This window comes from Pituophis catenifer, unplaced genomic scaffold, assembly GCF_029215685.1.
Source record: "Pituophis catenifer annectens isolate HBS135680 unplaced genomic scaffold, rPitCat1.0.hap2 SCAF_6, whole genome shotgun sequence".
Taxonomy (NCBI): Eukaryota; Metazoa; Chordata; class Lepidosauria; order Squamata; family Colubridae; genus Pituophis; species Pituophis catenifer.
Window position 1 is genome coordinate 91,733,915 of NW_027256886.1, and position 69,442 is coordinate 91,803,356.

Sequence of the window (69,442 nt, forward strand, 5' to 3'; positions counted from 1 at the left end):
AAAAGTTCAGTGAGAAAAAAAACATGCTATCGCATCAGGATGGGCTCTTTTTCCTAAGCATGCTATGGTCAACTCCTCTGAATTTCCTGACCCCTCTGGAGCTGCTTGAAGGTCTGCCACCGGGAAGAGGGCCTCGATTTACCCTTCAAAGCACCTGAAGGCAGGACGAGAAGCAATGGGTGGAAACTAGTCAAAGGGAGATCCAATCTAGAATTAAGGAGGAATTTCCTGATGGCGAGAACAATGAATCAACCCCAGAAGTTGTGGGTTCTCCATCGCTGGAGGTTTTCAAGAAAAGATTATCTGAGATATACTATGTTTCCCCAAAAATAAGACCCTGTCTTATATTTTTTTTGAACCCTGAAATAAACACTTGGCCTTATTGCCATGCTCTCAAAAGCCCAATTGGGCTTATTATCAGGGGATGTCTTATTTTGGGGAAAACAGGGTAGTAAGGACTCCTGCGCTGGGCAAATGATTGGACTAGATGACCTCCAAAGTCCCTTCCAGCTCTCATACAAAGATTCTATTATTCTATAACCGTGATGGCGAACCTATTGCACACATGCCACAGGTGGCATGCAGAGCCCTCTCTGCGGGCACGTGAGCCATCAGCTCAGCTCTACCGCGCATGCGTGTGCACCTCCCACTGGCCAGCTGATTTTCGGGTCTCTACCACACATGCGCGGGGCGCATATAGGGGGGCACGTGCGCATGCAGGGGTTGCGCACGCATGCACGGGGCACATGTGGGAGGGGGTCACGCACACATGCACAGGTCCGGGGAGTCATGCATGCGTGGGGGGCGGGGGGAGCGCAGGGGGGCCCCGCGTGCATGTGGGGGTGGGGTGCAAGGGAGGGTTATGGGTGCGTGCACACGCGCTTTCGGCACACAATGACAAAAAGGTTAGCCATTTTGTCGTTGTTCTATAATGTCTTTCACAGCTCAAAACCGAGATTGCTGAAATGACAGCTCGGCGTGAAAAATCAGATACGAAGGGCAATATTTCTTTCTCACTCTCACCTTTGTGCACCTTTAATGAAGAATTTCCCTTTCATTCTCTTCGTTCTTCCAGCAGTCTGTAAAAAAAAAAAAAAAAAGTTTTCCAGATATGATGGAAGATAAGATACCTGTGTGGGCCAAAGCACTGCGCACTGCTACCCAAATTTCTCCAAAATAAATACTGTGTTTCCCCAAAAAGAAGACCCTGTCTTATTTTCTTTTAGGCCCCAAAATAAGCACCAGGTCTTATTTTCAGGGGATATCTTACCTGCTTACCTTAGGACCACCACAGCCCGGCTTCCCACGCCCCAACACCTGTCACACCGGTGCCTGACTTCTTCTGCAGCTGCTCACAGCCACTCACGGCACCGGCGCAATGTGCCACACGGCATCCTGCCACAAGTGACGAGCCATGCAGCGTCCTGCCACTCACGGCAGCACTGGCATGACATAGTACACATCCTGCTGCAAGCGGTGACACCAGCATGCCACACTGTGCGGGGTCCTGATGTGAGCAGCGGCACTGGCTCAACACACTACACAGCCTCCTGCCCCAAACAGTAGCATCAGCGTAACGCGCCACTGGGTGTCTGGCTGCGAGTGGCCGCAAGCGGCCGGAGAAGAAGTCACACAGCAGCACAACAGGTGTTGGGGTGTGGGAGGTCTGGCTGCAGTGGTCCTAAGGTAAGCAGTTGTGGAACGCGTGGGACAGCTCCAGCCCCGCCTTAGCTTGATTTTTACGCATGCGCCTAGCCCCACCGTGTATAACCAGATGGTGGGCGGGGCTTAACTAGAGCTTAATTTTGGGGTAATTAGGTGCAGGCATTAAAATCAGGCTAGGGCTTGTTTTTGGGGTAGGTCATATTTTTGGGGAAACACAGTAGAAGCAGTAGATATAAACCCCTCCGCCTTGTGAGCCTTTATGAATCGTAATTCACATTTCTGGGTCCAATTTTCTCCTAATGATTTTGATTAAAAGTGCTAGCAGTTGGAGTCCCTTTCCAACGTGTCATGCTAATTTGCGGAAGATTATATGAGGCCAGCAGAACACAAGCCCCCCCCCCCCCAATTGTGCGCTGTTGAACAAATGATTGGGGGGGATATAAGCAACTTGTCTTGCTGGCTTATTCTTAATTGCCGATAATGGTTCTGCCATATTTCTGCTCTGAAGAGTTATTGCAAAGTTTTGAGAGTGTTATAGCGCAGGATACAAAGGCCGGCACAAGAGACAAAAGGTCTCTTTGTAACCATCTAGGATTCAGGCCATAAACTTCGCCTCTTCTGCCTGTGAACAGCAGCGCAAAGGTTCTGGAGTTTAGCTATTTACAAGACAAAAAAAGTGCCCAATTAAGTCCCCCCCCCCCACCAATTGCCTTTTCTGGAAACCCTGAGGTCAGCCAGATTTCTGCTCATAAACGTTTAACTGTCATTTGCATTTCGCTGCAGTGCTGAAGGTTGCCTGGCATTTCCTCTGTTGGCTTTCACTGAGCAGTGGCGGCCAGATTTTTTGCAAGGTGTGTCCATGTGGGGGTGGCGTTTAACGTTTTGGGGATCTGCGTGGTTTTGTCTTTTATTCCTCTATCTGTGTTAAGGTTATTTATTTGGTTTTTATTTTGCAAACCACTAGGACCTGAGCTGAGCAGCACACCAATACTGCCAAACAAATATATATGACCTTGTTAGTTTCTGGCTTCAAAGATAATAAATTGGTAAAAATCTAGTCGTTCTTTGACTGTGGACCAGATACGTACGTGGCAAATGAACAGAAATGCTGATTCAATATATCAGCAGTGAAATACAGGTAATCCTCGAGTTCCGACAGTTCACCTAGTGACCGAAGTTACGCGATAAGCCCCCCCCAAGTGTTTACGACAAAGCCCCAAAATTACGAATGTTGCATTACCACGACAGTTGTTCGCCCTTATGAATGACCGCAGAGGCACTGCAACATTCACCTTCTCACATGACTTCAGGCACCCATTCTCTGCAAAAGCGCAGATCATGGCCATCAGAACCTTTCACTCTCAGCACGAAAAGCATTTACAAGCTGACCGGACGTTAGAAGTGAAATTGTCCTGTTCTCCTCTCCCTCAAAGGCAAAGAAACCGCAGCAAAGAGAAGACAGATCCTTGCAAGATGAGTCCGGCGGTGGCAGGAAGGAAGGTGGGAATCATGTGGTATCTCAGTGGATCAGGGAGACCTTGGGTAGCCTATTCCATCACTAGCCCCCCCACCCGGCCCTCCCTACCCTGAGATATCTCGTGCTCTTAATGATTAGCGAACGCGTGGGCGAAAGCAGGGAGTGATCACATTCAAGTGACGTGATTCACTCCTATGAATCCTCTGAGTTACGAATGTAATTGGCAGGCTCTATTACATTCGTAACTCGAGGATTACCTGTACAGTTTTATATAAAAGTGTAAAGACAAATGAAAGATCTCTCCATGTTCCTATTATCTTTACAGGAAGCCACCAAATTCTCAGTGTACCTATTAATGCAAGCAGGGATGTCACTGGGACTTACAGACAAGATTCAGAAATTGGGGGGATTTTTCTCTTTTAAATACCTACCCACCCCAGCAGGAAAATGAGTAAGAAAAATCAAACATGTTTCCACTGTAGCAGTTTCCACTTTACCAGACCAGCTCTTATAGGGATGCAAAGCTCCATATCCACCCATGGCAGTACAGATAATCCTTGACCTATGACCATAATTGAGTCCAAAATTTTGGTTGCTACGTGAGACATTAGTTACATGAGTTTTGCTCCATTTTACGACCTTTCTTTGCAACAGTTAAATGAATCACTGCAATTGTTAAGTTAGCAAAACAGTTGTTAAGTGAATCTGGCTTCCCCCTTGTCAGAAGGCCGTAGAAGGGGTTAATGTGTCCTTAGGACACTGCAACTGTCATAAATGTGAGTCAGTTGCCAAGCGTCTGAATTTTGATCACATGACCTTGGGATGCTGCAATGGTCGTAAGTGTGAAAAACGGTCATTTCACTTTTTTCCATGCCGTTGTAACTTTGAATGGTCACTAAATGAACTGTGGTAAGTCAAGGACTACCTATAACTCTCTGGATGTAGTTCTTGAACTGGGAATTCCTTATTGTTCCTTGTCACCCCGCACAAGGACAACACGCCAGCCTCAACATGGCTATCCAGAGAAGAAATGGGAACTCCAAAGTAGGCAAAAAAAAAATGTATTTGCAGACAGGAAAATCCTTGACTGATTTTGCAATGGTGTAGAGAGCTGAGAGTTCAGCTGCACAGGGGTGGAATGGTCTTCCTATCTTTGATCTCTGCTCTATGTCGCTAGCTCACTTCTTTCATTCTGGAATCGTACCAGCCCTGTTCACGAGACCAAATGTGAAATACTAAACGGATACTAAAAAATACTAAATGGAAGGTGCAAAGGGCAACAGGTACATGCCCTTAGCTTGTGCCCCAGCCCCTACGTGATCACAAGCTGAGGAGTACAGAGTACCATGCCATGACACTGTTGCAGCTGATCTCTTTCAGGACACCATGGAAAGAAAGAAAGAAAGAAAGAAAGAAAGAAAGAAAGAAAGAAAGAAAGAAAGAAAGAAGGAAAGAAGGAAGGAAGGAAGGAAGGAAGGAAGGAAGGAAGGAAGGAAGGAAGGAAGGAAGGAAGGAAGTTCGTTGTAAGCCATGACAATTTTAACTTTTGTACATTATTCTTGCCTTGGATAGAAAAACATATGTGGAATCTAATGACGCTCTGAGATTTGCAATAAAGATAAGTACAGGTAATCTTCAGGTTACGAGCGTTCCTTAGCGAACCTTCCAAGTTACGCGATAAGTGACCCGTAGCATTTGCGAACAAGTCCCGTAACTATGAATCTTGCAGCACCACGGCAGTTATTTGCCCTTATGAACAACCGCAGTCTCTGCAACATTTGTCCTGAATGTTGCTGGCCGAAATGGAGCTTCGGAGAGGCAGATCCCCACCTCAGAAGCTCCCTTTGCGTCTCATGCTCCCCACAATTACTCCCCCCCACAACCTGCCGCACCAGGTCACTTACCTTGTGAAGATAGTCTCCTCTCCAGCCTCTCAACTGCATGCACCCCTCTACAGTTCCATTCGGGATTCCGTAAGCCTCGCCTAGCAGGTTGACGGCCGAAATGGAGCTTCTGAGGGGCAGATCCGCCCCCCCGACACTCCATTTCGGCCTGTAATGTGTTGGGGGAGCCCTGCGGAGGCCAGAACGGCGCATCGGAGGGCCGGATCTGCCCCTTGGAAGCTCCATTTTGGCCTGCAACAGGCTGGGGGAGGCCTGCAGAGGCCCGAAGGGAGCATCAGGGGGTGGATTCGCTGGGAGAGGCCTGAATGGAATTGCAAAGGGATGCACATGGCTGAGAGGTGACTGCTTGTTAGATTTTCACAAGGTAAGTGATCCAGCACAGCAGGTTGGGGGGATGAAGCAATTGTGGGGAGCATGAGGTGTTTCATTGGGGTTGGGGAGGCCTTGGGTGGTCTTATGCAGGTGGCCTGTTCCATCATTAAGCCCCCCATGGGCTTCCCCACCCTGAAATACCTCATGCGCACTTAATGAGCCTCACATTCGATTAGTGAATCAGGGTGGATTTGATTTAAATCATGATTTAAATCACTAGTAAAAAGGCTTGATTTAAATCAACTCAATTTAAATCATAATTTTTAAACAGCAACTGTCATCTCTGCTACTCCTTTGACCCACTGTTGACTCACCGATAGTCCCAGTGTTGCAGAATATACAGCCTCATGCAACATAACTAAGCTCCATTTCATGCTGAATAAACTAAATTATTTATGTATCTTAAATAGAAAACTATCTTACGATAGATTTTTAACCCCAAAAGTTTTTTATTAAAATAAATTCAATAAAAATCCGATTTAAATCAAAAAAATCCCATTTTTTTGATTTTTTAAAAAAAACCATTGATTTTTATCCACCCTGTAGTGAACGCATGGGCGAAAGGAGGGAGTGATCCCTTTCCATCTACAAGATTCACTCCCACAAATCTTCGGGTTACGAATGGAATGGGCAGGCTCCATTTCATTCCTAACTCGAGGACTACCTGCATATGTGATTGTGCTAATGCCTTATGTCTCTATATGCAGCCTTATGTGATTAATGACACATGTCAAGTACAATGATAGCCTAAGTGGATTAGGCCCTCTCTGCCATTTCTTTCTTCCCTCTAACAGGAACTGAATGTAGGCTGACCTACACATTCTCCAGTAACCTAGGCCACACTTCCTTTATTTCTACTGTTATTTGATTTTTATTGGTCTCTTGTTATATGCAATGTTTCATTGAGAGCCCAAAGATTTGGATAAAGAGTTTCCTCAACGAATTCTCCTACTTGTGTGACTTCCATTACAGCTCATGGAAGCTCACTAGTTCATCAGGGACTGGGGGGGGGGGAGGGGGGACACGATTCCTCTTTCTTTTGAAAAAAAATCCCCTCTAAACAGAAGGAAGTGCACCACGGGTGAAATCCAGCAGGTTCTGACAGGTTCTGGAGAACCGGTAGCAGAAATTTTGAGCAGTTCGGAGAACCGGCAAATACCACCTCTGGCTGGCCCCAGAGTGGGGTGGGAATGGAGATTTTGCAATATTCTTCCCCCAGGAGGGGAAGGAATGGAGATTTTGCAGTATCCTCCCCTGCCACGCCCACCAAGCCACGCCCACAGAACCGGTAGGGAAAAAAAATTTGGATTTCACCCCTCAAGTACACATGTTCCAGACTGAGACAAAGACAGTATGCAGTACAGTAGGTTGTCAGCAAATATCCTTAAAGATCTCAGAACAGCTGCTAAATCACCTTCAAAGTGATTTGGAAGCCCACTTTTGAAGTATTTGCATCAACTTGAGAAAACAGCACGGTTCATTTTGGGGGTGGGTGGGGGAGAAACAGTTCCTGCCCATTTAAGAGGCTGGGGATGCAGACTGTCCACAGGCACAGACAGCTAGACTCTTCTTATCGCTTGGGATATCTGATGCAAGCCGTTCCTGCCTTGGCCACTGCTGCCAGCAAACTTAATGCAAACAGATGGAAAGAGGAGAATTTTCAAAATTGCCCAGCTGTAGAAATGCCACTTCACATGACAGTTACGTTATTTATTTTTTGCAAGCTATGCCCTTTTTCTTATGCTGGGAAATGGAGGGGGGAAAAAACCTGCATCAGTACAGCTGTTACTTCACTATGTGGCAGCTTTCTAGCATTCTGAAGGTCACAATTACAGAGGGCTGAGAAAATATCTACAGACCCCTCACAACCTGGACATCAACTGTTTCAACTACTCCCCTCAGGATCCCGCTATAGGGCACTGCATGGCAAAACAACTAGACACAAAGACAGTTTTCCTCCCCATGCCATCATTTTGCTAAACACTTAATTCCCACAACACAGTCTTATGCCTAAGGATATCTAACCACGTAGCAGGACTGTGTTACTATTATCCTTCTCACTTTTCCTATTACCTACTCCTATTGGTTTCTTATAAGGGATGGGGTGGCTCAGTGGCTAAGACGTTTATTTATTTATTTATCAAATTTATTTATTTATCAAATTTCTATACCGCCCTACTCCCGGAGGACTCAGGGCGGTGAACAGCTAAGATAAAATACAAATAATACAAACATTAAAAGTCCATTAAACGTTGAGCTTGTCAATCGAAAGGTCGGCAGTTCAGCGGTTCGAATCCCTAGTGCCGCGTAACGGGGTGAGCTGCCGTTCCTTGTCTCAGCTTCTGCCAACCTAGCAGTTCGAAAGCACGCAAAAAATGCAAGTAGAAAAATAGGGACCACTTTTGGTGGGAAGGTAACAGAAATCCGTGCACCTTTGGAGTTTAGTCATGCCGGCCACATGACCACGGAGACGTCTTTGGACAGCACTGACTCTTCAGCTTTGAAACGGAGATGAGCACCGCCCCCTAGAGTTGGGAACGTCTAGCACATATGTGCGAGGGGAACATTTACCTTTATTGGTCTCTTATATGACTATTCCTTGTTGGTTGTATCTTATGATTCATGACTTTGTTGCTTCTATGTATAGTGAGCGCTTCTGCACCAGAGACAAATTCCTTGTGCGTCCAATCACACTTGGCCAATAAATAATATTCTATTCTATTAACGTATGTTCCCATACAACATATAATAAACACTGCTTTCATGAAATGTAAACAATTTAAGTGTATTTATGTCAGGGTTATATATATCCTGCCCCTATGCCCAATGAAACCGGAAGCAAACAGTATCAAGGTATATATCTAATAGGCTTTATTATATTATTGTGCAATAATTCAGCTTTGGCTTAATCAGAACCAACTCTCCTTTAAGTTTCCACAGCCTTATCTTTCTAACAATACACAGCACAGAAAACACGTGATCTCCTGCGAGTTTCTGGACTCCCTTTTTTTCTAGTACCGGTAGTTCCTGAAAAATATTCACTTCAGTTTTTCTTTCTAAAAGGCTGACTATGAAATTCTAAAAGATAGCTCTACAAATCTCCATTTTTATGTTTAAAAACTCTGAGGACTGGTAATGAAGCTGATATGTGAAACAAGCCAATATCCAGCTCAGAATCTAATTTAAAAGTTGAAGCAGCCAATCTGTAGTTCCCATTAAGAGTTGGTTTCAACCCTTTTAATACTTAGAAATGTCAAATTTGGTAAAGGAGGGGGGGGTGAGCCATCCCTCCTTCCTTGCTAGGTGTGCCCTCCCTGCAATATTCATTCTGCATATTTTATTTTTTACTTTATCAGCCAATATAGCAGCTGCAAGCATATAAACTCTGCTTTCGCTCAGGTGCTCTGAAGACACTGCAGCACAAGTGAGAAAAAGATAGCAGCATCCATTATGTTGTGGTCAGAGGTGGCATTCAGCCGGTTCGGGCGAACCGGTAGCGGAAATTTTGAGTAGTCCGGAGAATCAGCAAATACCATCTCTGGCTGGCCCTGCCCCCACCCGCTTGCCCTGCCCCACCCCATTCAGTCACTCATCTTGCCACCCTGGCATATCACTGTGTGGCTCTTTGCTAGCGTTGACCACAGTCTGTGCAGCTTGCCTGCCTTCCCACGCGGTGCCTGCGGCCCAAATGAGTGGCCCTGATCTGCCTGACTGGATAAGTAAGCCTGTTAGTCGCAGTTTAGCTAGCTCCCCCCCCGCCCCGTCCCCCAGCTTGCCTGGCCACCTCGGCTGCATCCCACACAGCACTATGGCCTAGCTAGCTGCCCCCCCCCCGCGTCCCCATCCCCCAGTTTGCCTGGCTTGCTTCGCCACCATGGATCCATTCCACGCAGCATTGCGGTCTAGCAAGCTGCCCCACCACCATCCCCAGTTCCAGCTTGCCTGGCTTGCTTCGCCACCGTGGCTCCATCCCATGCAGGCCATGGCACTTGCGGCCAACAAGGTGCCCCCCCCACCGTTCCCGACCTCCAGCTTGCCTGGCTTGCTTCGCTACCACAGCTCCATCCCACGTGGCACTGTGGCCTAGCTAGCTGTCCCCACCCCCCCTTGCACAGCTTGCCTGGCTTGCTTCACCGTTCACCTTGGCTGGTCAGGGAACATGCCATTCCCCCGCTCCAAGCTTCCTCTGGCCTCAAACTACGGCCCTCTGGGCTGAAGCAATTTATTTGGCCTGCTGCACTAAGCCAAAGGGCCGCGGGGGGGGGGGGGGGGGGGGGGGGCGCAGGAGGGCCAAAGCAGTTTGGGAATGGACCGGATGGTTCTTCTTACCTGCAAGAAGTCCTATCCAGAAGGCGCTCCAGTGGAGACCTTGCAGCCGTTTCTTCCATCCCTTGCCCAGACTCGGTTGCTTGCGGAGACGCTCCATGTGCTCTCTAGGTCGGTAGCTGCTTCTCTCCGCTGCTGCTCTTGCTGGGAGAGCGTCTTGTGCAATTTAGCAGCTGTGAGCCGCCGCTTTCCTCTAAGTTCCATCCGGAAAGCGCTGTGGCTGAGAGAAACAGCATTCAAGATGGTTGCTGCTTCTCTGTCCCGCAGTGCTGTCCGGATGGGATTTAGAGGAAAGCAGCGGCTCACAGCTGCTAAATTGCACAAGACGCTGTCCCAGCAGTGCAGAGAGAAGCAGCAGCTGCCCCATAGAGCAGAGATGGAGGGGAGCAGGTTCCGAAAGGCTGCTCAGTCAAACCTCACCATGTGGTGGAAGCGCTCACATTTTCGGCATACCAGTGGTGAAATTATTTGAAACCCATCACTGGTTGTGGTTGTGTTCAGATGAGCCTCTTTATCAGGACAGTTCATCTAGCAGTTGCATTGGCATTACATGGGGTGCTATTGATCGAATCCAGTATTTATTTATATGATCAAAGAACAGGAAATCCTCCAAGACAACCTAACCCAAAACAAGGGAACGGGGTCACAGGAAAATGCACACTAACACTACATAAAGTAAAAACAATCCAACAAATTCAGCAGTTACCATCCTGGGGTAAAATGCTCATCTGTTGCTATTCATTTAGTCATTCATACATGGCTGTGTTCATTTGAGACACTGAACTGGGGGGCGGGGATCTCTAAGAATAAGCAGTTGCACTGGCATAATGGATAATAGTGGGCCCTATTTATTCTCTTCATTCATTAGGCCAACACAATGCAGTTAATTAGGGCACGGTTCCTTCTATTGCACAATCCCCAAAAGATGAGTTAATTGGATAACCGAGATTAAACGGGTTGCCTGAACTCCAGGTACTTCAACCATCTCCTCCTTTAATGTGGTTAGCTTGCCAGGCCCTAGGGCAGTGTTTCTCAACCTGGGCCATTTGAAGATGTGTGGACTTCAACTGAATTTTAGGAGGTTGAGCAACACGGAGCTGCAGGATGCTTTGTATGGAGTCCTTGTGCTTGGAAAAGGCATAGCTTGCACCAAGAAACCCTTTCATTTCACAATGGGACAGGAATGACAACATTATGGCAGGTCATCCAGTCAGCCAGATGTTCAGACTGGATCTGGCATTTTTATCCACCTGTTGAGTCCTTCCCAAGGACCTGGAATAGGCAAATGTTGATGATTAATAATATTAAAGGTATTGTTACAGGAGCTAAGCTGTTCCAAGTTTTGCAATTCACGTCTGTGATTGACTTTTTTACAGTTTTTTTTTTTTAATTTGATTTATATGCCGCCCTTCTCCGAAGACTCAGGGCGGCTTACAATGTGCTCAGCAATAGCCTTCATCCTTTTGTATATTTATACAAAGTCAGCTTATTGCCCCCACAAACTGGGTCCTCATTTCACCTACCTTAGAAAGGATGGAAGACTGAGTCAACCTTGAGCCTTGGTGAGATTCGAACCCTGCAGTAATTGCAGGCAGCTGGGCTTAATAAGCTTAATAACAGGGTGCCTTAAACCCCTGTACCACCAAGGTTAATATCATTATGGTTCATTGACAGTCAGCCAGATGTTTAGACTGGATTTGGCATTTTTATCCACCTAGTAAGTCCTTCCTAAGGATAGGCAGAAGTTATTAAAGGTGTTGTCGCAGAATGTAAGCTGTTCCAGTAAAGCTGCCTTTTGCAATTGATTGATGGTAAATTTCAGTGACAATATTATTATAGTTAGTTAGTCAGATGTTTAAGATGGATTTGGCCTTTTTGTCCACCTAGCAAATATTTTCCAAGGCAGGTGATGGGCAGGTACTGTTATTTGATAGTGTTAAAGGTATCATCACAGGTTGTAAGCAGTTCCAAGTAAAGCTGCCTTTTGCAATTGGCTAATGATGAATTTGCCAATGACAATATTATCATTATGGTTCATCACAGTCAGCCAGATGTTTAGACTGGATTCAGCAATTCTGTCCACTTATCCAGTCCTTCCTTCCCAAGGATCTGGGATAGGCAGATGTGAAAGTTTGATGGTGTTAAAGGATGCAAACTGTTCCAAGTAAAGCTGCCTTTTACAATTGACTGATAGGGATTCTGTCAATGCCTATTGTTGTTGTTGTTGTTATTATTATTCTGTCAATGCCTACTTTTATTATTGTTATTTTCATTAAACATGAAACTCAGTCAACTGAACATTTAAAAATGTATCACAAATATGATCGACTGGCACTGATGGTTGATACGGGTTGCTGCCAGCTCCTAGGTAGTAACCAAGTATCTTCTTAAAATGTACGATGTTCCGAGTAGTGCAGTTTTTTGCAGTTCCACTGGTGTTATTGCAGGAAGCTGCAATTTCTTGATTTATTTTGTAAACTTCTTGGACATGGTACCAAGTGCCCCAATGACAATGGGTATCACTTCTTCTTCCTCTTCCTCTTCTTCTTCCTCCTCTTCTTCTTCTTCTTCTACTACTTCTACTTCTACTTCTCTTTATTCATTAAACATGAAACGCAGTCAACTGAACATTCAAAAATATCATTGACTGGCGGTAATGGTTGATACAGGTTGCTTCCAGCATCCTAGGTATCAACCAAGTATCTTCTTAAGATGTACGATGTTCCAAGTAGCTGTTTTTTGCAGTTCCGCTGGTGTTATTGCAGAAAAGTGCAATTTGTTATTATTATTATATACTTTATTCATTAAACATGAAACTCAGTCAACTGAACATTCAAAAATGCATCACAAATACCATTGACTGGTGCTGATGGTTGATATGGGTTGCTGCCAGCATCGTAGGTATCAACCAAGTACCTTCTTAAAATATATGATGTTCCAAGTAGCGCAGTTTTTTCCAGTTCCGCTGGTGTTATTGCAGGAAGCTGCAATTTGTTATTGTTGTTGTTATTATTATTATTATTATATACTTTATTCATTAAACATGAAACTCAAGTCAACTGAACATTCAAAAATGCATCACAAATATCATTGATCGGTGCTGATGGTTGACACAGGTTGCTTCCAGCGTCCTAGGTATCAACCAAGTACCTTCTTAAAATATATGTTCCAAGTAGCGCAGTTTTTTGCAGTTCCGCTGGTGTTATTGCAGGAAGCTGCAACTTCTTGATGTATTTTATAAAATTATTATTATTGTTATTATTTTATTATTGACAGCCAGATGTTCAGACCATGATTTTATCCCCTGCTGAGCCCTTCCCAAGGATCTGGGATAGGCAGATGTTGTTCTCTGGTGGGAACCATTGCAGAATGGTAAACTATTCCCAGTAAACTTGCCCCTTTGCAACGGACTGACAGTGATTTAATCCACACTGAATATAATACTTAATTTTAATTTAATTTTTAAATTAATGAATTTAAAATTTATATATATATATTAAAATGGTGTGTTTACACACACACACAACTCAAGCGAATGAATAAGACTCACGTTCTACACACCCACCGCCGGCGCCGCCATCTTACTAGGTCGTGTTTAGCCCCCGCCCCACCCCCCGCCACCAACTGCCTCGGAAACGGTGGGCGGGGCGAGCGCGGGCCAACGGCGAGCCGCGCCGCGCCGCGGGGGCGGTCCTTCCGGCGCGTTGCCGTGGCGCCGGCGCGTCCCGCGCGTGCGCAGAGGCCGTCGGGGCGGGGGCGCGCTCCCGCCCGCCCCTGCGGGTCCCCCTTTAAAGGCAGCGGCGGCGGCCCGGCCGGGCGTCCCCGTCGCCGCCTCAGGAGCGCCGCCATCATGTATCGCCGCTTGGGAGAGTTGCTGGCGCCCGCCCGCGCCGCCGCCGCCGCCGCCTCGGCCTCCCCGTGCGCGGAGCCCTGCGCGGCCTCGGCTTTGCAGCTGGTGGTGCCCGGGGAGTCCCGCCGTGGCTACAGCCAGGCGGTGAGCCGCGACGAGGCCTCCGAGGACGACCCGAACTTCTTCCGCATGGTGGAAGGCTTCTTCGACCGAGGCGCCGGCATCGTGGAGGACCAGCTGGTATCGGGGCTTCGCACCCGGGAGAGCGCCGAGGAGAAGCGGCACCGCGTGCGCGGCATCCTCCGCATCATCAAGCCCTGCAACCACGTGCTCAGCGTCTCCTTCCCCATCAAGCGCGACAACGGCGAGTGGGAGGTGGTGGAGGGCTACCGCGCCCAGCACAGCCAGCACCGCACGCCCTGCAAGGGAGGTGAGAGGACGCCCTTCACACGTGCACTCGCCGACACGCGTCTGGGACAGAAGGAGGCAGGCAGGCAGCAGCCCCGCCTCCCTGCCAAGGATCCCGTGGCCCTTTCTTGGCCAGGCTTTTCCCAGACGCGGGTCTGTCTTTTTTGGGGCGTCGCCGCTTCTCTGAAATATATATATATAAACACGGGTGTTTTGTTTTTCCATACGTGGCCGAGGAGATTTCCTTTCCCCGTCTCTGGGTCTTCTTCCGGCCGTCTTGTGTGGCATACGAGAAAGGGAATGGGCGCTTCTCCACCCCCTAAATCTACTTTAGGGTCCAAGCATGACACAAATGCACAAGCTGTTTGTGTGTGGTGCTTTTTTTTTTTTTTTTTTTTTTTGCTCGGGAGTTAAAATTGATCTTATGGATCCTGTCTCTTGGAGAGCGATTGGTTTGGTAAATGTGCAAATAGCCCCACAAACATTTTTTTTTTTAAAAAAAAAAAAGCCTTATAGGGATATGATAATAAACGGTTCTCCATTGTCAGTTTGCTGCAGCATGATTGAGGTGTTTGTGTATATATATATATGTATAGATAGATAGATGGATAGATAGAGAGATGGATAGATAGAGAGATAGAGAGATAGAGATAGATAGATAGATAGATAGATAGATAGATAGATAGATAGATAAATAGATAGATCTTAGCCAGGATTTTAAACATTTTAACTAACAAACTTATAATGACGTGGGAAAACACCCCAGATTTTAACTTTTCACATAGATAGATAGATAGATAGATAGATAGATAGATAGATAGATAGATAGATAGAATTCTTCATTGGCTAGGTGTGATTGGGCACACAAGGAATTTGTCTTTGGTGCATATGCTCTCAATGTACATAAACAAAAAATAAAATACATTCATCAAGAATAAAAAGTTGCATCACTTAGTGATAGTCAAGGTTACTAATAAGCTATCAAATCATACTAGGAAACAAATAAAAACAATATAAATTGAGAGATACAAGAAACATGGTTATAAGTGGGAAAAGATAGATACTAAGAAGAAAGAGAAGAATAATAGTAATGATTATATTTGTCAAGAATCATAAGATAACAACACTTAGTGATAGTCATAGGATACGAATAAGCAATTAAATCATACTAGGAAATGATAGAATAGAATTTTTATTGGCCAAGTGTGATTGGACACACAAAGAATTTGTCTTTGGTGCATATGCTCTCAGTGTACATAAAGAAAAATAAAATACATTCATCAAGAATAAAAAGATGCAACACTTAGTGATAGTTAAGGTTACTAATAAGCTATCAAATCTTCCCAGGGAACAAATAAAAACAATATAAATGGAGAGATACAAGAAACATGGTTATAGTCATAAGTGGGAAGAGATAGATACTAGTAAGGAAGAGAAGAATAATAGTAATACAGTCTTAGTAAATTATTTGCGTGTTGTGGGAATTAGTTGTTAAGCAGTGATGGCATTGGGGGGGGGGGGAAAGCTGTCCTTGTGTTTAGTTGTTTTGGTGTGCAGTGCCCTATAGTCTTTTTGTCGTTTTTTTTTTATATATAGTCATTTATTTATATATATAAATATATTCTATTCTCATATGGACAAGGACAATAGCATTTGATTGTAATTGTGGAATATAGAGTATTGTCCTGCTTCATTGTCGGAAGTGATTTTCCTTCTTAAAACTGGCTAGTGAAACTGGCTATTCTGTTTTTTTTTTTAAAAAAATGTTGAGTGCAGCTTGCAGAGACTGATTCTCTTTTTTATTTACCTTCCCACTCTGACCGCATGTCCCATTTTTGAATATGAATGGTTAACTGCGGATTACAAATGGAAAAAATCTCTTCCAAAAGTTGGTCCTGCCGAAATAATTAACAGCCCGCATCAATGGCAAACTCCTTCCAATCTTTGCTTGGCAAGGCCTCCTAGTAAATTCTTCTATTTTTTTCCTCTTGCGGAATAGTTACAGGGGTTCTGTTACTGACATGAAATTTTCAGTTATGAGAAGATATGTACGAGTGCGGTAGACAGTTGGGAGTGGTCGGCATTTGTGACTTTTCTGGTTTGCTTACAGTAAAAAGAAAAACTTTCAAATTTGTTTTTGTGATTTTTTCAAGAGGGAAGTAACAGCAGATCCAATTTGTTTCATAGCTCTTTCCTGCTTCTTACATAGATACATTTCCTAGGATCACTGTTTACATTATCCTGGTTAACCTTTTTAAACACTTGTGTACTCCTTTCAGCAGAGGAACAGGAGATATAATTGGCCTTGAGTATGGAAGTCACTTTAAGACTGAATCGGCTATTAAAGAACCTTATAGCATTTTCCCTTAGTTGCTTCATACTGGGATATACCCTGGGATAAGAGGGGGAATTAAAGCCTTAATACTTGAATCAGAATGGCTTCTTTGGTAGTTCAGCTGTTTATTGTATGATTAAACAGTAAACAAGGTTGACTCAGCCTTCCATCCTTTCTAAGGTAGGTTAAATGAGGACCCAGTTTGTGGGGGCAATAAGCTGACTTTGTATAAATATACAAAAGTATGAAGGCTATTGCTTAGCGCATTGTAAGCCGCCCTGAGTCTCTGGAGAAGGGCGGCATATAAATCAAATTAAAAAAAAAAAAAGACCGGTGTGCTACACAGTGGCAAGAAGATTGCCTTTGATGCTGTGTGGATCCCACGGGCATTCTTGCAACGGAAAGGGGTGTAGCACTGCTCTTCATTTGAACCACCCCACCCTTAAAGGAGGCAAAAATAAGGTGAGAGTTGGCAGCATTTACCCCTGCAGGCTACAGAGAACATCTTCGGATATTGTGTGATTCATCACACCCATGTTAGTCCTGCATCCCAGGTTTTCTGTAAGAATTCAAAGGTATCTTCCTCCAATTCTCCCCAAAGCAGTTCTGTAAGTTTGCACTGGGAAAGAGTTAAGGGGCTCAGCCATGCACTGGGTTTGTGTGGCTGAGAGTTTGTCCCAATCCTAATTCAGTGTCAGAAGCACTAGAGTACGTACTGTACGTACTGCAGTTAAAATGAATTTGAAAATCAGACATATATTTGTTTATCTTTTTTGTGCAGTCATTGATTTGTTCATATGTAGTGTATCCGGCAGTTGTTGATTGGTTAAGCGCAAAACTGGCCAGAACGGTAAGAATTGCAAAACATCCTTTCCCCAGAGTGTAACCTGATTCTTTAGATAAGAAAACCTGCACCAAAGGTTAGAAAGGTGCATTTTTATATGATGGAGACATACCTATCCTCTGGAGGAGAGAAGTTCCCCTCTTTTCTTCCCTGCTTTAGTCCCCCGGTGTGATAAGCTTTTTGCAAGTTCTGACAATTTCCTGCAGTCCATAGTTCATTCTTATTTGAGTTTAACGAGAAAAATAAAGTTTTCTGTGGAGTTTGCAGGAGCCTGCCATTCCATAGGTTTGAAAGAGACTTAGTTGCCCAAAGGCCAATTAATTGCTGGAAATTTGTATTTTGGATGCTATGTTTTTGTTCAGTTGCTTGATCTTCAGAGAGTGACTCAGTAGGTAGAACACTCAGGGTTTATATCAGCATATCAAAATATAAATTTTATTTGAGGTTTACAAAAGAAATGCTGAAGAACCTCTATGTAACATTTCAGATGTGAAGTTTATGTGGCTGGGAAATAAGGTCTCTTTGGAATTCTTCAAATATGGGTGGTCCCAGTCAGCCTGCCCAGATTAGTTTGGATACAAGGTTTAAAAATTCCTTTTGTGGCCACTGAAGGACACTGAATAAAATAATTGCTTTGATGCAGATATTTTGTTCTTTAATGTCTACATAGAGTGAAGATAATTTCAGAATCACCCAAGACAAATGCAATATTTTCTTGCAGTTTCTGCCATCCAGATTGGTTTCTTGGTGTGCTCTGTTGTAGCAATAATCTTGAAATAGTTGAAATAGTTATCGCCACATAATACAATCTTTTCAAAGTTGCTGACAAAGTTCTACCTCCCACTGTTATTCTCCTAAGAACCATATTATTTTTTCCCAACCTATGTAGGCAACCAAAATCCATTTAATATCGATCTCCAAATCCTTGTAACAAAAAAGAAAAGTCTTGCGTGAGGAACTCCAGTAAATCCGAGTGGCTTCTATGAGTTCCCCAGTGCTGGTAAATAACAGCAGCTTCCAAGAACCCTGCAGATATTCTGCATTTTAGTGTGGTGAACTTCATTACTCTCCTGTACCGCTCTCAGGGCTGCCAAAGCAGCTTTAGAGTGTTCAAATTATTTGCTTATGAATGTTTTCTATGAAGAGGGGAACGTTGGGAAAGAGAGTAGATTCATAACATGGATATGACATGCCTGTGGACATTGCTGCTTTTGGGCTAGGTGGCGATGTTTAGAAGACACAAGTAATCCAAGAGCAAGAATAGACCCATTGTCAAGTGACAGGGAAATCAAAAGATCCAGGCAGTTCAAATGGGTATACAGATTAATTGCAAGCTTAAGCTCTCTACAAGTATCTGAACTACTAATGGTCAAAGCAAATATGCAGTAGGTAACAGTCCGAGGAATTCAAGGTGGACTGGACTCTTGTGGGCGTGAAGGAACTTGAGACTAATGACCTGTTTGACTCCCCCCTCCCTCGGGTTCAGCCTGGTCATCTCCTACATCCACTTGCTTTTCGTGGATTTGCTCCAATTTTTTTTTTCTCTTAACAGTCTCCATATGGAGATTCTCAGTCATCCAGGTCATGGTTGTCCCGAAGGTGCTTTTTCAAGAGGCAGCTGGACTTTTTGTCTGTTTCTTTGAAGACATTTTGCTTCTCGTCCAAGAAGTTTCAAGTCCAGTTGCCTCTTGAAAACGCACATTTGGGACTTCATACCGTCCCTTTTTCTGTATTTAATTTGTTAATTGCTTTATGTTACTGTCTTTTTAATAAGGCTTGTTGATAATTGCAAATTGGGATAAGGTAGTCTTCCTTCTCTGTAACATTAAAACTTCACACCAACTTATATATTACCCCTTTTTTACATAATGTGTAAGTAACAGAAGCAGTTTCTGGTATAGTCCATGGGTTTGACAATAGTGAGACCCCTCTAATATAACAATCTCTCATGCTTTGGATTTTGGTATATTTGGGGTATTGCTGAATTATTCCTTGACAGATAAAATTATTTAAACAATTACTATGTTTTAAAGCTTGATCATCTGTAATAAAGTTTAAAGCTTGAATCTTTGGAGGTCCTTTAAATAATTCCATTGGGGTATTGAACTACCGGTAATTTGAATTGCTGGTCCATGCATCATCCCTGTCTTCAGAAGCGGTACATGTTGTGGTGTTGAAAAACCTTGAACAAAGTTGAGATTTATAGTCAGGAATTCTTGACTATCGTACTTTCTGACTTTTGGAAGGATGTCTTGTAAATTACTTCAAGAAGCAGGAATCTATTTCCAAACTTTATTGAGTATTCATTGATAATAAATTATGGCTTAATTTTTTGAAAATTCAGATACTTGTTCTTTAAACCATAGTAAACTTTACATTTAGCAAGAAGGAAGAACAAGTATTAAAAATGAAAATGTAGGATAAAAAGTAAACTGCTCTTTGCCTTTTGTGAAATCTGTGCATTCTCATATTTATCAATGATTTTATTTGGCGTATTTATAGTTGGTGGTTTTAATGTTTTTATGATGTAAGCATGGCTGTTTCGGAGCAGATATATTTGCCCAAAATCCCAAGATTGTTTTTTTTTTTGCAGTGCTTTTAGAAACTGCTCAGGGCTGTTTCATCACCTGAAAAATATTTTCAGTCTGTCTTCCAAGTCAACTGGACTAGTTAGGAACCTTATATATCTTACTATGCTTCTCTGAATTTTTGGATTTCATTTTTAAACGGCTGTGGTTATCCAAACCCTGCACATTGTCACTTCTAAGAGCATCTTTAAATATGCCATTAAATTAACTAATAGAAACAGTTTTACTTCCTAAATATTTCTTAAAAACTAAAAAAAAAACCCACATATTTTTAGTAACGGAAAGAAACAGTAGCAGCATCATGCATAGATTAAAAATACTCAACCCTAATTTTGTAAGGTCTATGGGTCTTGGACTTCTTTGCTGGGATTTAGATTTTTTAAAGACTGTTTTTCTCTCCCTCCTCCTCTCCCCCCCCCCCCCAGCTGTAAAGAAAACCATGCAAACAATTCACAATCATAATACAGTAAAGAGTACACTGGTGTTAGTTTGCCTGTATGATCATGTGCTTGGAGGTTGTGCTTCAGAAGAAACTACAGCTGCTCCTATTCATCATATGGACAGCTGTCCAGAGAACTAAAAGTATCCTAACAAGGTACAGGAAACAGGAATGACCTTCTAGTAATGGAGCAACATATGTTAATCTCTGTGCTTTATCCAGACTCTTAACAGAGATACCTAATCTTAAAGGAGACCATTGTTCCTGTAGAAACAGTCATGTTGAATAAATAACCCTGTTGACGTTTTGTCTTTGTCTTTGTACCTCTGGATCAACTACTACTAGAGCCTTAAGCCCAGTTATAATGGTCATCTCTTTCGTTTGCAAGCATCCTTAATTTTTAAAACCCCTATTAGCTTCTTAATAGTGGCTGTCTTTTCCTCTTGAGAAGCGCATAAACAAAAGAACTAACGCTTGCTTTCCCGGTTACTGTGTTTTTGCTAAAAAATCAAAATGTCCAAAACTCTTGTTAAACCTAAACCCAGCCTGTGTAAAGAAAAGGGAGTCTATGCCCGTGATGGCTAACCTATGGCACGCGTGTCACAGGTGGCACGCAGAGCTGTATCTGTGTGCAACGCAAGCGTTGCCCTAGCTCAGCTCCAGCACACATGTGCGCGGCGGTCACCTTATTTTCGGCCCTTCCGGGTCCACTGGAAGTCAGGAAACGGGCTATTTCCAGCCTCCGGAGAGCGTGGGGAAGGCAGTTTTTACCCTCCCCAGGCTCCTAGAAAGTTTTCACCCTCCCCAGGCTCCTAGAAAGCCTCTGGAGCCTGGGGAGGGCGAAAAACAGGCCTACCGGGCCCTCCATGCCATCACGTGCCAAAAGTGGGGGGAGCACGGGGGGTCACACACACGTGTGCAGGGGGGTGGAGCACATTGAATTATGGGTGTGGGCACGCATGCACGCAAACCCCCCGTGCTCCCCCCAGTTTTGGCACATGACGGCAAAAAGGTTAGCCATCACTGGTCTATGCCATGCGTGATGGCTTTCAGTTTTGGTTCTGCTTCATCACTTCCCTTTCTCCATCCCAAACTCGACTCAAGGATCTGGGTGTCTTATCTTCCAGGAACAGCCCCATTTAAAAATATCTAGTAATTTGGCAATAAAACACATCTGTTGGCATTTTCTGGCAGAGGAGTAAGGATTTTCCGGGAATATCTTGAAGCCTGTGGTTTATGGGGTTGCTGATCCCCTGAAGATGGCTCTGTTTTTTTTGCTATAAAATATTCCATCATATAAGCTTTATTTAAGGCACCTGGGTTTAGCTACTTTACTACTAAATTGTTTGGATTTATTCCTAATACTGATAGATAAGATCCTTACTTCACCATGTTTTTGTATCACTATTCACAAACTGTATTGTATTCACTACTCACAAAATTATTGCTCTGTGTAAGCAGTTGCTAAATTGTGTGTGTGAGTACAGTTTTACCTACAAGCCTGTCTTTTTCAGAAGGGACTTAAAAGCTCAAAAATTGAACATTTTTTCAGGATTCTTTGGTGGTTTTTTCATTGCTGCTTCAGTACAAAGGAGACGAATCTGTTCTTTGCAGACTGTTGGTTAACTTTCTTTTTCGGGTGTGCCGGAGGAAAAGAAAATCCTTAACAAACAACATCTTGTGCCAGTTCCAGTGGAAAGTTTAACCATGGCTGTGAGTCATTTTGTAGTAGGAGGCTTTTATAACAGAAAAGCAAATCGCCTGAGCATTTAGACAAAGTGAAGCTTAGCCTTGGTTGGGCAAGAATACTGCTAACTTTGATGCAGTTCTTCTCGCATTTCTAATGGCTGTTTTATTCCATCTCTTGAAATAAAAGGCACAAAAGAACAGAACAGAATAACAGAATTGGAAGGGACCCTGGAGGTCTTCTAATCCAACCCCCTGCTGAAGCTGGAAACCCTCTTCCAGGGGTGTCAAACTCAAGGCCCGCGGGCCGGATCTGGCCCGCGGGGTGCTTAGATCTGGCCGCGGTGCCTCTGTCAGCAAAAACGGAGCTTGGGAGGGCTGCACACGGCCTTCCTGAGCTCCGTTTTCACTGGCAGAGCGTTTGGGCCACCACAGGCGCCCCCAGCACGAGTAACGTTGAGCTGGCCACGCCTACCCTGGCCACGCCCCCCCAACCCTGATGTGGCTCTCAATGATATCAAGTTTGACACCTGTGCCCTATTCCCTTTCAGACAAGTGGCTGTCCAGTCTCTTCTTAAAAACCTCCAATAATGAAGCATCCACAACTTCTGGAGACAAGTCCAATTGCATTAAATTTGATTAGGAAGATGCACTGAATCTTAGCAATACCGTAGCCTCTGAAATGAAATACTTGGCAATGGAAGAGAATAACCGTAGCTCAGAGTTGAGCTCTGGAGTTCTTGGTACACTCTGAGCTTGGTTGTTTACTTGCAGATGTTTCTTTTTGCAATTATAATAGGGAACATCAGCTTGAGTGATCGTGAAACAGATTTAAGGCAGACTAAAAGATGCATGAGCGTAAGTTAGGCCCGGTTATTAGTTTTGTTTTCAAAGTTGTTCCTATTTATTTCCAGATACCATTTTGATAATATATTATCTTAACATGCCTTTTTTTTTTCTTGTGCATAATCAAAGTCTCCATTACATACAAGAACAATTTCTTAATAGCCATAAAATTTATAATCCTTGGTTCCTATCAAACAAAGTACCTTCATTTTCTCTTTCTTTCTAGTTAATGGGAGACTTCCATTATGTTGTCAAGAGTTCAGTGACCTGCCATTGCTCTTAAATGGAAACATAGCATGGAATGCTATGTTTAAATGCTTTGTGGCTCCAACTTAGTAAATTTTAATCATTAAAAGAAGAGCGCAATGAGAGTGGCTGTGAACTTGCTCCTTGCTTAGTTGTGGAAGGTTAGGTGACACTAAATAAGAGAGCAGGAAACAGGCTGCCTCAGATTAACGTGCTTCCAGACAGCTGAAATGAGGAAGCGATCGCTTCCTGTACAGCTGACTTTGCAAAATGAAGTTGTTCACTGCAGGCATTAAAAAGTAATTTGTCTCTTTTTCGTAAAAGTAAATACTTGATTGACCAGATAACACAGAATAGAATTGGCGTATCCTACACCTGTATTAGTATGTTTTATACTAATACAGTCAAAGGGGGCACGATGGCTCAGTGGTTAAAAACCTGAGTGCCGCACGATGGGGTGAGCTCCCGTTCCTTGCTCCAGCTCCTGCCTATTCAGCAGTTCAAAAGCATGCAAAATGCAAGTAGATAAATAGGTACCACTTTGGGTGGGAAGGTAATAGGTTCTGTGTGCTCAGCATATAGTCATGCTGGCCACATGACCACGGAAATATCTTTGGACAATGCTGGCTCCTTCGGCTAAGAAACGGAGATGAGCACCATCCCCCTGAGTCGGACATGACCAGAAAGAGGAAACCTTTACCTTTTTATATTTTATATTTTAGCAGCTGAATCCAGGATATTGTGGACTTTTGAGCCTGACATGTGTTTTAAATCAGTCAGTGGAAACCACTAACGATTATGAATGGTATGGAGTTGTAAGTCTTGCTGAACAAGCGCTAATATCATTTATGAATATAGAATAACAAGAGTTCAAAGGGACGTTGGAGGAGGCCTTCTGGTTCTGCTCAAGCAGGAGACTATTCCAAACAAATGGCTGTCCAATCTCATCTTACAAATCTCCAGTGAAGGAACACCCACAACTTCTGGAGGAGCCATTCCATTAATTGATTTTTCTCATTGTCAGGAAATTTCTCCTTATTTCTAGTTTGATTGTCTCTGGTAGGATTCAAAAATTTAGCAACCAGTTGTCTGCCCAGTTGCTGGGTGAGTGTGTCCGTGGTGGGCATGGCCTACTCGGCCTCCTGCACCACGGGGGGGGGGGGGTGTTTTCACCCTCCCTAAGCTCTGGAGGTTTTCCTCAAGCCTCTGGGAGGGCGAAAATGGCCTTCTCCGGGATCTGGAGGCCGGAAACGGGCCCGCTTCCAGAACTTATAGAGCCTTCGTGGCACAGCAGACTAAAGTGCTGTTAACTAGCACCAGCTGCCTGCAATTACTGCAAGTTCAAATCTCACCAGGCTCAAGGTTGACTCAGCCTTCCATCCTTTCGAGGTAGGTAAAATGAGGACCCAGATTGTGGGGGCAATAAGCTGACTTTGTATAAAAAAAAAAAGAACATCGCTTGGGGGGGCCAAAAGCCCTACTAAGCAGGTATATACAAAAGTATGAAGGCTATTGCTTAACGCACTGTAAGCTGCCCTGAATCTCCGGAGAAGGGCGGCATATAAATCAAACCAATAAATAAATAAATAAACAAACTTCCGAGAGGCCCATTTTTTGCTCTCCCCAGGCTCCGGAGGCTTTCTTCGAGCCTCCGGGAGGGCAAGAACAGCTTCCCCCGGGCTCTGGAGGCCGGAAATGGGCCCATTTCCAGACTTCCAGAACTTCTAGGAGGCCTATTTTTTGCCTTCCCAGAGCCTCTTTGTGGGTGCTGCACTTACCTGGCATCCAAAACAGGCCACCTGGAGACTCTTGGGAGGGGAGGGGTGGGAGGGGCCAGGCAGTTCTTGCAACTACTGGTTCAGCGAACCAGATGTAAAATTAGCATCCAGTTTGCCCGAACCGGTCCGAATAAACTGAATCCCACCCCTGGGTTTATCTTTGATTTTATTACTCTCTGTTCAAATCATTTGACTGCTTTTTTCATTGAAATGATTTCTTCATTCAGTGATCATCTCCTTAAACCCAACTGTATATATTATTCTGTCAGTATTATGCTTATTACTTCAAATATTGCATAATAGCTGCCTATTAGTGCTGGTTTGCTCACAGTTGGATTTTCCAGACCAAGAACAGCATATACAATGTTGAAAAAATGAGCCCTTGTGAATAATACTAGGTTACTTTAAAAAAAAGTATTTACAGAATTATGAAAACCGAGGGGCGGCATATGAATTGATTTGAATTAATTAAATTAAAACAAATTTGGGGACCTGGGTCTGTAGTTGGATTGGATTTCTGCTTAAAACCAAATGTGAAGATGATAATTCAATCGTTGAACAAAATGACTCACGTTGTGGATTTGCATGGTGGAACAAATATGAGAGCTGATAGAATTAGTTACAAATTTGGCTTTTTTTTTTTATCACCAAAAGATTGGGCAAAATAATTTGCATTGTATTTGGCCTTCCTGGTAAATTGCCTTTTTTTTTTTTTAAATAGTTGTCTTCCTTTTTGTGCTCCTTTTGTGCTCGTGGCTGATTTCTTATTGGCAAGCGACACACATGCATCAGTCACTAACATTCATGTTTCTTTTAAAACAGGTATTCGTTACAGCACGGAAGTGAGTGTTGATGAAGTGAAAGCTCTAGCTTCTCTTATGACATATAAATGTGCAGTAGTTGGTAAGTAATTCTAAAATGCCCCAGGGCTTTTAATCTTGTCAGAAAGATGTTTGTGAGCATTATTCCCATGTAAGAGCTAGGAATTTTGGGGAGCAAGAGAGATCTACCTTGCTTTGGTGAGCTCCTGGAGAAGGTATTTGGAGTAATGGCTTGTGAGGGAGATGACCTCCCTCCATAGATTGTGTAGGTGGGCTGAGCTTGTAAAACAACTGTCTATGCCAGGGGTTTCCAACCTTGGCACCTTTAAGCCTGAAGGACTTCAACTCCCAGAATTCCCCAGCTGGCTGGGGAATTCTGGGAGTTGAAGTCCTTCAGGCTTAAAGGTGCCAAGGTTGGAGACCCCTGATCTATGCTTTCCTGGGGATTTTTAAGTTTTCTTTTCTGTTTTCTTGGTGTGCCTGAAAATGAAGGATGTCCCTGGGAGTAGAGATATCTACTTTGCCAATTTTAGGGCATTTCAGAAATAACATTTCTAGCCTTCATCCAGCCTCAGCGTGCAGCTCCTTTTCTGTTTATGAAACAGAGAAAAATTGATTAAATCTGATGTAACACAAGCTTTTAAATCTCCTGTCTGATCTCCTAGCTGATCAAAATTAGCAAAACAAGAAATGGTGAGCATATCCCTTGAGTAGAGTGGTTGGTCCCACTGGTCTTAAAAAGGCCTGAATCCAAACAGTTCTTCAACTACCGTCAAATAGCACAAATAAACCTTTGTAGAAGTTTGCACACCTAATTAGATGTGTAACACTATAGAAAAGAAATATCCTGTTTTTCATAGATAAATAATTCTTGTAAAAAAACCCAATTCTGAATCTCGTCTTTTCGTTATGTTGAAGGGCATGGTGAATTATTTTAAAATAAATCATTGTCTTATGTATTTTTTTTTGCATTTTTTTTTCATTTTCTGTTGATATCTCTGTGTCTAATTCCTAAAGTGGAAAAGACCAGGCAGGCATCAGAGCTAGCGATAAGATAAATCTTTACCATCTTTACATTCTTGTCCTTTGTTTTTTTTTTTTTAACTTAAGCGTGAACATTTGTTTTCAGATGTGCCATTTGGTGGTGCAAAGGCTGGTGTTAAGATCAATCCTAGGCTATATACAGTAAGTTCAAATTCCAGAAAAATATGCTTTCCATCGGCATGTTTAGGCTTAGATATCTGAGGAGCTGTTTTCTTAACGTAGACCAGTTAAGACAATGCAGTAGAATTCTATATATTTTCTTGGTCTGGAGAGATTAATTGCATACATTCATACCTATCATACCTTTCAGATAAGCAATAATCACAGGAAAAGTTGCCAAATAAGCTTACAGTATGAATGTTGCCTGCAATTATTTTGGTCAATTGAGGCTGTCACCTTTTTTTCTGAAATAAAAGGAATGACTTAGTTAGCAGCCAAATTGTACCCATGTCACTACAAGTAGTCCTTGACTTACAACTTTAATTGAGCCCAAAATTTCTGTTGCAAAGTGAGACATTTGTTAAATGGGTTTTGGCCTGTCTTACGACCTTTCTTGCCATAGTTGTTAACTGAATCACTGCAGTTGTTAAGTGAGTCACACGGTTGTTAAATGAATCCGGCTTCCCCATTGACTCCGCTTGTCAGAAGGTCGCAAAAAGTTATCAGAAGGCCCCGGGACACTACAACCGTCATAAATATGAGTCAGTTGCCAAAAATCTGAATTTTGATCTAGTGACCATGGGGATGCTGCAATGGTCATAAGTGTGAAAAACAGTTACAAGTGACTTTTTTCAGTGCTGTTGTAACTTTGAACAATCACTAAATGAACTGTTGTAAGTTGAGGACTCCCTGTATATGAGGAAGGATGCAGTATTGGTCAGATGTTGCATGTTTTGGCCAATATGCCAATAAAAGATCAGTTTGCTTAGAATGCTTTCATTCTACACAAGTTAGAATGTAAACTTGAGTCTACTTTGCAAGCCAACTTATGTTTTGGGGGTATGTGCTGTGCAGTGATGAATACTCAGGATAAGAAGAATTAAATAAAAAGGATTTATTCCAATCGCAAGGTTTCAAGATAAAGGGTGGTTCAGAATCATTGCAATAGAATATTGTAATCCTTAGTTTTAGTTGTGGTATGTTTCTAGCAATCCTAAAGTGGCAGTTGATGTCATTAAAAGTCATTGTTAAAGTTAACAATGAGACCATAAAGATGTAAAGAAAGGTTAAAAATCTTAAACAGCATTAAAATGCTAAATTTCACCGCAGTGACCAATAGCGCTTAGACTTCTATACCGCTTCACATTGCTTTACAGCCTTCTCTAAATGGTTTACAGAGTCAGCCTATTGCCCAAAACAATCTGGGTCCTCATTTTACCGACCTCAGAAGGGTGGAAGCTTGAGTCAACCTTGAGCCAGTGAGAATTGAACTCATGGCAGTGGGCAGAGTTAGCCAGCACTACTGCATTAAAACCACTGTGCTACCACGGCTCCTATTAAACTCTACAGGGGCGCTGGTAGCACCAGATTAAACAAAAACCCGAGTAAAAACTTTATTTTATTTATTTACTTGAAGAGGGAGGGAATTTTACAGCAGAATAAACACATTTTCCTGCAATCTGTTGTGCCTCCAAGAGACAAAGCATATTTTTCCTGACCTCACAGCTGTCCAGCTGTGGAATAGCTCCTTCCTCTCTCGCCAGCACTTTAGAGATGAACTTCACAAATTGATCCTGGCCTTCAGAGGTTGGGGAGATTAATAGCAGCAGTTACTTTCCAAGGTTCACATACAATCCAAAACAATGGGTTGGGCTGGTACCTCACCTGTTATTTGCATGGTGGCTAAGCCTAGACTAGTAGATGGCCTAGGAGCTATCGGCTAAACCTTTGCTAAAATCACGAGTGTTGACTTTGGGCGTTGCTTACTCACCTCCTGAATATTCACTGTCTCCTTTGTTGTTGTAGGATAATGAATTGGAAAAAATCACAAGGCGGTTTACCATAGAACTCGCAAAGAAAGGCTTCATCGGTATGTCAAACGGGAATATCTGTATTGATCTGGGCGAGAGGAATCAGCAGTACTAGATAGTAAAACTGTGCCCTCACCTACCCCAAAGTAGCACTGGTAACTTGAACGTGGTAGTGCATATTGTGAAGACACTCGGAAGGACAACAGTGCTTGTGTTTCCTTGTTTTAATTCAGGGGTCTCCAACCATGGCAACTTTAAGACTTGTGGACTTCAACTCCTAGAATTCCTCAGCCAGCAAAGCTTGAAGTCCACAAGTCTTAAAGTTGCCATGGTTGGAGACCCCAGTTTTAATTAATCAGCTACAGCAAAGCCCAAGGGGGTCTGAGCTGTAGGTTTGCATGCTTGATGCTTTCGGTTCCAGGGATGTGCAAAAAATCCATTCCCCTGGGAACAGAATTCTTCCAGATTGATGAATTTCCGCATCTCTCTCTTCAAACCCTCCACATCGAGAGTACCTAGAAAATCATATTAAAGAGATCTGCTCATACTTGGCTTGTCAAGCTGTCAAATCAAAAGACCAATTTGTCTTGTTTGTTCACTTCATAGCTGATGGGAGAAACGCCCATTTTATCCTGTTCTCTTTTGAATGCCGTTCATTCTTTAATAATCTCTCCAGCATTTGAATCATGGGAATAAAATTCGCTTCCCTTCTTTCCGCCTGCAACTATCTGTGGACCCTGAACCCAGGGGTGAAATTCAGCAGGTTCTGGAGAACCGGTAGTGGAAATTTTGAGTAGTTTGGAGAACCAGCAAATACCACATCTGGCTGGCCCCAGAGTGGGGTGGGAATGGAGATTTTGGAGTATCCTTCCCCTGCCACGCCCACCAAGCCACACTACGCCCACCAAGCCACGCCCACAGAACCGGTAGTAAAAAATTTGAATTCCACCACTGCCTGAACCCCTTCTGGAAGCCAGGGGTCATTCCTTAGCAAGATATGATAGAGCAGAGCAAACAGCTGGGGAAAAAAGAAAAATATTCAATTTATAAACATTGGTAGCTTGGGGTACAAGTCAATAGGTTTATTATTTCCACCTTCCAACTATCTTTTAAAAAAATCTTTTAAGGTATAGATTTTTTTTTCCCCATGAAGTAGGGATAGTCTGCTTCTTTTTGTCTTCTAAGTGATTGAATGGAGACGTTTCTTTCTATTTAGACCTGTGTTTCCCAACCTTGGCTATTTTAAGATGCTTGGACTTCAACTTCCAGAATTCCCCAGCCAGTATGGCTGGTTGAGGAATTCTGGGAGTTGAAGTTCATACATCTTCAAAGGGTCACGGTTGGGAAACACTGATTTAGACCATGAATCATTGCATCCATGAATAAAGACAACATTATTTCTAATGGCTTTGCAACGTAACCCTAACATAACCGTAAGCAATATCCCAGCTGATTCTTTTGGTTTCCATGCGCGGAACTGGTTTATGTTTAATGGTGTCCCCCCTTTGTTCCTGGCTTTGCCGAACAGGGCCCGGTGTGGATGTGCCAGCTCCTGACATGAGCACTGGTGAACGGGAGATGTCGTGGATTGCAGACACCTATGCTAATACCATAGGGCACTATGTAAGTTCTGAACAAAAGCTTCACTTATGGCACAGTGGCCTTACGACCTGTTGTTCAAGTTGCTTACAACCTAGCATCGACCTAGAACAGATTTGCAGTTCTTTGGACAAGCAACATAAGATCAATATAAGGTCTATATGTCTGCAAACATCACTGTTGAATGAGTGTCTTTCCCCAAATAAATACCGTGTTTTCCCAAAAATAAGACCCTGTCTTATATTTTTTTGAACCCCAAAATAAGTGCTTGACCTTATTTTCGGGGAGGTCTTATTATTTTGGGGCATGTGGAGCAAGATGGGGCTCCTCTTGCCTTCTTATCTGATTTTTAGCTCTGCGTTTAAATATTTTCAGGGAGGGCTTATTTTCGGGGGGAGGCTTATTTTAGCGCATGTGCTCAAAAGCCCGATTGGGGTTATTCTCAGGGGAGGTCTTATCTGTGCGTCTGCTGTCCTCCTTAACAATGGGCTAGGTCAGGGGTGTCAAACTCGATTTCATTGAGGGCTGCATCAGGGTTGTGTTTGACCTCAAGCGGGGGGCGGGGTGTGTGGCCAGGGGGCGTGGCCAGCTTGACATCACTCGTGTCAGGGGGGCCTGTGGGGGCCTGAGTGCTCTGCCAGCAAAAACAGGCTCCCAAGCTCCGTTTTCGGCTGCGACGGACTCCTGCAACCCTCTGCCAATGCCCTCCCCCTCCACCCCCCCGAGCTCCATTTTCACTGGCAGAGGCACTGCGGTCTGGTCCTTTGCTGTTTCCAGGGCGTCCTCGTGGGTCAGATCTAAGCACTCCATGGGCCAGATCCGGCCCCCGGGCCTTGAGTTTGACACCTCTGTGCTAGGTGATTGAGTGGAGTCACCTAGCGCAGGGGATTCGAGAGCTTCTCTTACCACGGCGCCTGTTCTTGGAGGCTTGCAAATCAGTTAATTTCTATTTTGTTTTGTAAGCTGTCATAGTGTAGGGCAAGCCCTTGTCGCATCCTTTTTCTCCCCACACCACAGGGCTCCTCAAACAGTTTTAATATAATATATTGACTCCAATTCAAAGGCCGTACTGAATTCTCTTCCCTTGCCTCTGCTAATTTCTCTGTATTGGAGCCATAAATTAATAAAAGATGCACATTGAGGAGGAGATCTTGGCACGTTTGCAAAGACTGATGCCCTGAGCTTTGGCGTTTGTTGCCATTTGAGATTAAATAACATTAGACTTAGAGAAAAGCAGTCTAGTTCTGTCCATAATAATCTGTACTAGTAATCCATATGTAGTTCATTGCAATATAAATGGCGGTCACTTGTTGAGCTGGTTATTTTTGCGGCGTTGATATGCGCTTTTAACTGTTAACAAACTGGCATAAAATTATGAAAACAGTCAATCTGTCGGCATAAATTACATCCAGGCTGTATTAGCCCTGAAATGAGACCATGCCCAATTCTAAAAATTGACAATATTTAATAATACTCGAAAGTTCTGCTTTCTGATTTTGACAACTGTTCTCATCGACTAGGGAAGATATAATCTTTTTCGAAATACGGTGCCAGGGAGCTTTTCTTTTAAATTCAGTTTTGTACCTACCCTGTTTCCCCGAAAATAAGACATCCCCCAATAATAAACCCAATTGGGCTTTTGAGCACATGCGCTAAAATAAGCCCTCCCTGAAAATAAGCCCACCCCGAAAATATTTAAACACATGTGCAGCTGGTCCCCGCCATTTCCTCTGGTTAGGATAAGGGAGACAGAGCTGGAATTTAATTAATTCAATTTATATGCCGCCCCTCTCCGAAGACTCAGATAAAATGTCAGGAGGAGCCCCATCTTGTTCCACGTGCCCCAAAATAATAAGACCTCCCTGAAAATAAGGCCAAGTGCTTATTTCAGGGTTCAAAAAAATATAAAACAGGGTCTTATTTTCAGGAAAACACGGTAATTGTTTTCAACTAGAAGGCAGGGGAAAATTGGAGACTAGGGAGGGAGGGGTTTGGCCACCAAGAGAAAGTCCTTCTTTTCAAAATTCTTTTAATTATTCATGCATGAGCAAGAAATTGAATTATTCCACTTCGGTTCATCTGAGTTAACATTTTGCTTATTCAGGGTGACCATGGAAACAGTTTTCTAAACAGCCTCTTGAGTGACTCCATGGACTTCTCTCACATAATTTTACTTGAGATGGATACTTTAAACTTTGGCAAAAAAAAATCACTCCGGATTACAAGACTATGAAGTTTCAACTAAGTGACAAATGGCGTTTGTTTTTCTGCACACACATTGTGGAGGGAAGAAAAGAAGAGAAAATAATTTGCTCGTCAGTATTCTAGTCAGCGAAGCTGCAGCTCTAAATAACTTTTTTCCCTTTTTGGCCAGTTTTATTAAGAGAGGTTTTCCTGCCTTGACGCACTGGCATTTTTCTCTGGGTGTAGCAGATTGCTAAAAATAGGCATATTCTTGTTCTTGGATCTAATGCAATTGAGAATTCACTGAAAACTCCTGATTTGATATCATAATTGGGAATATAATCCATAGTTCGTTGCCCAAAGGAATTAATTTATTGCTCATGCGACTGGTGCAGTTTGTAAATTTAAAAGCCAGTGATTTTTTTTTTTTGGTACGGATTACCCATGTATGATAAAATGCTTGTTTATTTGAAGTGTGAGATTTCCTCTCCTTTGCTTTTTCAAAGATTTTTGTGACGCTCCAAAGCTACTAACAAGAGTTGATAAAAAAAAATACGGAGTTTATAGGATGTTCTGATGGAAAGTCAATGGAGATTCTCAATCATTCAGCTCATGGTTGTCCCAAAGCGACTTTTTTCAAAAGGCGAGTGGACTTACTTTGTTTTTCCTTGAGGATGTTTTGCTTCTCATCCAAGAAGCTTCTTCAGTTCTGACTGAATTCTGATTCAGTCAAGCTGAAGAAGCTTCTTGATTCAGTCAGAATTGAAGAAGCTCCTTGGATGGGAAGCGAAAAGTCTTCAAGTAAAAACAAAGAAAGTCCACTTGCCTTTTGAAAAAGCACCTTTGGGAGTCTGATTGAAAGCTTATTAGTTTAAGATTAGATAAACAGTTTGTTGTTTTTTTTGCTATTCCAAGGTGCTAAATAAATTAAGATTGGCGCAGAAACTGAAGAATTGTAGATGCAATGTTTACCATCCAAATGTAGTATGCCAGAGCCTGAATGGGGCACAGAGGCTTCTAGTCCACATAGATAAAATTTCAGCATCTGTTTCCCACTGGTTAGGCCCTGCAATCTCTTCTCCCTGGTTAAGCCCCAAATTGCAAGGCTCAACACGGCCGAGCAGAATACCCCACAGAGTTTTACGGTGTATAATGTGGGAACTATGACAACAGCATCATACACTTTCTACAAACGAAGCGAGAGCTTCATTTTTGTATTATTCTGACTCATCAGCCAAAGAAAATAATAACTGGAAGCGGTGAGTCAGATGTTTTAAAACTCGAGACAAGGCCAAGAAGGAAGAACATTTCCAATTTGAAAGAATTCCTATCTAATGTAAACGAAAGAAGAGCAAAAACTGTAAAGCAAATACAATATGAGATAAATTTGGGACATTCTGTGTCAATCTTTTTGGCAGCTGCCAAGACATGAAAAAAAAAACATGTATCTAAGCATAATTCTCAAGGACTCTTTTTAGCAAGCCTTTTTGAGAAGAATTTGAGCAACTGTTGTCCTGTTCTTCATTAAGAAGCAATTTATGCCTTTCTACTGTAGAGCCGAGATGTTTCTATTTTCTTTCTAACAGCCCTGCTGTGATCCACTACTGAAAGGGGGGGGAGGGAGGACGTTCGCAGCTGGCTGTTTATATGATGGATTCCTGAATTTCGGTCCATCCAGTTCATCTTGGAAATTCAGAGAACATTGTTAAAATTGCAAATGGAACTCTCTCCATCTTGCTGCATTAGTGGCAGCCAGGATGAAGAAATGCACGACGCAATGTGTGAACCCACAACTCCTAAATTGGAATATAGTTTGGTAATTGTGCCTTAGTGTGTAAAGTTGGATCGTAAGATAGAGTTTTAAACAGACCCCAAATTTCCATTTCTGGGAGTGGCTTTGCATTTCTAGTGAATTTGCAATTCACTGTTTCTTTGAAGAATGCCAACACGTGCGAAAGTAGGAATAACCCAGCTACATGTGGAGTTGGTTCCAGCAAGGGCAAAGTGAAGTAATGCCCACTGTTCTGAAAAATCACATCAGCAAAACCTGGAGAAGAAATGATTTCACAAAACCTGGAGGACTTTTTCATCTTTTGCTTTCTCCTAAGTCTGATAACACAGTGTAGAAAGTTATTCCTCGCATAGGTTGTGATGTAAATATGACCGTTCTTGGATATCGAAATCCAGTAAAGATAAAAGTCAGCAGAGGAGGCATTAACACATGCCAGGGTAGATGTCAGACCTGCCCCAATCTGATTCCTTAGGAAAGAAAGACCCTCGACTCCACTTGGTTGAAGCAAAAGGTTCTTTTACTAAAAGATGTTGGCTGCAGTAAAGTGAGGCTAGATCTGGGTTTCCCGCATTCAAAAGATACAGAAACGTTTCCCCTTATCCCAGCTCTCGTCCCATGACCAGTCCATCTTCAGCCAATCAGAACTCCCCGAAGTGCTTTGAGAACGCTGAGCTGTTTTGGGGTAATCCACATTCTTTCTCAGGGTGCCTTGCCTTGAATTCTGGTACAAACTGATTCTGAGCTTCCCTGGTTTTTATCACCTGTCATTACCACCTCCCTATTTCCCATCACATACACACACAGCTTTATTGCCCCTCTCCCTGTAGCCTTTGATGGCAGGATGCCTGTGAGGCACCAAGCTGAGCCTGGCAGACCAGATAGTAGAAGTTTTGAGAACCTCTGCCCATCCCATTCCACCTTCTGAACGTCCTTCTTTCTTTTGCAGGACATCAATGCCCATGCCTGTGTGACGGGGAAACCCATCAGCCAGGGTGGCATCCACGGCCGCATCTCTGCCACGGGTCGTGGCGTCTTTCACGGGATTGAGAACTTCATCAATGAAGCGTCATACATGAGCCTCTTGGGGATGACTCCAGGATTTGGAGATAAAACTTTTGCCATCCAGGTACTGGATTTACAAGAGTCACATGGGGGTGGAAAGGGAGCAATGAAGCCTTAAGACTTAGATTGCCTTGAGATAAGGCATTGATATCCTTAATTATTCTTCAGGCAGGAAAGTCGCTGTTTTAGGTGTTCTGCTCAGTTATTCATATACATGAGGCACCCAAGCTTTAAATCGGGAACATATATGTTCAGTGGTGGGATTCAAATAATTTTAACAACCGGTTCTCTGCCCTAATGACTGGATGGGTGGGCGTCAACATGGTGGGCAGGACCAGGGCATGTGACAGGCAGCACTTGGTCTCCTGCACCCACCTGGGTACAAAAACGGGCCGCCGTGGCCCGTTTTGGGCCTGGTAGGTCTCCCTGTAGCCTCCTGGAAGCAAAAACGGGCCACAGGGCCGCGCTGCACCCCCCTGCGCCCCGTTTTGGGCCTAGTAGGCCTCCCTGCAGCCTCCTGGGAGCAAAAACAGGCCGCGGGGGGCCTGCGCTGCACACACACACCGCCCCCTTTTGGGATTAGTAGGCTTCCCTGCACTTTCCTGGAAGCCAAAACGGGGCATGTGGGGACTCCTGGAAAGGGCGGCCAGCAATTTAACAACCAATTCGCCCGAACTGGCCCGAACTGGCTGAATCCCACCACTGTTAGACCCGTCTTCCTGAAAACTGGAGGAATGCTGTTCTGTGTGGTTCTGTGCAGAAACACAATGAATGCACCTATTCAGTAATAAATTTATGATCAAATGATCTAGGACTGTACCCTAAACTAGGAAGTCACAAGAGGAAAAGTACATTTTGGGAGGTGGCAGTGATAAATTATCGCCATATCAAGGCAAGAAAATGGCATGGATATTCAGTATCGCTGTATATCCTTATCATTAAGAGTTATTAAGAATCAAGCTTTGATTTTTGAATAAAAAATAAAATATTGGGAGAATATTTCTCTCACATTAAATGCATAGTGCATTCTCCGCATAGTAGGGGAACGGCTGTCACCTTGGGGTCCGACAGTGCCATGCATCATGTGACCGAGTCTACAAATTAGCTGAGCTCCGCCCTCCAATCCAGTGTTTCGACTCGGTCTATGCTGGCCGGTCGTGTCTCCCTGTTGAGCTACCTCCTTTGCCTTTGCTTAAGCCTAGTTTGTTTATTTTTTTCCTTTTTTCCCTTTTTTTACTGCTGTTTATTGTTTTTACTCTATTTTTATCGTCAGCGCTGCGTTCTGCCGCTTCGCGCTCCCCTCAGCCATCGGGTTGAGCGCGGCGGCGTTTTTTGCGCGCGCTTTTCAGCTGCAGCCTTCACCATCGGGTAAGACTCTCAATTTGAATTTGGCGCTGCTGCTTCTAATTGAGGAGAGCGATCCGGGATCGCGATTCGGCCTTTGTGGGTCTGCGATCGAACTTCTCTCCCTCCCAGCCTCTGCTCTCCTGCTCTCTGCCGCCTGCCGCTTTAACAGCCCTTCGGCTGGCGGCATTTTTGAATTGATTGACAGTCGGGACTGATTTGCATTGGCCGCGATCGCAGTAATAGCCTTGAGCTAGCGATCCCTCTATTGTCGCCTGAATCGCTGAGTTAGCGATTACCTTTTTTTTCTATTTTTTATTACTTTGGATCTGAGGCTCGCCTTTTCCTACTCAGGACAGCGGCGGCGTCCCGTTATTAGTGTCGGCGGCCATTTTGACCTATTTGTTTCCAGACGGAGCTCTTTTCTAAAATGGCGGCTAGACATCAATCGGTTTCAAACCAGTCCAGCAGAGCTTCCAAAAGGCCTGCCCATGATGATCCCTTGGAGGGCCCCGCTCCTAAGCAGTCCAAATCTCATAGGGGCAAAAGTAGCAAGTCTGGCTCTTCATCTGCTAGGGATGAGCAGAGGCGCCACAAGGCCATTGAAAAGGCCTTTAGCAAGGCGGTGGCCCAATCCAACCCTAGTGACCCAGTGGTCTCCTCGAGGGCTCGGTCTCCTGTTCCTTCGCTGGCGTCCTGTACCGCCCGGGAGCTTTCACCGGATGGCTCGTTTTCAGCTGAACCGCCTCATGTGCCTGGCGCTGAGCCTCTCTTTCAAACAATTTCGGTTCCTGAGGCTCCCCAAGGGATGATCAGGGATGCTCCCGTTCCGATGGCTTCTTCAGGGGTTTCGGCCCCTTCCATTCCAGAGAATTTCGAACTCATGCTGGCCAGGTTTATCAAACAGGGATTGGCCCAATGTATGCAGCAGGGCGACATCATTCCTACACCTCAGCCTTTACAGCGTCACCCATTGGACCCGGCTGGGGATTCCGTGTCTGAACAAGACCTAGCAGAGTCTATGGTTTCTCCGGATCACGCATCTCTGTCTGAGGTGGATGAGGTTCCTGATTCGGCCCTTTCCGATGATGAGGGACTGGCCCCTGATCAATCTCCGTTTATTGGTCTTTTCAAGCCTCAACTTTTCCGCTCCTTATTACGCAAAGCCATTGTGACTACCCGTTTGGGCACTGTCCCTTCCGTTCCACCGGATTCCGTTGTTCCTGACCCGGCTTCAGCGGTCTTTGCAGAGCCTACGGTGGATCCGGAAACCATCCCGGCTCCCAAACTTTTCTTAGATGTGCTCCAACGCCAGTGGAACTTACCTGGGGCTGGACCCAGCCCTAACAGCCTTGACAAGAGACTGTACAATTCTGCTCCCGCTCTTGCGGATTTACTGCAGCCTCCTGCAGTAGACGCTCCAATAGTGGCTCTTTGCAATTCTGCCCGTCCCGCTGGCCCTCCAGAGGACTCTTTGCGTCCAGAAGATCGCAGAGCTGAGAAGGTCCTGCTCAAGGGTCACCAGGCAGCTGCCTGGGCCGTCAAGGCCTCGTCCTCGGCTTCATTCTTCAACAGAGCCGCCTTATTATGGATCAAACAAGTTCAGGATCGCATTCAACCTGCCGATTCTCGTTCCCGGCAGGATTTGAACAAGATTGCAGCTGCATTGGAGTATTCAGCGGACGCCACTCTCAATGCGACCAGATTTGCAGCTAAGGCCTTAAGTTCCAACGTTACATCGCGCCGTCTTCTGTGGCTCCGCAACTGGAACGCCGACATGCGGAGCAAGTGGCAATTAGCTTCTGCGGCCTATACTGCAGGCTCCTTGTTCGGGCCCCCGTTGGAACCTCTCCTGGTTGAAACTAGAGACCGACGCAAGATTCTTCCCTCGGTTTCCAGACGAGCGGATTCTCGGTTTTCGGCTATTCCTCGGACCCAGTCCTTTCGTGCTTCCGATCCCGCTCCTTACCAACACCGCTTCCAGCGTCCCTTTCCGGCGAGATTCCAGTCCCAGGATTCCCAGGTTAGACAGGGAAATAGATTCTTCCCTAAGCGTTCGTTCAGGGGGGGCAGGGGTCGCTTCCAGCGTAGATCCCGCTAATTCTGCTCCCATTGGGGGACGCTTGTCTCTTTTTCTTCATCAGTGGGAGGTTTCTACCTCTGATGCCTGGGTTCTATCTACTATTAACTCGGGGCTTTATCTAGAGTTCCTTTCTACTCCCCCCTCTTTTTTCCTTCCCTGCCCTGTTCCACGGGATGTTTCTAAGAGGGCCTTAGTGTCTTCAGCCATTTCCCATCTTCTGGATTTAAGGGCTGTCCAGAAGGTTCCTCGAGAGGAGTGGGGCCAGGGTTTCTACTCCCGCCTTTTTCTTGTAAAGAAATCCTCGGGGGGTTGGCGTCCCATCCTAGATTTGAAGGCTTTGAACCGGTACATTACTTACCGCCGGTTCAAAATGCATTCCTTGTCCACCATTTTGGAATGCATTCGCCCAGGGGATTGGCTCTCCTCTATAGATTTAACCGAGGCATACCTCCATATCCGTATCGCCCCTTCCCACCGTCAATATCTCCGTTTTAGTTTTTTGGGACAGCATTATCAGTATAGGGCCCTCCCCTTTGGGTTGTCGTCCGCCCCGAGGGTCTTCACTAAGGTTATGGCCGCTCTCATCGGGCATATCCGGACCCTTTCTATTCGTATACAATTTTATTTGGACGACATTTTGGTTCAGTCCTCGTCCTTCCCTTCAGCCCAACGGGAATTAGAGCTGGTTTTATCCACCTTGCAGGCTCATGGCTTCTCGATTAACTGGTCCAAGAGCCAACTGGTACCTAGTTCCCGTATCCTTCACCTAGGGGCTACTATAGACTCAGTTTCTTCATTAGTTTTCCTTTCCCCAGAACGTCAGGTTAGTCTTTCCGCATTGGCTTCTCAGTGTTTAGCAGAGGGTTCATGTTCTGTTCTTAAACTGTCCCGTTTGTTGGGGAAAATGGTCTCCACCTTTGGAATAGTTCCCTGGTCTCAATTGCACAGCAGGCAGCTCCAGTGGTTCCTGCTTCCTCACCAACGGGCCGGCCGCAGCTCCTCGCTCATTCTCCTGCGGTTGCCCCCTCAAGTGGCCTCCTCCCTGCGGTGGTGGACTTCCGACGCCCTTGCCCGGGGCAGTTGCTTTCGCGAACCCCATCGTCTTTCTTTAGTGACCGATGCCAGCCTTCGGGGCTGGGGGGCACATCTGCTACAGCATCAGGCTCAGGGCCTCTGGACTGTGCGAGAACGTCGAAACAACATCAACTTCTTGGAGCTGCGGGCTGTCCGCTTGGCATTCCTTCGTTTCCAGCACCTAGTGGAGGGCAAGGATATTCTGGTCCTGACGGACAATATTTCCACAAAAGCCCATCTAAACAGACAGGGGGGGACTCATTCCAGTTTACTTCTAGCGGAGTCTCTACGCCTCGGCTTCTGGGCCGAACGTCATCTTCGGTCTCTAAAGGCGGACTACATCACAGGAGCTTCGAACGTCCAGGCGGACGCCCTCAGTCGCCACGTTCTAGATCCCGGAGAATGGAGTATTCCTCAGCTCCTGTTTCAGGACATCACGAACAGGTTTGGGACTCCTGTTGTCGATTTATTCGCCACCTCTTCGAATCACCGGGTTCCCCGGTTCTTCTCCCGGTATCCGGACCCTCGGGCGGAGGCCACAAACGCCCTCCGCAGTCCTTGGCCGTCCGGCCTACTCTATGCATTCCCCCCTCTGCCTCTCCTGGCGCGGGTGGTTCGGAAGCTCCTGGACGAGAGGGCAGAACTGATCCTCATTGCCCCTCACTGGCCTCGTCAACCGTGGTACGCGGACCTTTGCTCCCTGTCCATAGCGACTCCATGGCGCATTCCTCGACACACTCTATCCCTCTCCCAAGGTGTTCTTCAACATCCGGACCCGACGAGCCTCCAGTTAACCGTTTGGAGGCTGAGCGGCGCCTGTTAGCCGACGCTGCAGTTCCTCCACGGGTCATTTCCATTATGCAGGCGGCCCGCCGCGGTTCGACTACGAGAATATATGAGGGAACCTGGAACGCTTTCTCCTCCTGGTGTAGCCGCTCGGGGATAAATCCGATGTCGGCCTCAATCATTGTGGTCCTTTCCTTCCTTTTGGAGGGGTTTGACGCTGGATTGGCCCCTTCCACTCTGCGTCGCCAGGTGGCGGCTCTTTCAACGGTTTTGACTTGTGGATCCAAAGAATCTCTCGCCCGTCATCCTCTCATCAGAACTTTCTTGCGAGGAGCGTCCAATTTACGGCCCCCGGTGGTCCATCGGTTTCCGACGTGGAATTTGAATTCAGTTCTCAGGGCTCTATCAGACTCTCCCTTTGAGCCCCTCCGGGAGGTCTCTCTGCGGTTTATGTCCTTTAAAGTTTTGTTTTTGGTGGCAATCACATCGGCTCGTCGTATATCCGAGTTGGGAGCTCTTTCAATTCGCCAGGATCTTTGTATTTTCCACAAGGACAGAGTGGTGCTCCGCCTTGACCCGGCCTTCCTGCCCAAAGTCAATTCCCTTTTTCATCGGTCTCAGGAACTGGTCCTCCCTAACTTTTGTCCTCGCCCTTCTCATCCCCTCGAACGATCCTGGCATACTCTAGATGTACGACGAGCCCTCCGCATCTACCTTTCTCGGACTGCTTCATTCCGTAAAACGGAGGCACTGTTCGTGTCCTTTCAGTCGGATTCCATTGGATCCCGCGTCTCTGGGTCTACCCTAGGTCGTTGGATTCGGGCTACTATTGCAACCGCTTACCAACGGCTTCGTCTACCTGTGCCTCCTCGGATTACGGCTCACTCGACTCGGAGTGCTGCGACTTCGGCAGCCTGGGCTACCCGCGCTTCGGTGGATGAGGTGTGCCGAGCGGCCACCTGGACATCTATCACGCCCTTTATCCGGCATTACAGAGTTGATGCGTTTGCTTCTTCGGATGCTGCCTTCGGCCGGCGAGTCTTGCAGGCGGTTCATCGTTCCTGACTCCTTCTTCCTCGGCCGGTGCGACTCCTTTTCCCGCCCTGGAGGACATTCAGCTCTGGTATGTCCCCAAGGTGACAGCCGTTCCCCTACTATGCGGAGAATGGACGTTGGTCTTACCTGATACGTCCGTTCTCGTTGTAGGGGAACGGCTGTCACGCCCTCCCTTCTGGTCCCACGGGGTGGGAGGTGTACTAACTCTTTCTCGTTCCAGGGAGACACGTCAGTCTACATCATCGCCCTCGCCGAAACACTGGATTGGAGGGCGGAGCTCAGCTAATTTGTAGACTCGGTCACATGATGCATGGCACTGTCGGACCCCAAGGTGACAGCCGTTCCCCTACAACGAGAACGGACGTATCAGGTAAGACCAACGTCCATTTTAGCCCAATGATTATTACAAGTAACATGTAAATGGCATTTTTGTCATGTGAATCCAGCCATTATACCAGCTGTCTACCCATGAATGGCCATGAATAGGGTGGCTTTGATTCTTTCCTTTAGCAAAAGCACTTAGACTTATATACCGCTTCATAGTGCTTTTACAGCCCTCTCTAAGCGGTTTATGGAATTGCCCCTAACAATCAGGGTCCTCATTTTACCGACCTCGAAAGGATGGAAATCAACCTTGAGCCAGTCAGGATCGAACTCCTGACAGTGGGCAGAGTCAGCCTGCAATTCTGCATTCTAACCACTGCGCTACCAGGGCTCTTTAGAAAGTTGTGCTTCATGAAGCTGCTTCAAGAAAAATAGAGGTTCGAGAGAGGCTAATTCCAAACTTCCTTTCACTTTTTTTTTATAAATAGGGATTTGGCAACGTAGGTTTGCATTCTATGAGATACCTTCATCGCTATGGAGCAAAATGTATAGCTATTGGAGAAAAAGAAGGTGCTATCTGGAATCCTGATGGACTTGACCCAAAGGAGTTGGAAGATTATAAACTGGTATGCAAAATGGTTTAGCGTTGTTTAATGTCCTGTTTCACTGGCTATGAAGCTTAGCAGTCATTCTGTTACTGTATTAGGAGCCTTTATGGTAAAACAAAGGCTTCCGATTGGAAAGAACTTTAAATTAGATTTGCTTGAGTGAGGCAGTCAAGCTGTAGGTCTTTAGAAAATATCAATAGGGGACGAAACTCCCAAGTAGGATGTTGACTAATGAGGAGGAGCACACAAAGATGAGGAAGCTGAGCAAAATTTTCCCCTGGAAAAAAAAGTGTGGTGTGTTTGAGTTATGCCTAGTCTAGTGAAGAGAAGTACTAAGGGACGTGCTAGCAATGTTCCAATATTTGAGGGACCGCCACAAAGAAGAGGGGGCCAACCTATTCTTCAAAGCACCCGAAGGCAGAACAAGAAGTAATAGATGGAAACTGATCAAGGAGAGACCCAATCTAGAACTAAAGAGAAATTTTTCCATTAGTGAGAAGAATCAACCAGTGGAATGGCTTGCCTTCAAATGTTGTGGGTGTGTCATCACTGGAGGCTTTCAAGAAGAGATCAGGCAGGGATTTGTCTGAAATGGTATAGGATCTCCTGCTTGGTTGGATTAGAAGACCTCCAAGGTCCCTTCCAATTCTGTTATTTTGTTCTGTTAAGAGACTAAAGCGTCATAATTCCCACCATTCTCTCAACAGCAACATGGATCCATTCTCACCTATCCCAAAGCTCAGGCTCTTGACTGCCACATTCTTGAAACCGATTGTGACATCCTCATCCCAGCAGCCAGCGAAAAACAGTTGACAAAAGCCAACGCCCACAACGTCAGAGCGAAAGTAAGATGGACGAATCGTCTGAGCTTTCTCAGTTCCTCCACTTGAGACTTTATTCTCCACCAGCTCCTATCGCTGCCTCTGTTAAAGATTTCCTGGGCTTAACGGTGATGCTTTGCTGTTACTTTCCAGATCATTGCTGAAGGTGCTAATGGACCCACAACCCCGGAAGCTGATAAGATATTCTTGGAACGGAACATCATGGTTATTCCAGTAAGGTTCTTTTTGATAGTTGTTGTCTTGGGTGAAAAACAATGTTAAGTTAAGCTTCAAGGTGTTGGTTCTCATCTTTAAAGCGCTCCATGGCTTAGGGCCAGGGTATTTGCGAGACCGCCTGCTGCTACCGATAACCTCCCACCGGCCAATACGCTCTCACAGAGAGGGCCTCCTCAGGGTGCCGTCAGTCAGGCAATGTCGGCTGGCGGCCCCCAGGGGGCGAGCCTTCTCTGTGGGGGCACCTGCCCTCTGGAACGAGCTGCCTCCTGGAATACGATCAATCCCGGACCTCCGGACCTTCCGTAAAGCCCTGAAGACGTTTTTATTCCATCAAGCCGGCCTAGCCTAAATGGTTTTTAATTGGGATTTTAAATTTTATGGATTTGGGGGTTTTAAATTGGGAAGCTAGTGATTTAATTCTTTTTAATTATCTTAACTTTTGTGTTTGTATGTTTTTTAATTTTGGCTGTTCACCGCCCTGAGTCCCTTCTGGGAGAAGGGCGGTATACAAATTAAATTAATAAAATAAATAAATAAATAAATAAGTTGGTTGATGGAGATAACTTCTGATTTTTTTTTTAAAAAAACAACAACTATTCGGCAGGACTTTTCTGAAATAGAACGGATTTCAATCTGCTTTCAGGAATGTAACTGGCAAATAGCTCTATTAGTAGCAAATTAGATTATGAAGGTTGTCTGCCTTTGGCTGGGTTGGAGACAAAAAAAAAAAAGAATCTGTTTTTGTTTTATCCTCAGTTATACTCTAGCACAGGGGTCTCCCACCTTGGCAACTTTACGACTTGTGGACTTCCAACTCCCAGAATTCCTGGCTGAGGAATTCTGGGAGTTGAAGTCCACAAGCCATAAAGTTGCCAAGGTGGGAGACCCTTGGAAGGCCTAGCAAGTCTTTGATCTTGGTCTACAAGGAAGGAAGTTCTGTTGAACTCACCCCACTCTTCCTATTTGGGTATGGCTTAGTTTGGAAGCAAGAATGAGTCTTCCTCAGCCATTGTCAGCCCCATAAAGCAGAGATAGGAACTTTGGATCTTCATGATCTCCTTGCTTGGTTGACTCCCGCAAAATTCCTCAGCTATTCAGGTAGTGGATGGGACCGAACCTTCATCTTGATTCCTGATAATTCCATCCCATGTTTCCAAGAAGTGTTAGTTGGGTAACCTAGTTGATGGGAGGCTCTTCAACCTGAAGAGACTTCAAGCCATTGAACAAAGTGAAGGAAATTGTTTCTGAGAGACTTTCTTGTTGTTGAGAGCTACATCCTGAATGCTGGCTCAGAGCCAGGAATGCAGGCAAGTTACTAATCCAGCCAGTTGGGTGGGAGTAAAAATGCATTCCCTGAAACCATGAAACTGGTTCCTCGGTTGCTGAACAGGATGGCGAAGGCAGTTACTCATTCCTTTCTGCTACTTTTTGCAGAGTGATGCCTCCTTGCCCTTTTTTCAATGCCTTGAATTTTATTTACTTAGTCGTGTATCAAATATGTGCGGCCACCCATCTCACAAGAAGCGACTGCGTGGCATACAACGAAAGCAGTATAAAAATAAACATCAGACACGCCTGAGATTCTATCAACAGTGAATTCTTTTTCTTTTGAATTCTTTGCTCTTCATTTAGCTCCTCGATCTCACCTGGAGCCAAACATAAACTTGATGTATCTGTTAACAAGTGTTAAATTGTAGTTGTCATTTCACTTTTAAGTCGATGACTGTAAAATCAGGAATCCAGGCAGTTCAAATGAATATATAGTGTAGGTTTATTTCAAGCTGAGGCTCTCTATAAGAATCTGAACTACTAACGGCCAAAGCAAATTGGCGGTAGATAAGAGTCAACGTATTAAGAATCTCGGTGGGCTGGATTTAGATCTCTTGTGGGCACCAAGGGACTCGAGACTGATGACACATTTTACCCCTCCTTCGGGATAAGCCCATATCAGACGTACACTTTACTGATGTTCTGCCTGTTAAATCTACCTGCCTGTTCTGTCTAGATCCGTGATGGTGAACCTATGGCCATATCGGTGGGCACATGATCATTGCCCTAGTTCAGCTCCGGCGCGCATGATTTTCAGGCCTTCCGGGCCCACCGGAAGTCAGGAAGCAGGCTGTTTCCAGCCTCCAGAGAGCCTCGGGAGGGTGGGGAAGGCCTGTTTTTCGCTCTCCCCAGGCTCTAGAGGCTTTCTAGGAGCCTGGGGGTGACGAAAACGGCCTTCCCCAACCCCCCCCCCCCCCCCCGAGGCGTGAAACAATTTGCTGACTTCTGATGGGACCGGAAGGCCCATTTTTCACTCTACTCACCCCCGGGGGCTCTCCGGAGGCCAGAAACAGCGCCTTTCCCAACTTCTGGAAGTCGGGAAACTGGTTGTTTCTGGCCTCCGGAGGACTTCCAGGCAGATGGGGAAGGCCGTTTTCGCCCTCCCCAGGCTCCTAGAAAGGCTCTGGAGCCTGGGGAGAGTGAAAAACAGGCCTTCCGGTCCCACAGGAAGTAGGCAAGCGGGCCATTTCCGGCCTCCATGGGGGTGGGGAAGGCCGTATTTGCCCTCCCCAGGCTCCAAGAAAGCCTCTGGAACCTAGGGAGGGTGAAAAACAGCCTGGGCCCACTGTGGCATCACATGCCAAAAGCGTGGGGAGCGTGGCTCAGGACCTGGGTACTTGCGGGACCGCCTATTACCACCAATAGCCTCCCACCGGCCGGTACGCTCTCATAGAGAGGGGCTCTTCCGGGTGCCGTCGGCCAAACAATGCTGATTGGCGGCCTCCAGGGGGAAAGCCTGTGGGGGCACCTACTATCTGGAACGAGCTCCCCCCGGAGATACAGAGGATCCCGGATCTGCGCACCTTCCGCCGCGCTCTCAAGACCTTTTTATTTCACCAGGCGGGACTGGCCTAATTTTCTCCCTCTTTTTATAATTTTTTTTTTAATTTTTAATATTTTTTAGTATTTTATATATTCAAATGTTTAAATTTGTTTTAAATTGATTGGGGTTTTAATCTGTCTGGGCCAAAACTATTTAATTTGATTTTAATTCTGCTTTTTAAATTTTGTATGTATGTATTTTATTGTAGGCTGTTCACCGCCCTGAGTCCTTCGGGAGTAGGGTGGTATATAAATCAAATAAAAGTAAAGTAAAGTGGGGGGGGGTGTCACACGCAAATGAGTGGGGGTGTGGGACGCATTGAATTATGGGTGGGGGCGCACGCGCGACACCCCCCATCCCCGCGCTCCTCCCACTTTTGGCACGCGATGGCAAAAAGGTTGGCCATCACTGGTCTAGATCATTACTAACCTATCCGAAGGTGGCTTAACTTGTCTGCTTCTTTTTCATTTCCTCGCTTATTCTTTCCACAGGACCTTTATTTAAATGCTGGTGGTGTGACTGTATCTTACTTTGAATGGTTGAAGAACCTGAACCACGTCAGCTACGGCCGCTTGACCTTCAAGTACGAAAGGGACTCAAACTACCATCTACTAAGTACGTTTCATGGGTTCCGTCCTTCATATACTAGCCTTCGCCCACTGGTGGGCATATCTGGGGTCCTTGATCGCTTTCAGGAGCACACCTTGCCCGATGGTTTTAGCTGGTTTTGGTTGGTGGGTTTCTGGCATTGCATTGCTGAATGTTTTTGGCAGATTAATGGATTTAAGAGGAAATTCCCCCCCCCCCTTTTACATGGAAATAAATGTACCTAGGCAGCACAATAAAAAAAGGAAGTTAATTCTACTTTGAGAAGAACTGTCTTTTGATCACCCAGTTGGCTAGGAGTTTTCACTGCTGGCTGTTTTCTTTCTTTTAGTGTCGGTTCAAGAGAGCTTGGAAAGAAAGTTTGGGAAACACGGGGGAAGTATTCCGGTTGTGCCTACTGCAGAATTCCAGGATAGAATATCTGTAAGTAGCTCTTGCAAAATTTTATTTCCTTAATACGTAGGCCTAAGCAAATTTTACATCATGCCGCAACAAGACCCACAGGGAACTCTGAAGAAGGAAGCTAAAATGCCACATTTAACTTATTTAATTTATGAACCACGGTGGCGCAGTGGTTAGAGTGCAGTACTGCAAGCTACTTCTGCTGCCTGCCGGCTGCCTGCAGTTTGACAGTTCAAATCTCACCAGGCTCAGGGTTGACTCAGCCTTCCGTCCTTCCGAAGTGGGTAAAAATGAGGACTCCCCCGATTGTTGGGGGCAAGAGGCTGACTCTGTAAAACTGCTTAGAGAGGGCTGTAAAAGCACTACAAAGCGGTATATAAGTCTACCAAGTGCTATTGCTAGTGCTATCCAGTTCGTGTGGTTCCATGCAGAACATCAGAAGACACAAAGTCATAAAAACACCATTAACCATAAAGTGCTATTGCTAACTCTGTTGAAGGCTGAAGTTTTGGCTCGGTTCCTATTTATAATAAATAAATGGACTAATAAGAATTTCAAATACAGGCAGTCCTTGAATTATGACCACAATTGAGTCAAAAATTTCTGTTGCTAAACAAGACAGATGTTAAGTGAATTTTGTCCCATTTTATGACCTACCTTGCCCCGGTTATTAAGTGAATCACTACAGACGTTAAGGTAGTAAAACAGTTGTTAAGTGAATCTGGCTTCTCCATTGAATTTGCTCGTCAAAGAATCACAAAGGATGATCACGTGACACTGCAACCGTCATAAATATGAGTCAGTTGCCAAGCATCTAAATTTTGATCATGCGACCATGGGGAAGCTTCAATGGTCGCAAGTGTGAAAAACGGTCATAAGTCACTTTTGCAGTGCCGTTGTAACTTTGAACAGTCACTAAACGAATGGTTGTAAGTCAAGGACTTACCCTTATTACAGTTCTGATTAGAAATCGGAAACCATTTTCCCAGGTGAAATCTAAACTTAATATTGTTAGAATAATGTGCATTAATTCCAGTACGCAATACATACGTTGCATATGAAATTTTTTTAGCTTGGGTATATACCTCTACCAACCCTGTTTTTGACCTGATGTTCAAGTAGCAATAGCCCTTAGACTTATATACCGCTTCACAGTACTTTACAGCCCTCCAAGCGCTTTACAGAGTCAGCCTCTTGCCCCCAACAATCTGGGTCCTCAAATTGGGTCCAACCTTGGAAGGTTGCATCAACCTTGAGCCGGTCAGGATCGAACTGCTGGCAGCGAGTTATCCTGCAGTACTGCATTCTAACCACTGCGCCACCACAGCTCTTTCAATTTAACCAATTTCCACCAAAAGGCAGTACATAGAAGTGACATTAGAAAAGGGGAATTTGACCCCTTAAACCATACCAGCCTCTGGTTGGTAACTTTAAACTGGGTTCTGATGGCTGTTCTTTTCCACACAGGGTGCCTCTGAAAAAGACATTGTGCATTCGGGCTTGGCTTACACCATGGAGCGATCCGCACGGGTACGTATGGCGCAGCTATGAAACATTAAATGCTACTATGGATGGTCATCTGAGAGGTCGGAGTCATTGGTCTATTCCTGTTTGTCAGCTCTTTCTGCCTTATTTTGCTTGCCTTATGGCGGAAAGATTAGCACTGAAAAGCCGAGGGAAGCCATGGTTATTAATGTTGCTATTAGCAGTCAGGCTTTCTGCATTTAGAGATATGAGAAGGTAGGATTTCTAGGAACACGACTGAGGAAAGGACTTGAGGCAACAGGATATGAAGTTTATGGAAAGGACAGAGCTTTATATAAGCATATATATACCGTACTTTTCGGAGTATAAGACACACTTTTTTCCCCCTTAAAAGAGGGTGGAAGTGTTGGTGTGTCTTATACACCAAATACAGCCATTTTTGGCCTCCTGAAACCCCATCCCATGCGTCCCATTTTCGCAAAAAAATGGCCTGTTTTTCACAAAAACGGGATGTGCAGAGGATTAGGGAGGCCTGCAGAGTGCTCCTTGGGGGCTGGGGAGGGCAAAAACATGATGCGTGGGGAGTTTGGGAGGCCAAAAAGGGACTCGTTTTTCACAAAAACTGCGTTTTTGCCCTCCCCAGCCCCCTCCCAAACCCTCTGTGCATCCTGTTTTTGTGAAAAAAGGGGCTTGCAGAGGATTTGGGAGGCCTGCAGAGTGCTCCTGGGGGCTGGGGAGGGCAAACACCTTTTCTCTTTTGTTTACCTCTTCGAAATCTTGGTGCATCTTATACTCCGGTGCGTCTTATAGTCTGAAAAATACGGTAATTGCCTTGTTCAACGTGTTAGCTTAGCCAGAGGACGTGGCAGTTTCTCTTGGTTGCTGTCTTGTGACAAGCAGGATAACAGAGTTGGAAGGGGCCTTGGAAGTCTTCTAGTCCAGCAGGAAGACCCTATACACTGGTATTCCTCGAGTTAACGACCACAATTGAGCCCAACATTTCTCTTACTAAGCAAGACATTTGTCAAGTGAGTTTTGCCCCATTTTATGACTTTTCCTGCCACAGTTGTGAAGTGGATCACTTCAGCTCTTAAGTTAGTAACACGGTTGTTAAGTGAATCTGGCTCCCCCCATTGATTTTGTTTGTCAGAAGGTCGCAAAAGGGGATCACACGACCCCGAGACTGCAACTGTCGTAAATATGAGTCAGTTGCGAAACATCTGAATTTTGATCACATGGCCATGGGGATGCTGCAACAGTTGTAAATGTGAAAAACTGCCATACATCACTTATTTCAGCTTTGTCGTTGTAGCTTTGAACAGTCACTAAATGAAGTGGAGAATTACCTGTACCATTTCAGATCTCTTCTTAAAAATCTCCAGTTGGCCACTGGAAATTATCCTTAACCGCGTCCTTATTTTCATGTAGTTTCACAACTAGCTGAGTTTTGAATTCCTCCATAAAAAAAAAAAAAGGAGCCTTGGTAGTACAGTGGTTTAAAGCACCCTGTTATTAACACAGCTGCCTGCAATTACTGCAGGTTCGAATCTTACAGGCTCAAGGTTGACTCAGCCTTCCATCCTTTCTAAGGTAGGTAAAATGAGGACCCAGTTTGTGGGGGCAATAAGCTGACTTTGTATAAATATACAAAAGTATGAAGGCTATTGCTTAACGCATTGTAAGCCGCCTTGAGTCTCTGGAGAAGGGCGGCATATAAATCAAAACAAAAAAAAAAAAAGAATAGAATGGAATGGATAGATCAGGGGCCAGCAACCTTAAACACTCAAAGAGCCATTTGGACCCGTTTCCCACAGAAAAGAAAACACCGGGAACCACAAAACCCTTTTGACAGCTAAAATGAAGATAACGCTGCATATATCGTTTTTTACCTTTATGCTATGTATAAAGAAACTATAATGTGTTGCATTTATGAAATCAATGAACTGCTACAGAGTTTTATTTCTGCATGCAACAAAAACATTTTGAACTCCCCCCGCCCCCCCCCCCCCCCAAAAAAAGATGGGTTGAAAAGCTCAAGAAATCACAAACCAGCAGATGTCAGACATTGGCGGTTGTGACACATATTTTGAGCGACAGGGAGCTGCAGCAGAGGGGTGAAAGCCACATGCGGCTCCAGAGTCGCAGGTTGCTGACCCCTGGCATAGAACTTTGAACAAAAGCATAATGGGTAACCCTCTAGAGCAGTGTTTCTCAACCTTGGTAGCTTGAAGATGGTTGCTTTTAAAAAAAAGCATAGCAAACGTCTCTGGGAGTCCTAACTCTACCGTTTTTAATGTCCCATAGCAAATCATGCGTACCGCCATGAAGTACAACCTCGGACTGGACCTGAGAACAGCCGCCTACGTCAACGCGATTGAGAAAGTCTTCAAGGTGTACAACGAAGCCGGTCTGACCTTCACATAAACGGCTCCTCCGTCTCAGCCTGACACACACGTGTTCTGAGTCCCGTTGGAAAAAAAAAAAAAAAGCTTACGAGAAGTTTACACAGAAAAACCCCCTTTCTCACTTAGCCGTAGTGGATATGATTCTCAGTTAACTTCCGTTCAAGCTAGTCCTTTTTATATATATAATATGGGGGTGGGCGGGAATCCATGAATTTAGAGTTGAGACAGACGACTACAGATAACCAGCTCATCTGCACCGCCTAGAGTTTTTTTTTTTGTAGGTTTCATCTTGAGAAGTTTAAACCTGTTCCCTTTTATTCTTGTACGGAACGCGACCTTGCCACAATAAGCAAACTTAGCATCGCTTCTGGCAATGTATAATGCTGAAGGAAATATTAACTGTTCAAGCACTTTGGCTTCAGGCAATGCTACACTTGTAGTTTAGGCACTTTTGAGTAAAAAGCTCTTGGATCGGTTCTGAAGGCTGAATGGATGACCTTCAGGGAATAATCTAGATTTCCCCCCCCCCCATTTTTACAGTTAACAGGAGAGCCAGAAGCCTCGTTTCCCTTGTTTCATGTACAGGCCTGTACATGTTTCAGTTACAGGCCTGCCTCTAAATCATGTACTTAGCCTCCCCTCGATTTAAGCACTGTCTGGTTGTGCGTAAAGAGAGGAGTTCCAGGAATGGATTATTTTTATAAGCTGAACAAGCATCGTTGATGTCCACAAAAACCATGGGAGAATGGCTTCTTGTCACTACATATCCACTTAGCTTCTGTATTTTTTTTTTTTAAAAAAAGGATAACGTACTTGAGCATAACCTTGGGACGTCTGAAGAATTTTTGTAAGTTTTTATTCTTCTTGTACGTTAGTTTTTGAAGTGCTTTTAGCATTAGCCCGTTGAACAATTAAAACGTAGAAATTATTGATATCCCAAGAAGATTGGCAGGCGCACTGACATAATTTTTGCTCCGTTCATCTGGAAATGCTGAACCTGGAAAAATTGGTTAGAGGGGGGTGTCTCGAATCAGGATTGGATTGTTCCCATAGCTGCCTTGAGGGTCTTGACATGGTCTTATGTCCAGGTGAATTCTATAAAGTGCCAGATGTATTTATCTAATCCAGAGGTCCTCAAACTTGGCAGCTTTAAGACTTGTGGACTTCAACTCCTAGAATTCTCCAGTCAGCTCTGCTGGCTGGAGAATTCTAGGAGTTGAAGTCCACAAGTCTTAAAGCTGCCAAGTTTGAAGACCTCTGATCTAATCAGTCAGGATGTTTTTAAAATACACCCCAAGCCCATCCCAAATATTCATCCTTTTTTTTTTCTAGCTCCTTTATAACTCATGACATAACATGGCAACAAAAGCAATTATTAAAAGTTGACATTTTGAAACATACTCTGGTCTGTGTTTTCTACTCCGCATCATTGGAGACAGGTTGGGATCTGACTGAAAATTCCCACAGTCATTTTTCAGTCATTCCCAGAAATTACATACATATAAGCATATTTAAAATGAAAAATACCCTAGTCGGCTGCCTGCACCATGGCAGGGGGGGCATTTTTCGCCCTCCCCAGGCTCTGGAGGCTTTCTTCTAGCCTCTGGGAGGGAGAAAACTGCTTTCCCCAGGGTCTGGAGGCCCTCCGGAGGCCGGAAACGGGCCCATTTCTGGAACTTCCGGGAGGCCCGTTTTTCACCCTCCCCAGGTTCCGGTGGCTTTTTTCGAGCCTCCGGGAGGGTGAAAACAGCTTCCCCCCAGGGCCCAGAGGCTGGAAACAGGCCCATTTCTGGACTTCCGGAACTTCCCGGTAGGCCCATTTTTTGCCTTCCCAGACCTTCCGCGCAGCCCCTGCAGTTAACCTGGAATGATGAACGGGCTGCATGGAGACTCCTAGGAGGGGCAGGGCAGGGTGCGTGTGGCCAGTCGGGTGGCATTTGGGGGTTCGCCGAATCCTGGCGATCCTTGCCTAGAGGATTGCCCAAAACCCCAAGAGCCCACATCTTCTCTGTGATAGCCCCCTCAAATAACTGGAAGAGAGCTATCATGTCACCCCATATCCTTCGATAGGCAAAGCATAATTGACTTAGCAATTATGTACGATTTAGTATTTTCACTCGGCAGGATATAATCACGGAAAGCAATGATCAGAAACAAGCCGTCACCAATTCACTTTGAAACAATTTTTTTTAATGTTTTGATACGACAAAGTTTACGCAGTATATAATTTAACCTTCAATGAAGGTGTAAAGTACATCTAATAGGGTAGCCATGGGAAGATAATTTCCAATGCATAAAAAGATAAGTTGGATCGTTTCAAATGCGCCAGGCAAACCAAAAGGAAGACCTTTAGGTTGAAACCTTCTTTTCTTCCTTCTTCTCTCCGCTCTGGCCGAAGCTTTTACCCAACGCTGTTATCTGACCTGTGACATTTTGCATGGCTTTTTCGCCAGTATCTTGCGCCGTTTTGCAGGTGTCGTCAATAACTTTTTTAAAAAAGGGAAATCACAAGATGGTTAAGGGTCTCTAATAAACAACTTCGCCTCCCTGGGGATATAACAAAACTTGACATTTCCTGAAGTCTGCAATAAATTATCTCTGAGGTTTTTTCAGAGTGTAGATGCCCAGAGCCTTTTCTTCTATATTATAGTCCAGGGGTGTCAAACTCAAGACCCACAGACCAGATCCGGCCCTTGGGGTTCTTAGCTCTGGCCCACGAGGCCTCCCTGGAAACACTGAAGGACCAGCCTGCAGTGCCTCTGCCAGCAAAAATAGAGCTCGGGAGGGTCGCATGGGGCCCTCCCGAGCTCTGTTTTTGCTGGCAGAGGATTGCAGGAGGCTGTCGCAGCCGAAAACGGAGCTCGGGAACCTGTTTTTGCTGACAGAGCGCTTGAGCCATTGCAGACGCCCCTGACACAAGTGAGGTCAAGCTGGCCACGCCTCCTGCCTCCCCCCCCCGAAGTCAATCACAACCCTGATGCGGCCCTCAATGAAATCAAGTTTGACACCGCTGTTATAATCTGACCCCAAACCACGTAATCTTGGGACGCTGCTGATAATTCTTAAGGTTCCAAGATCAACGTGATCCAGTTCACTTAACAAATTATACTTATCAAGAGATACCATCCCATTCAACCAGGGGTGAAATCCAACAGGTTCTGACAGGTTCTGGAGAACCGGTAGCGGAAATTTTGAGTAGTTCGGAGAACCGGCAAATACCACCTCTGGCTGGCCCCAGAGTGGAGTGGGAATGGAGATTTTGCAGTATCCTTCCCCTGGAGTGGGGTGGGAATGGAGTTTTTGCAGAATCCTTCCCCTGCCATGCCCAACAAGCCACGCCCACAGAACCGGTAGTAAAAAAAAAAATTGGATTTCACCACTGCATTCAACCCTTAACAGAAAACTTGCTAACAACAGAATTTGGCCTTTCCCTGAGTATAACTCTGATTTGTTCAAAATGAGTTTTTTTTATAAAAGTCCTAAATAATTAAACGTTGACCAGACCAATGGTTCAATTTCTCTATCTTTTGAAAATAGATGACTTCTGTCATCGTTGGATTTTATTTTCTATGACTTCTCAATGATTTCATCCCTGAACCCTACTTCATCCTGTTCATAATGAAGTATGCATGCAATGTAGCCTGACTAGGTGGCTCAGTGGCTAAGAAACTGAGCTTGTCGATCAGAAAGGTCGGCGGTTCGGCAGTTTGAATCCCTAGTTCAGGTCTCCTGCATGAGCACGGGGGTGGACTAGATGACCTCCAAGGTCCCTTCCAACTCTGTTACTGTTAAGGTAATCTCCCATTGCCTCTGAGTTTTGATAGTTTCTAGGACAATTTACAAACTTGAGGCTCCTTCTGGTTTCCAGAAAGAAATAAAAATTAAGATCGCCATTAATCAAATTTGCTCCTGGTAACCCTGCCACTATAACTTAAGTTGGCACTGATCCAGAAGTGATTTGCTACTTCTTCATCGGTAAAATTCTTCTGGCTTCTCAATCTCACCCATAATCCTGAGATGGGTCTCTCATCCAAGTCTTAACCAAACCCGAACCTGCTTAGCTCTTTGAGATCAACCAAGATCAATCGGTGGTAGGAGGAGCCTAGTATAAAAACCTGCCTAAGAAAGTGCATTTGATTTTTTAAAAAAACAACAACATTGAATCTCTCCTTCAAGAACAGAATTTCTTGATTTGAAGTTTTCTGTTCTTTGGTATAGGTCAATGATGGCGAACCTATGGCACATGTGCTGGAAGTGGCACGCAGGGCCATATCTCCGGGCATGTTAGCTGTTGCCTGTTGCTCTTCTGGGTTCCAGTACGCAGCTGACATGGGAGTGCCAGAAACTGGAAGAGCAGCCCCTTGAGCTGAGCTTCCAGTTTTGTGCCGGCCAGCTGGTCTTCACGCCAGAAACCAGAAGACCAGGTGACCAGCGTGCATGCGCTCCGGGGAGCTACTCTTCCGGTTTCCGGCACTCCCGCACATGTGCGCCAGGGAGCTGCTCTTCCGGTTTCCCCCACGTGTGCACGCATGCTTCTGCTTCGGCACTCGGTGCCGAAAAGGTTCGCCAACATTGATATAGGCTAACTGAAGACAAGTTTATTACAAGCAAGATCAAACCTGACTTCTCTAGTTAGAAGTCTGTACAGGAGGCAAACTGCTCCAAATTGGGAAAAAATGTACCATTTTCTTTTATTGTAAGAATGAAGGTGCTGCTCCTAACTTAATATAAACTGTCTTGTCTTACCTTTCTGACCAGTTTCTGTCGCTTGATCCAGAACGTGCTGCACAGTCTGCCCTGCTGAATTAACTGCAATCATAAACAGTAACATAAATTACTGTCACAGTCATAAATTACATACACCAGTTGCCAAAAACAGTTCATTTTACATTTTAAAATAACAATAGCCAAACTAGCATGTATAGTAAGAACAATACTATTTAGAAAAGCCTATTTAGCATAAAAATTCTCAATAGTAGGAATAAATTATTAGGTTACTAATATCTACATTCCAATTTTTCTCAAAAAGAGTTATGTTTTGTGCATACATTTTTGATCTGTCTGGTTTTGACAGAGAAAGTTGGAAATGCTAAGTTCTATTTTATAACTGGGTGAAACTTCCAAGGAACTTTGCAGAAGAATCTGTAAAGTGGCACTAAATATCCACACTTTAAAAAGCCAATTCTCTAAGCCAGGGGTGTCAAACTCGATTTCCGCATCAGGGTTGTGTTTGACCTCAGAGGGCCGGGGTGGGCATGGCCAGCTTGACATCACTCGTGTCGGGGGCACCTGTGGTAGCCTGAGCACTCTGCCAGCAAAAGCAGGCTCCCAAGCTCCGTTTTCAGCTGCCACAGCCTCCTGCAACCCTCTCCCAGTGAAAACGGAGCTTGGGAGGGCCACATGTGGATGAGTCATGGAAGGATGAGTCAACCTTGAGCAAGTCAGGATCAAACTCCTGGCAGTGGGCAGAATTAGCCTGCAATACCGCATTCTAACCACAGCCCCACCACTGCTTTTCTGGCATAAAAATGTCATTATTATTTTTTTTTTTTTTAAAAATGGATCAGGAAAATAAATATAGCATAGGACAACTGAGAAGTTGCAGATTTGCCCCCATGCATAGCTTAGCAGAAATTCTCCAAATTAAAGAATTAAGTGAACAGATGCTAGAGGCTCAGAATGAACTCTTAAACAGAAGGAAAAAAAAAAAACCTATGAGAAAGCTGTGTTTTAAGAAAACATAATTGGTAGACTCCTTGTGCCAAAATCTATGTTTATGAGGGCTAATCTTGTCTTCAGTCATCACTGAACTCTGGGAAAATTGCATTAGTCAGTGAAAGTCAAAAACAAGGAATCCGAGACCAGCTTGGGCCTTATAATAAGATTTATTAGTTTTAAAAGGTACTACTTAATTCTTAATTCTGATTTTTGTCTCCCAGCTGTAAAATTTGCCGCTTAGGGAATTCTGTAAGTCACCTTGATTTCTGGTCAGTTGGTAAATGTATATAAATGTATATAATGATTACTCTTTGGCGAAGTTTAAAATAACAGCTTGTGACTTGAGAGGACTTGAGTGGAAAGCTACAGAACATCTTTCAATTTTCTGAACCACACCTTTTTTAAAAAAAAAGAGAGTCAAAGGCAAGATAATGCCTTCGGGGTGACACAGTTCTGGGAGAATGACGATCAAAACCAAACATTCGCAGTTTCTAATCAACAAGAAATTCTTTGTTAAAACACTTCTTGGGTTTCTATTCCATCCACATGTCTGTACAGATCAGATTTTAATTTATGAAATCTAAATGGCAGCATGGTGGCCTCAGCATCTGAAATGGGTACTCATATTATGTAACAACTCACCCCATCCCAACCCTACCCCAGAAAAAACTCGAGGGGAAAAGGCAGAGATTTTTTTTCTTTTTACTTCTCCTCCCATTAAATTCTCACATAAAGGACCAGGCCTATAAAATGATTCTCTGCAAAGCCCTTATTTTTTTCTACTTCTTTTCACTTCTCTACATCTTAAGATGCCACAAGGAGGAAAAATCTGAGGACATCAATGGTGAAGAAACAAAAGATCCCAAGGAAGGGAGGGAGGGAGGAAGAGAGGGAGGGAGGTTCCATGTTTTGAATCTAGCGGTATGAAAAAATCAGCAGGGAAAAATATATAAGCTACCGCTTCACCGACAGTAGTGGCCAAAATTGTGGAAATCTTTTGCGAAAAGTGTATTTTTGAGGTTTGATGGCTAATAACACCACTTTTTTTTTTTTTTTTTGAGTTTCAAGATAATCCTATTCCACTGCTTGGAACCTTAACCCAATTAGAGCCTTGGTAGTACAGTGGTCTAAAGCACCCTGTTATTAAGACCAGCTGCCTGCAATTACTGCAGGTTCGAATCTCGCCAGGCTCAGGTTGACTCAGCCTTCCATCCTTTCTAAGGTAGGTAAATTGAGGACCCAGTTGTGGGGGCAATAAGCTGACTTTGTATAAATATACAAAAGAATGAAGGCTATTGCTTAGCACATTGTAAGCTGCCCTGAGTCTCTGGAGAAGGGCAGCATATAAATCAAATTTTTTTAAAAAAATGAAAATCGATGGAGCCGACTAAAGAAACTTGTTAGTCAGAAGCCACCCAGCAATAAAACCCAGTTAATAGAAGCAATCTTTCAATCTTGGTTTCACATGATAACAGCTGCAAAACTAAAAGACTTGGTTCACTCCATGGGAAAACGTTGTAAGGCCATAATTCATGCTGAAGGTTACCCAACTCAGTATTAACTGATATGGGGATCTTTTTGTATATCTCGTTTTTTCAATGGTGATCATTTTTGTATATCTCGTTTCACTTTTCTTCTTTATAACTGCTATTCAAATAGCAAATCCTTCATAACATTTATTGCATTACACTCTTGATTAAATTATCTTTCCACTGATATATAATTTTATGGTACTACTCAAAAAAAAAAAGCGGTGTTATTAGCTAGTTTTAGAAAATACACTTTTCCCAAAAGGTTTCTGCAATTTTGGCCACTACTGGCCAAATTAAACTGTTTGGCAAGCATGTCGCATTAGGGTAATAGATTAGCAGAGTTGGAAGGGATCTTGCAGGTCATCACGTCCAACCCCCTACCCAAGCAGGAGACCCTACATCTGCCTCCTACCTAGGGTCAAACTCACAACCTCCTGATTGTGAGGCAGGAGCTCCACCTCTAGACCATTGGGTCTTGGTTATCTGGTGTTATCTGAGTCTCCCCAAAGATGCAGACAAGGCAAGATTTCCCAGGTCTAATTCATATTCCTTATATTGGATATATCAGGAAGTGTTCTCCTACTGAGCCCTTTCTCCAAGCAAACCTATTTTTTGCACCCTGGAAATAAACATTTTTCTATCCTTTAACACTAACTTGCACACTCCAACTTAGGGATAGACACTGTGTGTGTGGGGGTGGGGAGGGAAGTCTCCCTTGACCTCAAGTCCTTATGACTTGACACATTGGTTTATTTTTCTTGGCTGTGCTACACAAGGTTGGCCACTGTCTTTTTCTGGGAGGTCTTTGTAGCTTCCCAATCTAGCTTGCAACTCTCAACTCCTTGGGGACCTCCCGTCCTGTACTACCCAGGTTGACCCATTCTCCAGATCAGCCAAAGCCTGGTGTCCAAAGATGTGGACACCAACACCAAGAAGCAATGGGTGGAAACTAATCAAGGAGAGAAGCAACTTAGAACTAAGGAGAAATTTCCTGACCGTGAGAACAATTAATCAGTGGAACAACTTGCCTCCAGAAGTTGCGAATGCTCCAACACTGGAAGTTTTTAAGAAGAGGTTGGATAACCATTTGTCTGAAGTGGTGTAGGGTTTCCTGCCTAAGCAGGGGGTTGGACTAGAAGACCTCCAAGGTCCCTTCCAACTCTGTTATTCTACCAAGTTGAGGATAGAAACCAATTCTCCATCCAGAAGGATTAGATATGAACTAGGGCATTTAAAAGATTCCAGAACGACAAAAGGAGAAGCAGAGTCTATTTACCTGCATCCTGTGCAGTGTTGCCTATCTTGGATGTTTCCTCTGATAAATTGAATTTAAACATGTTTTCTGTCCGTTGGGTGATGTCTTGCTGTCTGCTCAGCAGTAGGTTCTCAGTTCCCAAATGGAGCCCGGGGCCGGTTGGGGTTTATATAACAGAGAACTCCTCCCAGAGGGCACGCGGAGAAGCTCTCGCCAAGCTCTTGTTTGGTAACTAGTTTCCAGTTTCAAAAGCAAAGCAGGGATGTTTGAAATTACAGTGTTCCCTTTTGGAGGAAGAGGGTGTGGTTAGGCTTAAAAGCATGAGAGAGAGAGAGAGAGAGAGAGAGAGAGAGAGAGAGAGAGAGAGAGAGAGAGAGAGAGAGAGAGAGAGAGAGAGAGAGAGAAATTCAAATGTAGTTTTCCATAGCCACAAAAGGAAAATGATTCTTATCTAGAGTGTTGGAAAGTTCCTGGCTTTTCAAAAATATTTCCAGTGTGACGTTTACGACTTGGAGACTCTACAGCCACAATAAAAATAAAAATATTTTTCTTTCCAACGGACGGAAGGTGTGGAGAGAGGCTCACAACTGCCAAGGATTGGGATCTGCTCATCTGGGCAAAGATTCAACTTTAAATCAAATTTGCAGTCTCGTGATTCCATGAATTGCAGCCCGGCGGATAATATCATTTGCTCTTTTGCTAACAGGGTTGGAAAAGGGAGTAAAATGGAAGGACCACAGGTCAAGCCCTTGATAAAAGATCTGATAGACCTTCTTTGAATCTGGTAGGATGCAAATTATACAGCTTAAACCTTGTGTTTAAGATGTATATGGATATGGTTAGAAGCAACCTGGGATTGGAGGAGAAACTTTCTAACAGTGAGGACAATTAAACAGTGGAATGGCTTGCCTTCAGAAGTTCTGGGTACTTCATCACTGGAGGCTTTTAAGAAGGGACTGGATGGCCACTTGTCTGAAATGGTATAGGACAGGGGTCAGCAACCTGCGGCTTTGGAGCCGCATGTGGCTCTTTCACCCCTCTGCTGCGGCTCCCTATCACTCAAAATATGCGTCACAACCACCAAAGTGCGACACCTTCCAGCACGTGATTTATTGAGCTTTTCAACCCTCTGTAGGCCAACCATGGAGAAATCCAAGAAAAGAAAAGTTTCAGAAGAAAAAAGAACATTTAATTCAATTACATATTCTAGTTTTGTGGCTGCTCAAGAAATAGTCAGGCACGGGAAGAGTTTTGTGACTCCCAATGTTTTCTTTTCTGTGGGAAATGGCTCCAAATGGCTCTTTGAGTGTTTAAGGTTGCAGACTCCTGGTAGAGGGTCTCCTGCTTGAGCTCCAAAGTCCCTTCCAGCTCTATTCTGATTCTGGTTCTGGTTATCAAATTTTCTCTTTGGCAAGAAGGATCTTGTTGGTACAACACGGGGTTTTGAAGCAGAAGGTCTCACATAGGATTCCAGAAGCCCCAGTTTTGCTACCGCAGATCTGGAAACCTGATCAGCCTTTAAATCTCTTGCAGACCCTGTCCTTTTTTCTGACGTTGCTGATGAGAAGATGCAAGGATTGGAAGGGGTGAGCAAATACAGAAGGAAGGATCTTGTTCAGGAAAGACTGTAACTCTTAGATGTTATTTCTGAGTTTTAACTATGAGGCGGTAACCCGGAATGGTTTCCATGCAGTTGTTTTCTGGGTCTTCTTGATGGGATCTATGAGCTGTGATGGCGCAGTGGTTAGAGTGCAGTACGCAGGCTACTTCTGCTGATCACCGGCTGCCAGCAGTTTGGCAGTTCGAATCTCACCAGGCTCAAGGTTGACTCAGCCTTCCATCTTTCTGAGGTCATTTTACCCCAGATTGTTGGGGGCAAGATGCTGACTGTGTAAATCGCTTAGAGAGGGCTGTAAAGCACTGTGAAGCGGTATATAAGTCTAAGTACTATGGCTTTTGCTATCTTGGTTTGACGGGTCCAATCTTGCACGAGAAGCTTTGATTGAAAACATAAAATAATTGAAAACAAACAAACAAACAAAACCATTCCCAATCTGGGCAAATTGTGCAAACCAGCTCCCCAAATTCCATAACTGGCCCAGCCATTGCTGAGAATTGTGGTATTTGTAGTCCACATCTCTGAAAGTTGACCAGGCAGGAGCTGGACGACCTGACTTCTGTGATAATTGCTGGATTGCTGGAAGATTTGGGATGGTTTTCTCCAGTTTTCATTGGGTTACAAAATGTGCCTCTCTTTTACAAAAACAGTGTTTTTGTCCACAGGTTCTTCCTACGTAAACCAACATTTTTATGCAGCCCTAGTTCAGTGAAATCACAATCCACTAGTTTCTAGGCTTTTTTTCTGGCAGCCAGCAAACACTCTGCTGCCCATTGGGAGACTAAGGAGACTAAGATAGATCTATTTCGGACTTATAAGTCCTCATCAGTTAGCCATACCTTCATCCCATGTATCCTCCCTGTAAAGGTACAGTATTTGTTTTCTTTCCTTTTCGTAGGTTTTATGTTTATTTCTCTTTAGCCAGGTTCTTCCTACGTAAACCAAGATTTTTATGCAGCCCTAGTTCTCTTAGTCTCCCAATGGGCAGCAGAGTGGGAACTTGGCTGTGTTCTGATTGGGTGGAGGTGTGTTCTGATTGGTTAGGGGCTTGGCTGTGCTCTGATTGGATGGGGGGTTGGTTGTGCTCTGATTGGCTGGGGGTGTGTTCTGTTTGGGTGGGGGCTTGGTTGTGCTCAGCTTAGTCTGAGTTGCAGGGGGATTTGAGCTGGTGAGCTGCGTTGTTGTTGTTTGGCTTCGTGTTTGTGGCCGTGCAAGCTCTTCATGGTGGGTGTCAGTCTGCTTCATGTATGGATTGGAGGGGTTTAAAGTGGCTAATGATGCAGCTGCGGTCTGGCTTCTGGTCCTTGGTCGTGGCTCATTATCAGTGTGGGTTTGAGTCTGCTTTCTGCGTGGATGTGTGGTGGTGACATCCAGTGTGGCTCTCGTGAGTGTGGGTCTGGTGTCATTCGTCGTGTTAGGGACTCGTTTGTCAATAAGGGCGGGTTTCCAAATGGCTGGTAGGCGGGAGGTATCGTCTCGTTTGTTCATGCTGTGTGGGCGTTTTTCTATCTCGATGGCTTCTCTGATTATTCTGTTGTTAAAGTGTTCAGTTTTGGTGATAGTTCTGGTCTTTTTAAAGTCAATATCATGTCCTGTGGCTTTAAGGTGTTGGACCAGGGAAGAAGTTGGTTCCTCTTTTCTGACTGAGTTCTTGTGTTCTTCTATGCGTGCACTTATTCGTCTGTTGGTTTGTCCAATGTATGTGGTGGGGCAGGCGGTGCATGGGATTTCATATACTCCTTGATTTTCTAACTCAATTTTGTCTTTGGGGTTTCTTAGGATGGTGGATATTTTTCGGTTTGTGCAGAATGCTGTCTTGATGTTGTGTTTGTGGAGGATCTTGCTGATTCTGTCTGTGGTGCCTTTTATGTATGGGAGGAGGGCTTTGCCGTTTTCTTGTTCTCTGTCTTGGATTTTAGTGGGGGTTTCTATATATATATATATATATATATATATATATATATATATATATATATATATCTTTTTTCTTTTTTTCATAGGCTTTTATGTGCATATTCTTTCTAGCCAGGTTTTACCTATGTAAACTTAGTTGTTCTTCAGCCCTAGGTTCTGTGAAATCTCATTCACAAGTTCTTGGGCCCTTTTTCTGCTGCCAAACTGCAACTCTGTGTTGCTTCCTGGGAGACCCATTCTGCTGCCAAACTGCAACTCTGTGTTGCTTCCTGGGAGACCCAGATAGCTATTTCTACCTCTTAAGGCGTCATCAGTGGGCCACACCCACTTCCCAATTATCCTCCCTGTAAAAGGCATAATGTATCTTTTTTCTTTTTTCATAGGCTTTTATGTGCATATTCTTTCTAGCCAGGTTTTACCTATGTAAACTTAGTTGTTCTTCAGCCCTAGGTTCTGTGAAATCTCATTCACAAGTTCTTGGGCCCTTTTTCTGCTGCCAAACTGCAACTCTGTGTTGCTTCCTGGGAGACCCATTCTGCTGCCAAACTGCAACTCTGTGTTGCTTCCTGGGAGACCCAGATAGCTATTTCTACCTCTTAAGGCGTCATCAGTGGGCCACACCCACTTCCCAATTATCCTCCCTGTAAAAGGCATAATGTATCTTTTTTCTTTTTTCATAGGCTTTTATGTGCATATTCTTTCTAGCCAGGTTTTACCTATGTAAACTTAGTTGTTCTTCAGCCCTAGGTTCTGTGAAATCTCATTCACAAGTTCTTGGGCCCTTTTTCTGCTGCCAAACTGCAACTCTGTGTTGCTTCCTGGGAGACCCATTCTGCTGCCAAACTGCAACTCTGTGTTGCTTCCTGGGAGACCCAGATAGCTATTTCTACCTCTTAAGGCGTCATCAGTGGGCCACACCCACTTCCCAATTATCCTCCCTGTAAAAGGCATAATGTATCTTTTTTCTTTTTTCATAGGCTTTTATGTGCATATTCTTTCTAGCCAGGTTTTACCTATGTAAACTTAGTTGTTCTTCAGCCCTAGGTTCTGTGAAATCTCATTCACAAGTTCTTGGGCCCTTTTTCTGCTGCCAAACTGCAACTCTGTGTTGCTTCCTGGGAGACCCATTCTGCTGCCAAACTGCAACTCTGTGTTGCTTCCTGGGAGACCCAGATAGCTATTTCTACCTCTTAAGGCGTCATCAGTGGGCCACACCCACTTCCCAATTATCCTCCCTGTAAAAGGCATAATGTATCTTTTTTCTTTTTTCATAGGCTTTTATGTGCATATTCTTTCTAGCCAGGTTTTACCTATGTAAACTTAGTTGTTCTTCAGCCCTAGGTTCTGTGAAATCTCATTCACAAGTTCTTGGGCCCTTTTTCTGCTGCCAAACTGCAACTCTGTGTTGCTTCCTGGGAGACCCATTCTGCTGCCAAACTGCAACTCTGTGTTGCTTCCTGGGAGACCCAGATAGCTATTTCTACCTCTTAAGGCGTCATCAGTGGGCCACACCCACTTCCCAATTATCCTCCCTGTAAAAGGCATAATGTATCTTTTTTCTTTTTTCATAGGCTTTTATGTGCATATTCTTTCTAGCCAGGTTTTACCTATGTAAACTTAGTTGTTCTTCAGCCCTAGGTTGTGAATGAGATTTCACAGAACCTAGGGCTGAAGAACAACTAAGTTTACATAGGTAAAACCTGGCTAGAAAGAATATGCACATAAAAGCCTATGAAAAAAGAAAAAAGATACATTATGCCTTTTACAGGGAGGATAATTGGGAAGTGGGTGTGGCCCACTGATGACGCCTTAAGAGGTAGAAATAGCTATCTGGGTCTCCCAGGAAGCAACACAGAGTTGCAGTTTGGCAGCAGAATGGGTCTCCCAGGAAGCAACACAGAGTTGCAGTTTGGCAGCAGAAAAAGGGCCCAAGAACTTGTGAATGAGATTTCACAGAACCTAGGGCTGAAGAACAACTAAGTTTACATAGGTAAAACCTGGCTAGAAAGAATATGCACATAAAAGCCTATGAAAAAAGAAAAAAGATACATTATGCCTTTTACAGGGAGGATAATTGGGAAGTGGGTGTGGCCCACTGATGACGCCTTAAGAGGTAGAAATAGCTATCTGGGTCTCCCAGGAAGCAACACAGAGTTGCAGTTTGGCAGCAGAATGGGTCTCCCAGGAAGCAACACAGAGTTGCAGTTTGGCAGCAGAAAAAGGGCCCAAGAACTTGTGAATGAGATTTCACAGAACCTAGGGCTGAAGAACAACTAAGTTTACATAGGTAAAACCTGGCTAGAAAGAATATGCACATAAAAGCCTATGAAAAAAGAAAAAAGATACATTATGCCTTTTACAGGGAGGATAATTGGGAAGTGGGTGTGGCCCACTGATGACGCCTTAAGAGGTAGAAATAGCTATCTGGGTCTCCCAGGAAGCAACACAGAGTTGCAGTTTGGCAGCAGAATGGGTCTCCCAGGAAGCAACACAGAGTTGCAGTTTGGCAGCAGAAAAAGGGCCCAAGAACTTGTGAATGAGATTTCACAGAACCTAGGGCTGAAGAACAACTAAGTTTACATAGGTAAAACCTGGCTAGAAAGAATATGCATATATATATATATATATATATATATATATATATATATATATATATATATATATATATATATATATATATATATATTCATCCAATTCCATGACATCAGTCCCGTAAACAAGAGGTAAGATAGCAATTTGCAAATTGCTATCTTACCTCTTGTTTACGGGGCTGATGTCATGGAATTGGCAGGTTGGATCCTGCTGTTTCTGTGATCTGAAAATAAATAATCGTGTGCCAATAAAGGAGAATATTTTGGGGGAATCTTGGTGCTCTCTGAGCTTTCTTGTTTCCTTGCAGACATTTTATTACCCTAACTATCTAACATCATCAGTGCCAATAAGGACTGCTACACGAAAACAACCAAGCTCAGAGAGCACCACGGACTCCTCATTTCAACCCTGAGCTACAAATATTCTCCTTTATTGAGAACAGTTGTAACTCAGAGTTGAAATGACAGGTCTTGGGTCCTCTCTGAGCTTGGTTGTTTTCCTGCAGATGTTTCATTACCCAAACTAGGACTTGCACTGATGATGTTACCTAATCTGGGTAATGAAACATCTGCAAGAAAACAAACCAAGCTCAGAGAGGACCAAGGACCCCTCAAATAACTGTGTTGCCTGTCTTCCTACTTAACAAAACTGGCTTAGTCCACAATCAGCATCTCTCAACATGCGTTTCAAAACAAAAATAGACCAGAAAGTGGGTGTGTGAGCTGTATAGGCACAGTAGTTAGAATTCAGTATTGCAGGCTAACTCACTACTCACTGCCAAGGGTTCGATCCTGACCGGTTCAAGGCTTGACTCATCCTTCCATCCTTCCGAGGTGGGTAAAATGAGGACCTAGATTGTTGGGGGCAATAGACTGATTCTGCAGCAATTGCAATAGCACTTAGACTTCTATATCGCTTCACACTGCTTTTTACAGCCCTCTCTAAGCGGTTTACAGAGTCAGCCTATTGCCCCCAACAATCTTGAGTCCTCATTTTACCCACCTCGGATGGATGGAAGGCTGAGTCAATCTTGAGCCTGGTGAGAATCGAACTGCCGAACTGCTGGCAGTCAGCAAAATTAGCCTGCAGTACTGCATTCTAACCACTGAGCCACCATGGCTCAGTGTAAAACACTTAAGAGTCTTAAGTGCTATTGGGGCGTCTGTATTGATGGAATATTTGCATCTTACGGAGGAGGTGTCAGGGTTTCAAGTAACAGCCCATATGAAATCAAAACTCAGAAGCAGGGTTCCTCAAAGTATAGATTTATTAGGCATGTCATATTGGCACAGCTAGTGAAAACCCAAATCTGAAGTCCCTCGGGTTTCCCCCACCCAGTTCAAAATCCAAAGTTCTTCCCCACATAACACACAACCATCAGATGCCCCAATCAGGTCTCTCTCTCCATCCCAGATGCCTCCCATCCACGCCCCTCCAGGTGCTGGGGAGACTGTCCTTGGTTCCCAGAAGAAAGAATGTTATTTTGGCTACATATTCCCCTCAGCTATCTCTACTCCCCCACTCCCTTTCCCACAGTTCCAGCCAGCCTTGCTTGGCAACCCTGAAGACGCTCAAAGATGGCTCCAGGGTTGACAGGAGAAAGGGTTTAGGACAGCTTCAGCCAGGAAGGATTCAGAGCCGTCCCCAGGAAGGACACGGGGGGCCCTATTGCTGAATTGCAATGCAGCAGAGCCTTGGAGAGTTGGAAACGTGGCAGGATGTTGGCTAGCCCTGTTTTTGGGGAGTGACCATGGCAATGAATGGGTCCAATGTTTACCCTGCCGTACAGAAACAGAACAAAGCCTGGCCCAGATTTTAGAAAAGCTAAGAAACAGACGGTGGGGCTGGAATTGCTGCGGCTGGGATAAATGAGTGTGGATTGAATTCAGAAGTGGGGCACAGTATGAGTAAATTGCCGGCATGGCTGGCTGAGGAATTTTGGGAGTTGAAGTCAGAGGTGGTATTCAGCCGGTTCGGATCGTTTCGCCTGAACTGGTAGCGGAAATCACGGAAATCACCCACCCTGGCTCCAAGTCTTGCTATTCAGGCACGTTTTTGAGTCTGAGCGCATGCACGGAAGGCCAGATGCATGCATGGATGTGCGCGCGCTCACATTTGCAAACCGGTAGGGAAAGTAAGTTAATACCACCCCTGGTTGAAGTCCAAAACTTGCCAAGGTTGGACACCCCGGTCTAGAAGATAGAAAGGATAGAAAGATTTAAACTAAGCAAATAAGAGGGTTGGCAATACTTCAGGTTCAGTTCTCCAGAATACATTAGTCCTCAACTTACAACAGTTTGCTTAGTGACCGTTCGAGGTTACAACGGCACTGAAAAAGTGACTTATGACCATTTTTCACATTTATGACCATCCATTGCAGCATGCCTGTGGCCAGGTGATTTACATCTGGATGCTTGACAACTGACTCATATTTATGACGGATGCAGTGTCCACGGAGTCATACGATCCCCTTTTGCGACCTTCTGACAACGGGGAAGCCAGATTCACTTAACAACCGTGTGACTCATTTAACAACCGCAGTGATTCACTTAACAAACATGGCAAGAGAAGTCGTAAAATGGGGCAAAACTCACTTAACAAAATTTCTCACTTAGCAACATCCATTTTGGGCTCAGTTGTTGTTGTAAATTGAGGACTACCTGTACTTGATGGGTGTTCCCCCCCCATAATTTTTATTTTATTCAGAAATTTAAAATACGAAGTTCAAAATGAGAAAGAAAATAAATTACAAAAACAAAACAAAACCAGACAAATAAAAAAAAGGTGCGTTAATAAAAGGCAAAAAACCCTTATGAAAATATTATCCCCCTGCGTTGAATAATGAGAGATAGTATTACAGTAATAATAGGTTCCTCCCCTTGCAAAACAGGCCCACAATTTATAAACTCCTATCAATCTATTTGCAACCCAATTGACCTGCCATTTATCTGCTGTATATTAAAAAAGGTAGTTAACAGATAATCCAAGAGTGAAATTAAATTTCAAAACCCTCTTTTAACAATTTGTTATTGTATTTAACTCTCAGAAAGCCTACAAATAGCTTTCTATCTACCACAGATCTCCATAATCATTGTCTCCAATGCATCAGGACCAAATCCATCCAGGCCAGACAAGGATTAACGGATGGAAACTGATCAAGGAGAGATTTAACTTAGAAATAAGGAGGAACTTTCTGACAGTGAGAACAATCAACCAATGGAACAGAAGTTGCCTTCAGAAGTTGTGAGAGCTTCATCACTTTCAAGAAGAGACTGGACTGCCCTCTGTCAGAAATGGAGTAGGGTTTCCTGCTTGGGCTGTGGGTTGGACTAGATGACCTACAAGGTCCCTTCCAACTTCGTTAATCTGTACAATCTGTACAAATAACCTTCATTTGATTCTTAATAAAAATACATGATCCTTAAAATTTTTAATTAGGATCTTTCCCAACAGTTGCTTTGTCATTCCCCAAAG

The 69,442-nt window shown here is 44.4% G+C and overlaps 2 protein-coding genes across 2 annotated transcripts; one reads left to right on the top strand and one right to left on the bottom strand.

Annotated features, from left to right (window-relative positions):
- The first annotated feature begins 13,534 nt into the window (after nucleotides 1-13,534).
- GLUD1 (glutamate dehydrogenase 1) lies at nucleotides 13,535-52,739 on the top strand. Its single transcript, XM_070946533.1, has 13 exons — nucleotides 13,535-14,024; nucleotides 25,587-25,667; nucleotides 26,715-26,770; nucleotides 28,595-28,658; nucleotides 30,128-30,222; nucleotides 35,121-35,300; nucleotides 42,392-42,529; nucleotides 43,219-43,356; nucleotides 43,486-43,566; nucleotides 46,933-47,056; nucleotides 47,379-47,470; nucleotides 48,917-48,979; nucleotides 51,239-52,739. The coding sequence occupies exons 1-13, from the start codon at nucleotides 13,595-13,597 to the stop codon at nucleotides 51,356-51,358; spliced, it is 1,662 nt and encodes a 553-aa protein (XP_070802634.1). The 5' UTR covers nucleotides 13,535-13,594; the 3' UTR covers nucleotides 51,359-52,739.
- A 789-nt stretch (nucleotides 52,740-53,528) lies between these two features.
- Nucleotides 53,529-60,093, bottom strand: LOC139318457 (adipogenesis regulatory factor-like). The gene is made up of 3 exons (XM_070945915.1): nucleotides 59,866-60,093; nucleotides 56,086-56,148; nucleotides 53,529-53,825 (listed from the first exon to the last, which is right to left on the bottom strand). Exons 1-3 carry the CDS (start codon nucleotides 59,924-59,926, stop codon nucleotides 53,689-53,691), a joined length of 261 nt encoding a protein of 86 aa, XP_070802016.1. The 5' UTR covers nucleotides 59,927-60,093; the 3' UTR covers nucleotides 53,529-53,688.
- Nucleotides 60,094-69,442: the final 9,349 nt, after the last annotated feature.

Bases quoted from the DNA above. Each gene is read 5' to 3' on its own strand.
- GLUD1 (XM_070946533.1), top strand. From the start codon at position 13,595: ATGTATCGCCGCTTGGGAGAGTTGCTGGCGCCCGCCCGCGCCGCCGCC. The intron at 26,771-28,594 runs GTAAGTTCAAAT...TTGTTGTTGTAG, and splicing joins TCAATCCTAGGCTATATACA to GATAATGAATTGGAAAAAAT. The intron at 47,471-48,916 runs GTAAGTAGCTCT...TTTTCCACACAG, and splicing joins AATTCCAGGATAGAATATCT to GGTGCCTCTGAAAAAGACAT.
- LOC139318457 (XM_070945915.1), bottom strand. From the start codon at position 59,926: ATGTTTAAATTCAATTTATCAGAGGAAACATCCAAGATAGGCAACACT. The intron at 56,149-59,865 runs GTAAATAGACTC...TTATGATTGCAG, and splicing joins CAACACTGCACAGGATGCAG to TTAATTCAGCAGGGCAGACT. The intron at 53,826-56,085 runs GTAAGACAAGAC...TTTTTAAAAAAG, and splicing joins GACAGAAACTGGTCAGAAAG to TTATTGACGACACCTGCAAA.